This window comes from Mytilus galloprovincialis, chromosome 2 (genome assembly GCF_965363235.1).
Source record: "Mytilus galloprovincialis chromosome 2, xbMytGall1.hap1.1, whole genome shotgun sequence".
Classification (NCBI taxonomy): domain Eukaryota; kingdom Metazoa; phylum Mollusca; class Bivalvia; order Mytilida; family Mytilidae; genus Mytilus; species Mytilus galloprovincialis.
The window spans coordinates 46474685-46546773 of record NC_134839.1 but is presented as its reverse complement, the minus strand read 5'-3'; the positions used below and the strand labels follow the sequence as shown (position 1 = coordinate 46546773).

The window sequence follows — 72089 nt, the reverse complement described above, 5'->3', positions numbered from 1 at the left end:
TTCAAAAATAAGTCCCTTAATCCCATGTTGCTATCATCTTTTCATCCCAACAAAACTTCTAAATTTTAATCATTCCTGTTAAATAGTTTGCAAATGATGAAAATAATATTTCCTTTAAATTCTTCCATTCATATAGGTATTACAAAGTTGCAAAGATGAAGAGTTTGTTCAGCGGCACATATTACAGTCATGTCCAGATTCATCATTATACGATGCTGGAAAATCTCTATCATTCAAATTAATATCGCCTTGTTTAACATAAATAAGATTTGTGTGTAAAACGTCTGAAATATACAATGATTGATTTATTCATTGTTGGCCTTTAACGCCACTTTAATCATTTGTTTGTTATTTCATGGGGGCAAGCTTTTTTATTGTGAAAGAAAGCTGGAGCGCTCGGACAGAGCCACTTACCGTCGGCTGGGAAACTGTCAAACATAGTTTTAGAGTCGAACTAAGCTACCACGTGTACATGTAGGGTTTGAACCCTGAAATAAGCAATGGAGCAATAATTTGTACTAATGACAAAAGCTTTTTTCTCATTTGATACAGTTTTCGTTTGATCGATAGTTTTTGTCTTTTTGAAATATAAATTGAATATAGCAAGACGTTTAAAAACGAATTGAAGAAAAAAAACGGTAACTGAAGGCATAGTTCTTTAAAATATATTTTTGTCGTTGAGATGCTGTCTCGTTGAGAGAAACTAAATGTATATATCTTGCTTACACTCAAACCAAGCATATATCCTTGATTATTAATGTTGCTAGGTTGCTGTCTAATTGGCGTTTACTTCATATTGTCACATTGATGCACAATACACAAGTATATATTTTAAATAAAACATGAAGTTAAGATGTTATGTCATGCATAATTAAGTGCAGAAAAAAAAAGCAAAAGAGAGACTCAAAGAACTAAATTAAAAAAAAGACGAAATGATCTGATTTTCAAAAGTGACCTGTTTGGTCGCTCGTAATCGGTTGTCTACAAATATAGTTCCTGGCATTTTGTATGTATCTAATCTTTAAGTACTGTGTTTTTTTACATATAAAAATCTAAAAATCAAATGCTAAAAGTAGTGGTAATGTTATTTCTTTTATAGTGAACTTGATGATATTTTTTTATTATATGGTTTATATCATTGGGGCATTGTTGGACTATGCGTCAAATTGTATGATGGGCAACTCTGCCTATTCAAGCAGTGACGATTCGCACGTGTCTTGTGACTTCATTTCATGTTTAAGCAGTTCCGAATTAGTAAATTCTTGAGTATAAGCCAAGACGAGCATCATCTTTTCAACTTTTGTTTCCTTTTGAAGACTGTGTACCTCAAATGTTTTATCTGAATAAAATGTCTTCACTGGGAACCCCAGAGCTGAAACGTGCACACTTCAGTTTAGCAGGGACAATACTCTGTACCCCTGTTTTTGTCATTTTTGCACATGGAATCTTTACAGACACTGTCAGTGGTGCAGAGTAGTGCATGTCAACGACATGTCTAATAAGATAGTGAATGCAGCATTCGAATAGGGACTGTTCGATTCATACTCAGAAATTTTGCAATCGTCGAAAATAGAAAACACCCTTTTTTATTCAATATAGATATTCTACATTATAAGGTGTCGACCTTAAGTTAGTAATGGAACTTGAAAAACTTTTTTAAAAAAAGTTGAAATTGGTACAAGACTTTAACAAGAAGGTTGCCAAATATGTAAAATGACGGACACACCAACCTTCAAAAATAAGTCCCTTAATCCCATGTTGCTATCATCTTTTCATCCCAACAAAACTTCTAAATTTTAATCATTCCTGTTAAATAGTTTGCAAATGATGAAAATAATATTTCCTTTAAATTCTTCCATTCATATAGGTATTACAAAGTTGCAAAGATGAAGAGTTTGTTCAGCGGCACATATTACAGTCATGTCCAGATTCATCATCATACGATGCTGGAAAATCTCTATCATTCAAATTAATATCGCCTTGTTTAACATAAATAAGATTTGTGTGTAAAACGTCTGAAATATACAATGATTGATTTATTCATTGTTGGCCTTTAACGCCACTTTAATCATTTGTTTGTTATTTCATGGGGGCAAGCTTTTTTATTGTGAAAGAAAGCTGGAGCGCTCGGACAGAGCCACTTACCGTCGGCTGGGAAACTGTCAAACATAGTTTTAGAGTCGAACTAAGCTACCACGTGTACATGTAGGGTTTGAACCCTGAAATAAGCAATGGAGCAATAATTTGTACTAATGACACAAGCTTTTTTCTCATTTGATACAGTTTTCGTTTGATCGATAGTTTTTGTCTTTTTGAAATATAAATTGAATATAGCAAGACGTTTAGAAACGAATTGAAGAAAAAAAACGGTAATTGAAGGCATAGTTCTTTAAAAGATATTTTTGTCGTTGAGATGCTGTCTCGTTGAGAGAAACTAAATGTATATATCTTGCTTACACTCAAATCAAGCATATATCCTTGATTATTAATGTTGCTAGGTTGCTGTCTAATTGGCGTTTACTTCATATTGTCACATTGATGCACAATACACAAGTATATATTTTAAATTAAACATGAAGTTAAGATGTTATGTCATGCATAATTAAGTGCAGAAAAAAAAAAGCAAAAGAGAGACTCAAAGAACTAAATTAAAAAAAAAGACGAAATGATCTGATTTTCAAAAGTGACCTGTTTGGTCGCTCGTAATCGGTTGTCTACAAATATAGTTCCTGGCATTTTGTATGTATCTAATCTTTAAGTACTCAGTCTGTGTTTTTTTACATATAATAATATAAAAATCAAATGCTAAAAGTAGTGGTAATGTTATTTCTTTTATAGTGAACTTGATGATATTTTTTTATTATATGGTTTATATCATTGGGGCATTGTTGGACTATGCGTCAAATTGTATGATGGGCAACTCTGCCTATTCAAGCAGTGACGATTCGCACGTGTCTTGTGACTTCATTTCATGTTTAAGCAGTTCCGAATTAGTAAATTCTTGAGTATAAGCCAAGACGAGCATCATCTTTTCAACTTTTGTTTCCTTTTGAAGACTGTGTACCTCAAATGTTTTATCTAAATAAAATGTCTTCACTGGGAACCCCAGAGCTGAAACGTGCACACTTCAGTTTAGCAGGGACAATACTCTGTACCCCTGTTTTTGTCATTTTTGCACATGGAATCTTTACAGACACTGTCAGTGGTGCAGAGTAGTGCATGTCAACGACATGTCTAATAAGATAGTGAATGCAGCATTCGAATAGGGACTGTTCGATTCATACTCAGAAATTTTGCAATCGTCGAAAATAGAAAACACCCTTTTTTATTCAATATAGATATTCTACATTATAAGGTGTCGACCTTAAGTTAGTAATGGAACTTGAAAAACTTTTTAAAAAAAAGTTGAAATTGGAACAAGACTTTAACAAGAAGGTTGCCACATATGTAAAATGATGAACACACCAACCTTCAAAAATAAGTCCCTAAATCCCATGTTGCTATCATCTTTTCATCCCAACAAAACTTCTAAATTTTAATCATTCCTGTTAAATAGTTTGCAAATGATGAAAATAATATTTCCTTTAAATTCTTCCATTCATATAGGTATTACAAAGTTGCAAAGATGAAGAGTTTGTTCAGCGGCACATATTACAGTCATGTCCAGATTCATCATTATACGATGCTGGAAAATCTCTATCGTCAAATTCAAATTCAAATTAATATCGCCTTGTTTAACATAAATAAGATTTGTGTGTAAAACGTCTGAAATATACAATGATTGATTTATTCATTGTTGGCCTTTAACGCCACTTTAATCATTTGTTTGTTATTTCATGGCGGCAAGCTTTTTTATTGTGAAAGAAAGCTGGAGCGCTCGGACAGAGCCACTTACCGTCGGCTGGGAAACTGTCAAACATAGTTTAGAGTCGAACTAAGCTACCACGTGTTCATGTAGGGTTTGAACCCTGAAATAAGCCATGGAGCAATAATTTGTACTAATGGCACAAGCTTTTTTCTCATTTGATACAGTTTTCGTTTGATCGATAGTTTTTGTCTTTTTGAAATATAAATTGAATATAGCAAGACGTTTAAAAACGAATTGAAGAAAAAAAAAACGGTAACTGAAGGCATAGTTCTTTAAAAGATATTTTTGTCGTTGAGATGCTGTCTCGTTGAGAGAAACTAAATGTATATATCTTGCTTACACTCAAACCAAGCATATATCCTTGATTATTAATGTTGCTAGGTTGCTGTCTAATTGGCGTTTACTTCATATTGTCACATTGATGCACAATACACAAGTATATATTTTAAATAAAACATGAAGTTAAGATGTTATGTCATGCATAATTAAGTGCAGAAAAAAAATCAAAAGAGAGACTCAAAGAACTAAATTAAAAAAAAGACGAAATGATCTGATTTTCAAAAGTGACCTGTTTGGTCGCTCGTAATCGGTTGTCTACAAATATAGTTCCTGGCATTTTGTATGTATCTAATCTTTAAGTACTGTGTTTTTTTACATATAAAAATATAAAAATCAAATGCTAAAAGTAGTGGTAATGTTATTTCTTTTATAGTGAACTTGATGATATTTTTTTATTATATGGTTTATATCATTTATATCGTTGGGGCATTGTTGGACTATGTGTCAAATTGTATGATGGGCAACTCTGCCTATTCAAGCAGTGACGATTCGCACGTGTCTTGTGACTTCATTTCATGTTTAAGCAGTTCCGAATTAGTAAATTCTTGAGTATAAGCCAAGACGAGCATCATCTTTTCAACTTTTGTTTCCTTTTGAAGACTGTGTACCTCAAATGTTTTATCTGAATAAAATGTCTTCACTGGGAACCCCAGAGCTGAAACGTGCACACGTCAGTTTAGCAGGGACAATACTCTGTACCCCTGTTTTTGTCATTTTTGCACATGGAATCTTTACAGACACTGTCAGTGGTGCAGAGTAGTGCATGTCAACGACATGTCTAATAAGATAGTGAATGCAGCATTCGAATAGGGACTGTTCGATTCATACTCAGAAATTTTGCAATCGTCGAAAATAGAAAACACCCTTTTTTATTCAATATAGATATTCTACATTATAAGGTGTCGACCTTAAGTTAGTAATGGAACTTGAAAAACTTTTAAAATAAAAGTTGAATTTGGTACACGATTTTAACAAGAAGGTTGCCACATATCTAAAAAGATGGACACACCAACCTTCAAAAATAAGTCCCTTAATCCCATGTTGCTATCATCTTTTCATCCCAACAAAACTTCTAAATTTTAATCATTCCTGTTAAATAGTTTGCAAATGATGAAAATAATATTTCCTTTAAATTCTTCCATTCATATAGGTATTACAAAGTTGCAAAGATGAAGAGTTTGTTCAGCGGCACATATTACAGTCATGTCCAGATTCATCATTATACGATGCTGGAAAATCTCTATCATTCAAATTAATATCGCCTTGTTTAACATAAATAAGATTTGTGTGTAAAACGTCTGAAATATACAATGATTGATTTATTCATTGTTGGCCTTTAACGCCACTTTAATCATTTGTTTGTTATTTCATGGGGGCAAGCTTTTTTATTGTGAAAGAAAGCTGGAGCGCTCGGACAGAGCCACTTACCGTCGGCTGGGAAACTGTCAAACATAGTTTTAGAGTCGAACTAAGCTACCACGTGTACATGTAGGGTTTGAACCCTGAAATAAGCAATGGAGCAATAATTTGTACTAATGACACAAGCTTTTTTCTCATTTGATACAGTTTTCGTTTGATCGATAGTTTTTGTCTTTTTGAAATATAAATTGAATATAGCAAGACGTTTAGAAACGAATTGAAGAAAAAAAACGGTAATTGAAGGCATAGTTCTTTAAAAGATATTTTTGTCGTTGAGATGCTGTCTCGTTGAGAGAAACTAAATGTATATATCTTGCTTACACTCAAACCAAGCATATATCCTTGATTATTAATGTTGCTAGGTTGCTGTCTAATTGGCGTTTACTTCATATTGTCACATTGATGCACAATACACAAGTATATATTTTAAATTAAACATGAAGTTAAGATGTTATGTCATGCATAATTAAGTGCAGAAAAAAAAAGCAAAAGAGAGACTCAAAGAACTAAATTAAAAAAAAAGACGAAATGATCTGATTTTCAAAAGTGACCTGTTTGGTCGCTCGTAATCGGTTGTCTACAAATATAGTTCCTGGCATTTTGTATGTATCTAATCTTTAAGTACTCAGTCTGTGTTTTTTTACATATAATAATATAAAAATCAAATGCTAAAAGTAGTGGTAATGTTATTTCTTTTATAGTGAACTTGATGATATTTTTTTATTATATGGTTTATATCATTGGGGCATTGTTGGACTATGCGTCAAATTGTATGATGGGCAACTCTGCCTATTCAAGCAGTGACGATTCGCACGTGTCTTGTGACTTCATTTCATGTTTAAGCAGTTCCGAATTAGTAAATTCTTGAGTATAAGCCAAGACGAGCATCATCTTTTCAACTTTTGTTTCCTTTTGAAGACTGTGTACCTCAAATGTTTTATCTAAATAAAATGTCTTCACTGGGAACCCCAGAGCTGAAACGTGCACACTTCAGTTTAGCAGGGACAATACTCTGTACCCCTGTTTTTGTCATTTTTGCACATGGAATCTTTACAGACACTGTCAGTGGTGCAGAGTAGTGCATGTCAACGACATGTCTAATAAGATAGTGAATGCAGCATTCGAATAGGGACTGTTCGATTCATACTCAGAAATTTTGCAATCGTCGAAAATAGAAAACACCCTTTTTTATTCAATATAGATATTCTACATTATAAGGTGTCGACCTTAAGTTAGTAATGGAACTTGAAAAACTTTTTAAAAAAAAGTTGAAATTGGTACAAGACTTTAACAAGAAGGTTGCCACATATGTAAAATGATGAACACACCAACCTTCAAAAATAAGTCCCTAAATCCCATGTTGCTATCATCTTTTCATCCCAACAAAACTTCTAAATTTTAATCATTCCTGTTAAATAGTTTGCAAATGATGAAAATAATATTTCCTTTAAATTCTTCCATTCATATAGGTATTACAAAGTTGCAAAGATGAAGAGTTTGTTCAGCGGCACATATTACAGTCATGTCCAGATTCATCATTATACGATGCTGGAAAATCTCTATCGTCAAATTCAAATTCAAATTAATATCGCCTTGTTTAACATAAATAAGATTTGTGTGTAAAACGTCTGAAATATACAATGATTGATTTATTCATTGTTGGCCTTTAACGCCACTTTAATCATTTGTTTGTTATTTCATGGCGGCAAGCTTTTTTATTGTGAAAGAAAGCTGGAGCGCTCGGACAGAGCCACTTACCGTCGGCTGGGAAACTGTCAAACATAGTTTAGAGTCGAACTAAGCTACCACGTGTTCATGTAGGGTTTGAACCCTGAAATAAGCCATGGAGCAATAATTTGTACTAATGGCACAAGCTTTTTTCTCATTTGATACAGTTTTCGTTTGATCGATAGTTTTTGTCTTTTTGAAATATAAATTGAATATAGCAAGACGTTTAAAAACGAATTGAAGAAAAAAAAACGGTAACTGAAGGCATAGTTCTTTAAAAGATATTTTTGTCGTTGAGATGCTGTCTCGTTGAGAGAAACTAAATGTATATATCTTGCTTACACTCAAACCAAGCATATATCCTTGATTATTAATGTTGCTAGGTTGCTGTCTAATTGGCGTTTACTTCATATTGTCACATTGATGCACAATACACAAGTATATATTTTAAATAAAACATGAAGTTAAGATGTTATGTCATGCATAATTAAGTGCAGAAAAAAAATCAAAAGAGAGACTCAAAGAACTAAATTAAAAAAAAGACGAAATGATCTGATTTTCAAAAGTGACCTGTTTGGTCGCTCGTAATCGGTTGTCTACAAATATAGTTCCTGGCATTTTGTATGTATCTAATCTTTAAGTACTGTGTTTTTTTACATATAAAAATATAAAAATCAAATGCTAAAAGTAGTGGTAATGTTATTTCTTTTATAGTGAACTTGATGATATTTTTTTATTATATGGTTTATATCATTTATATCGTTGGGGCATTGTTGGACTATGTGTCAAATTGTATGATGGGCAACTCTGCCTATTCAAGCAGTGACGATTCGCACGTGTCTTGTGACTTCATTTCATGTTTAAGCAGTTCCGAATTAGTAAATTCTTGAGTATAAGCCAAGACGAGCATCATCTTTTCAACTTTTGTTTCCTTTTGAAGACTGTGTACCTCAAATGTTTTATCTGAATAAAATGTCTTCACTGGGAACCCCAGAGCTGAAACGTGCACACGTCAGTTTAGCAGGGACAATACTCTGTACCCCTGTTTTTGTCATTTTTGCACATGGAATCTTTACAGACACTGTCAGTGGTGCAGAGTAGTGCATGTCAACGACATGTCTAATAAGATAGTGAATGCAGCATTCGAATAGGGACTGTTCGATTCATACTCAGAAATTTTGCAATCGTCGAAAATAGAAAACACCCTTTTTTATTCAATATAGATATTCTACATTATAAGGTGTCGACCTTAAGTTAGTAATGGAACTTGAAAAACTTTTAAAATAAAAGTTGAATTTGGTACACGATTTTAACAAGAAGGTTGCCACATATGTAAAAAGATGGACACACCAACCTTCAAAAATAAGTCCCTTAATCCCATGTTGCTATCATCTTTTCATCCCAACAAAACTTCTAAATTTTAATCATTCCTGTTAAATAGTTTGCAAATGATGAAAATAATATTTCCTCTAAATTCTTCTATTCATATAGGTATTACAAAGTTGCAAAGATGAAGAGTTTGTTCAGCGGCACATATTACAGTCATGTCCAGATTCATCATTATACGATGCTGGAAAATCTCTATCGTCAAATTCAAATTCAAATTAATATCGCCTTGTTTAACATAAATAAGATTTGTGTGTAAAACGTCTGAAATATACAATGATTGATTTATTCATTGTTGGCCTTTAACGCCACTTTAATCATTTGTTTGTTATTTCATGGCGGCAAGCTTTTTTATTGTGAAAGAAAGCTGGAGCGCTCGGACAGAGCCACTTACCGTCGGCTGGGAAACTGTCAAACATAGTTTAGAGTCGAACTAAGCTACCACGTGTTCATGTAGGGTTTGAACCCTGAAATAAGCCATGGAGCAATAATTTGTACTAATGGCACAAGCTTTTTTCTCATTTGATACAGTTTTCGTTTGATCGATAGTTTTTGTCTTTTTGAAATATAAATTGAATATAGCAAGACGTTTAAAAACGAATTGAAGAAAAAAAAACGGTAACTGAAGGCATAGTTCTTTAAAAGATATTTTTGTCGTTGAGATGCTGTCTCGTTGAGAGAAACTAAATGTATATATCTTGCTTACACTCAAACCAAGCATATATCCTTGATTATTAATGTTGCTAGGTTGCTGTCTAATTGGCGTTTACTTCATATTGTCACATTGATGCACAATACACAAGTATATATTTTAAATAAAACATGAAGTTAAGATGTTATGTCATGCATAATTAAGTGCAGAAAAAAAATCAAAAGAGAGACTCAAAGAACTAAATTAAAAAAAAGACGAAATGATCTGATTTTCAAAAGTGACCTGTTTGGTCGCTCGTAATCGGTTGTCTACAAATATAGTTCCTGGCATTTTGTATGTATCTAATCTTTAAGTACTGTGTTTTTTTACATATAAAAATATAAAAATCAAATGCTAAAAGTAGTGGTAATGTTATTTCTTTTATAGTGAACTTGATGATATTTTTTTATTATATGGTTTATATCATTTATATCGTTGGGGCATTGTTGGACTATGTGTCAAATTGTATGATGGGCAACTCTGCCTATTCAAGCAGTGACGATTCGCACGTGTCTTGTGACTTCATTTCATGTTTAAGCAGTTCCGAATTAGTAAATTCTTGAGTATAAGCCAAGACGAGCATCATCTTTTCAACTTTTGTTTCCTTTTGAAGACTGTGTACCTCAAATGTTTTATCTGAATAAAATGTCTTCACTGGGAACCCCAGAGCGGAAACGTGCACACGTCAGTTTAGCAGGGACAATACTCTGTACCCCTGTTTTTGTCATTTTTGCACATGGAATCTTTACAGACACTGTCAGTGGTGCAGAGTAGTGCATGTCAACGACATGTCTAATAAGATAGTGAATGCAGCATTCGAATAGGGACTGTTCGATTCATACTCAGAAATTTTGCAATCGTCGAAAATAGAAAACACCCTTTTTTATTCAATATAGATATTCTACATTATAAGGTGTCGACCTTAAGTTAGTAATGGAACTTGAAAAACTTTTAAAATAAAAGTTGAATTTGGTACAAGACATTAACAAGAAGGTTGCCACATATGTAAAATGATGGACACACCAACCTTCAAAAATAAGTCCCTTAATCCCATGTTGCTAGCATCTTTTCATCCCAACAAAACTTCTAAATTTAAACATTCCTGTTAAATAGTTTGCAAATGATGAAAATAATATTTCCTCTAAATTCTTCAATTCATATAGGTATTACAAAGTTGCAAAGATGAAGAGTTTGTTCAGTGGCACATATTACAGTCATGTCCAGATTCATCATTATACGATGCTGGAAAATCTCTATCGTCAAATTCAAATTCAAATTAATATCGCCTTGTTTAACATAAATAAGATTTGTGTGTAAAACATCTGAAATATACAATGATTGATTTATTCATTGTTGGCCTTTAACGCCACTTTTATCATTTCTTTGTTATTTCATGGCGGCAAGCTTTTTTATTGTGAAAGAAAGCTGGAGCGCTCGGACAGAGCCACTTACCGTCGGCTGGGAAACTGTCAAACATAGTTTTAGAGTCGAACTAAGCTACCACGTGTACATGTAGGGTTTGAACCCTGAAATAAGCAATGGAGCAATAATTTGTACTAATGACACAAGCTTTTTTCTCATTTGATACAGTTTTCGTTTGATCGATAGTTTTTGTCTTTTTGAAATATAAATTGAATATAGCAAGACGTTTAAAAACGAATTGAACAAAAAAATGGTAACTGAAGGCATAGTTCTTTAAAAGATATTTTTGTCGTTGAGATGCTGTCTCGTTGAGAGAAACTAAATGTATATATCTTGCTTACACTCAAACCAAGCATATATCCTTGATTATTAATGTTGCTAGGTTGCTGTCTAAATGGCGTTTACTTCATATTGTCACATTGATGCACAATACACAAGTATATATTTTAAATAAAACATGAAGTTAAGATGTTATGTCATGCATAATTAAGTGCAGAAAAAAAAGCAAAAGAGAGACTCAAAGAACTAAATTAAAAAAAAGACGAAATGATCTGATTTTCAAAAGTGACCTGTTTGGTCGCTCGTAATCGGTTGTCTACAAATATAGTTCCATTTCCTTTCTCAATTTTATTCCTGGCATTTTGTATGTATCTAATCTTTAAGTACTGTGGTTTTTTTTACATATAAAAATCAAATGCTAAAAGTAGTGGTAATGTTATTTCTTTTATAGTGAAGTTGATGATATTTTTTTATTATATGGTTTATATCATTTATATCATTGGGGCATTGTTGGACTATGTGTCAAATTGTATGATGGGCAACTCTGCCTATTCAAGCAGTGACGATTCGCACGTGTCTTGTGACTTCATTTCATGTTTAAGCAGTTCCGAATTAGTAAATTCTTGAGTATAAGCCAAGACGAGCATCATCTTTTCAACTTTTGTTTCCTTTTGAAGACTGTGTACCTCAAATGTTTTATATGAATAAAATGTCTTCACTGGGAACCCCAGAGCGGAAACGTGCACACGTCAGTTTAGCAGGGACAATACTCTGTACCCCTGTTTTTGTCATTTTTGCACATGGAATCTTTACAGACACTGTCAGTGGTGCAGAGTAGTGCATGTCAACGACATGTCTAATAAGATAGTGAATGCAGCATTCGAATAGGGACTGTTCGATTCATACTCAGAAATTTTGCAATCGTCGAAAATAGAAAACACCCTTTTTTATTCAATATAGATATTCTACATTATAAGGTGTCGACCTTAAGTTAGTAATGGAACTTGAAAAACTTTTAAAATAAAAGTTGAATTTGGTACAAGACTTTAATAAGAAGGTTACCACATATGTAAAATGATGGACACACCAACCTTCAAAAATAAGTACCTTAATCCCATGTTGCTATCATCTTTTCATCCCAACAAAACTTCTAAATTTAAACATTCCTGTTAAATAGTTTGCAAATGATGAAAATAATATTTCCTCTAAATTCTTCCATTCATATAGGTATTACAAAGTTGCAAAGATGAAGAGTTTGTTCAGTGGCACATATTACAGTCATGTCCAGATTCATCATTATACGATGCTGGAAAATCTCTATCGTCAAATTCAAATTCAAATTAATATCGCCTTGTTTAACATAAATAAGATTTGTGTGTAAAACGTCTGAAATATACAATGATTGATTTATTCATTGTTGGCCTTTAACGCCACTTTAATCATTTGTTTGTTATTTCATGGCGGCAAGCTTTTTTATTGTGAAAGAAAGCTGGAGCGCTCGGACAGAGCCACTTACCGTCGGCTGGGAAACTGTCAAACATAGTTTTAGAGTCGAACTAAGCTACCACGTGTACATGTAGGGTTTGAACCCTGAAATAAGCAATGGAGCAATAATTTGTACTAATGACACAAGCTTTTTTCTCATTTGATACAGTTTTCGTTTGATCGATAGTTTTTGTCTTTTTGAAATATAAATTGAATATAGCAAGACGTTTAAAAACGAATTGAACAAAAAAAACGGTAACTGAAGGCATAGTTCTTTAAAAGATATTTTTGTCGTTGAGATGCTGTCTCGTTGAGAGAAACTAAATGTATATATCTTGCTTACACTCAAACCAAGCATATATCCTTGATTATTAATGTTGCTAGGTTGCTGTCTAATTGGCGTTTACTTCATATTGTCACATTGATGCACAATACACAAGTATATATTTTAAATAAAACATGAAGTTAAGATGTTATGTCATGCATAATTAAGTGCAGGAAAAAAAAGCAAAAGAGAGACTCAAAGAACTAAATTAAAAAAAAGACGAAATGATCTGATTTTCAAAAGTGACCTGTTTGGTCGCTCGTAATCGGTTGTCTACAAATATAGTTCCTGGCATTTTGTATGTATCTAATCTTTAAGTACTGTGGTTTTTTTTACATATAAAAATCAAATGCTAAAAGTAGTGGTAATGTTATTTCTTTTATAGTGAAGTTGATGATATTTTTTTATTATATGGTTTATATCATTTATATCATTGGGGCATTGTTGGACTATGTGTCAAATTGTATGATGGGCAACTCTGCCTATTCAAGCAGTGACGATTCGCACGTGTCTTGTGACTTCATTTCATGTTTAAGCAGTTCCGAATTAGTAAATTCTTGAGTAAAAGCCAAGACGAGCATCATCTTTTCAACTTTTGTTTCCTTTTGAAGACTGTACTGTACCTCAAATGTTTTATCTGAATAAAATGTCTTCACTGGGAACCCCAGAGCGGAAACGTGCACACGTCAGTTTAGCAGGGACAATACTCTGTACCCCTGTTTTTGTCATTTTTGCACATGGAATCTTTACAGACACTGTCAGTGGTGCAGAGTAGTGCATGTCAACGACATGTCTAATAAGATAGTGAATGCAGCATTCGAATAGGGACTGTTCGATTCATACTCAGAAATTTTGCAATCGTCGAAAATAGAAAACACCCTTTTTTATTCAATATAGATATTCTACATTATAAGGTGTCGACCTTAAGTTAGTAATGGAACTTGAAAAAACTTTTAAAATAAAAGTTGAATTTGGTACAAGACTTTAACAAGAAGGTTACCACATATGTAAAATGATGGACACACCAACCTTCAAAAATAAGTACCTTAATCCCGTGTTGCTATCATCTTTTCATCCCAACAAAACTTCTAAATTTAAACATTCCTGTTAAATAGTTTGCAAATGATGAAAATAATATTTCCTCTAAATTCTTCCATTCATATAGGTATTACAAAGTTGCAAAGATGAAGAGTTTGTTCAGTGGCACATATTACAGTCATGTCCAGATTCATCATTATACGATGCTGGAAAATCTCTATCGTCAAATTGAAATTCAAATTAATATCGCCTTGTTTAACATAAATAAGATTTGTGTGTAAAACGTCTGAAATATACAATGATTGATTTATTCATTGTTGGCCTTTAACGCCACTTTAATCATTTCTTTGTTATTTCATGGCGGCAAGCTTTTTTATTGTGAAAGAAAGCTGGAGCGCTCGGACAGAGCCACTTACCGTCGGCTGGGAAACTGTCAAACATAGTTTTAGAGTCGAACTAAGCTACCACGTGTACATGTAGGGTTTGAACCCTGAAATAAGCAATGGAGCAATAATTTGTACTAATGACACAAGCTTTTTTCTCATTTGATACAGTTTTCGTTTGATCGATAGTTTTTGTCTTTTTGAAATATAAATTGAATATAGCAAGACGTTTAAAAACGAATTGAACAAAAAAAACGGTAACTGAAGGCATAGTTCTTTAAAAGATATTTTTGTCGTTGAGATGCTGTCTCGTTGAGAGAAACTAAATGTATATATCTTGCTTACACTCAAACCAAGCATATATCCTTGATTATTAATGTTGCTAGGTTGCTGTCTAATTGGCGTTTACTTCATATTGTCACATTGATGCACAATACACAAGTATATATTTTAAATAAAACATGAAGTTAAGATGTTATGTCATGCATAATTAAGTGCAGGAAAAAAAAGCAAAAGAGAGACTCAAAGAACTAAATTAAAAAAAAGACGAAATGATCTGATTTTCAAAAGTGACCTGTTTGGTCGCTCGTAATCGGTTGTCTACAAATATAGTTCCTGGCATTTTGTATGTATCTAATCTTTAAGTACTGTGGTTTTTTTTACATATAAAAATCAAATGCTAAAAGTAGTGGTAATGTTATTTCTTTTATAGTGAACTTGATGATATTTTTTTATTATATGGTTTATATCATTTATATCATTGGGGCATTGTTGGACTATGTGTCAAATTGTATGATGGGCAACTCTGCCTATTCAAGCAGTGACGATTCGCACGTGTCTTGTGACTTCATTTCATGTTTAAGCAGTTCCGAATTAGTAAATTCTTGAGTAAAAGCCAAGACGAGCATCATCTTTTCAACTTTTGTTTCCTTTTGAAGACTGTGTACCTCAAATGTTTTATCTGAATAAAATGTCTTCACTGGGAACCCCAGAGCGGAAACGTGCACACGTCAGTTTAGCAGGGACAATACTCTGTACCCCTGTTTTTGTCATTTTTGCACATGGAATCTTTACAGACACTGTCAGTGGTGCAGAGTAGTGCATGTCAACGACATGTCTAATAAGATAGTGAATGCAGCATTCGAATAGGGACTGTTCGATTCATACTCAGAAATTTTGCAATCGTCGAAAATAGAAAACACCCTTTTTTATTCAATATAGATATTCTACATTATAAGGTGTCGACCTTAAGTTAGTAATGGAACTTGAAAAACTTTTAAAATAAAAGTTGAATTTGGTACACGATTTTAACAAGAAGGTTACCACATATGTAAAATGATGGACACACCAACCTTCAAAAATAAGTACCTTAATCCCGTGTTGCTATCATCTTTTCATCCCAACAAAACTTCTAAATTTAAACATTCCTGTTAAATAGTTTGCAAATGATGAAAATAATATTTCCTCTAAATTCTTCCATTCATATAGGTATTACAAAGTTGCAAAGATGAAGAGTTTGTTCAGTGGCACATATTACAGTCATGTCCAGATTCATCATTATACGATGCTGGAAAATCTCTATCGTCAAATTCAAATTCAAATTAATATCGCCTTGTTTAACATAAATAAGATTTGTGTGTAAAACGTCTGAAATATACAATGATTGATTTATTCATTGTTGGCCTTTAACGCCACTTTAATCATTTGTTTGTTATTTCATGGCGGCAAGCTTTTTATTGTGAAAGAAAGCTGGAGCGCTCGGACAGAGCCACTTACCGTCGGCTGGGAAACTGTCAAACATAGTTTTAGAGTCGAACTAAGCTACCACGTGTACATGTAGGGTTTGAACCCTGAAATAAGCAATGGAGCAATAATTTGTACTAATGACACAAGCTTTTTTTCTCATTTGATACAGTTTTCGTTTGATCGATAGTTTTTGTCTTTTTGAAATATAAATTGAATATAGCAAGACGTTTAAAAACGAATTGAACAAAAAAAACGGTAACTGAAGGCATAGTTCTTTAAAAGATATTTTTGTCGTTGAGATGCTGTCTCGTTGAGAGAAACTAAATGTATATATCTTGCTTACACTCAAACCAAGCATATATCCTTGATTATTAATGTTGCTAGGTTGCTGTCTAATTGGCGTTTACTTCATATTGTCACATTGATGCACAATACACAAGTTTAATTTTAAATAAAACATGAAGTTAAGATGTTATGTCATGCATAATTAAGTGCAGAAAAAAAAAAGCAAAAGAGAGACTCAAAGAACTAAATTAAAAAAAAGACGAAATGATCTGATTTTCAAAAGTGACCTGTTTGGTCGCTCGTAATCGGTTGTCTACAAATATAGTTCCTGGCATTTTGTATGTATCTAATCTTTAAGTACTGTGGGTTTTTTTACATATAAAAATCAAATGCTAAAAGTAGTGGTAATGTTATTTCTTTTATAGTGAACTTGATGATATTTTTTTATTATATATTTTTTTTTATTAAATATTTCAGGGTTCAAACCTGTCCCAAGTCAGGAGCCTCTGGCCTTTGTTAGTCTTGTATTATTTTAATTTTAGTTTCTTGTGTACAATTTGGAAATTAGTATGGCGTTCATTATCACTGGACTAGTATATATTTGTTTAGAGGCCAGCTGAAGGACGCCTCCGGGTGCGGGAATTTCTCGCTACATTGAAGACCTGTTGGTGACCCTCTGCTGTTGTTTTTTATTTGGGCGGGTTGTTGTCTCTTTGACACATTCCCCATTTCCATTATCAATTTTATTTATATCATTTATATCATTGGGGCATTGTTGGACTATGTGTCAAATTGTATGATGGGCAACTCTGCCTATTCAAGCAGTGACGATTCGCACGTGTCTCGTTGAGATGACATAGGCGGATCCAGCCCCCCCCCCCCCTTTCGTGGGAAAAATTTGGTTGATTATATAGGGAGTCGTTGAAGCATGACTGGAGAGGGCCCCCCTTAGGTCAGTCAGCGCCCCCCCCCCCCCCCGCCCTCCTTAGGGAAAGTCATTGTTGACTATTTTTCACTTGCCGTCCAAGGTTCAAAAATGTTTTGTCTTTTTCGTGTTTATCCATGACGTTGTTATTTTATTTTTCCCTTTAGTTCCATTCGCATCTCTTTTGAAGGATCTTATTTTGATTCTGCCAAGCCAATGGTAATCAAACATTACCACAATTTCAATTCAAAAGTATATCCAATGAACTCGCTGACCAACACACAACAAATGTGCATTGTTTCTTTTTGCCTTTATCACTACGACATGTACGATATGGACAACTTTTTTTTTAAATGGAAAGACACTTAAGTTGCCACAAAGGATCAGCAAGAAAATCTACGAATGACGACCTTTCAAGTCACAGGTTTCTCGTTTTTGCTTGAAACTATAATAGTTGATGGAGAGAAACTGAAGTAACACAACCATAGTAAAAAAAAGTATCACAAGGACATATATAAGAGCAACGGTTCCGCAACTACAATCATCTATGCATCATGGTGTGTGCAAGAATGATATTGATAGCCTAAGTATGATATTTGGTCATGTCTAAAAACAAAAATGATATTCCCAGTGTGTTATATTGAGACTCATATTAGTAATCTCTGTTGGCATTATATAAATTTACTTCCCGTGCCTGAGGGAGAATTGTTCACCCAAGAATATTCCGAATATGATATTTAACGAGGGCTTTGCCCGAGGAAAATATGATTTTTCGAGGGTGAATAAATCTTCAAATCTCCCGAGGCAAAGGGAAATGACTGTTTTATTCCACTGTCTATGCTTTCAGTCTTTGTTTATTATCTGAACATCAAATATTAGTTTGCATACACTCTTTTACTTATCCGCTTGTTTTTATTACTAAACACACATTGATATTAAAACAGTACGGATAAAATTGTTCACTATTTTGTGGATAAATTAGGCAGTTAGTTTTCTCCTTTGAATTGTTTTACATTACTAAGTGGCATGGGTTTGAATTATGGCTTTTGGAATTATACAATATCTTTTTCTTTTAGGATTTATATTATAAGTGCTACTCCCTCTCTTTTCATTTACATGCAAATGGAACCCTGACCACCATATTTTTAAAAACTTTTTAACTGCTTCACATGATGAAAATTGAAGCTCTGAAACCATTGATGCAAATAAAGATGTGTCTTCAGTTTAATTTTTCGACAAATACCCTTTTTAAAATCCTACAGCTTTTCCAATGCTGTACCCAAATTTTCCATATTCTATGAATTATCATATATTTCACATAAGATGCAAGATTGGTGTTTCACTTGGTGTCATCCAATTTTTCACTAGGTCGAAATCCTATTATACAATTATTGTACAAGTTACGGGAAAAAAATCAACAAAAGCAGAACTGCCTCAACGGCCGAAACGTCTTGTTTACACAAATTACAATTTTCTAGGTCCATACCACAAGTTATATACTAAGATCTACCAGTCATCTACTGGAATGGTCCTGGACAGATTTATTTTCATATTTCATTTACTGTTATCTGTTATTATCCCTTTTCAATTTCTTGTTATCTGTTTTTCACCAAATCAATTCACTATTTTGCTGTTATCGGGACCCCCCTTGCCCCCCCCCCTCTTTAAACTTTCAATATTTATAAACAGTGGAATATATAGTTTATTTTATTATTTCATAGTTATAATACAAATCATTGTAATCATTGTATGAAATTTAAAACCCGCAAGGGTCCATAATTGGATTATTAAAGTATTCTTATTCTTATTCTTATTCTTATTCTTATAGTGTAATACCTCCTTCTACTTCTACTATATAATGACCGCAATCAACACGTTGAAGTTTACGTCACTTGTACTGCGCATTGCTTTGTGAAGACATATCAGAGAGACATATGTATACATGTATATATATATACAGTGAAATATAACAATTTTGTGATAATAAACAATAGTGGTAGTGCATATTTTTAATTTATTATTGTTATATTAAGATAAAATTGTTTTATATTATACGTATTAAAATATGCAGTAATGTACTTTTCTCTTAGGATAAATGAGCTAACTATCTAAAAAATATATATATATTAATTCGGCCATGATTTCCGGATTGATACACTCCGGGAATGGTTTTGAATGTTACCTTGTACTTTTTACTTCCGTTTGTTTTTCAGCGCAGACAAAGCATTTTTAAGAAGCGAGCATCAAAACTGAAGTAAAATAACATCTTACAACCAAATATGTTTATATCACTGAATCATAATAGATTAAATTAGTATTAAAAATCAAAAATAGGCAGTTGTTACCCGTGAAAAATTAGAAGACAAAGTGCATGGCAAGATCTGTGGCGGGTCAAAAAATTACTGGGAAAAAAAATAATCCTACTGTAATTTCAGTCCATTGACAATTGTGTTGATTTTCTTTTTAAAAATTATATATTATGAGGCAGATGCTTCCTGTGTTATAGCAGAAATTTTTATTTTGATTCGATTTTTATAAAAGAAAATTAAAACTACAGGAAGGCCATCAAAAGAATTGAAAAATATGGCCTTCTTTAGGGACGACATCAAAAGTTCCACAATGTAGGATAAAAAAAACTTAATTTACATAGTTTTTTCACTGACCCCTCTTAACTTAATTTGGGAAAAATTTAATGACCAATATGGATATGTGTAAAATCGATGTCAAATAAACTTTGCGCAGAGACTACTTTATGTAAATACAAAGCCTTGATCATGTTGATCACTAATTTTCGAATTAGATTAATACATTTTTCATCAACCATGGTAAAACAAGGTTTTTAACAGTTTAATGGATGAACAAGCTGTAATAACTAGCATGACTAGGCTAAGTTATTAAAGGCATGTAATTTTTTATATGAGACACTTGGGAATTACTGGGAAGCTTGCGCAGAACCTTATTACATGCTCTGATCATTATATCTTACAATAAATCAAAATACAAAGTGATTAAGCATGATTTACACACATATGTGTGAGCACAGGCTTTGGTGGGATGTAGAGAAACCTTTCAGTTATTACAGACATATTTTTTTCTGTAATAACAAAGGTGTACTACATGTACATGTATGCATGATTGGCCAACTACATGTATGAACTGTTATAACTTTCTCAAGTTTAGTATACACATAAAAAACTTTTATTATATCAACATGATCAATAGAACTTGGATACATTTTATCAAAACTAATTATGATTATTGGTACCTGTCATTTTTAACATGTAACCACAGTTCTCTGATTTTTACAAGATATTTTGCAATTTTGTGATTTGTTTTCTTTTATAGATTTTATGCTGTTCAATGGCTTTCAACCCAGATGATACCTTTTCAGAGGTTTGTATCTACATTGTATAATGCATTGCTATTGGTATTTAGTCTTGTACATGATCAAAATAATCATTTGGACTATATAGAGAAAAGAAGATGTGGTACATGTATGATTGCCAATGAGACAATGTTCCACAAGCGACCAAATGACACAGAAATTAAAACAACTATAGGTCACCATACACTCAGGCATACAGCCTTCAAGTATGACCAAAAGCCTATACCATATGATCAATTTGACCCCATGTATCTAATTATTTTCTGCAGGGCCTTATTGGTCTAAGTAGTTATTATACACTAAAGGGTCATTAGCTGCCAAATTAGATTTGACAGAAATTCTTTTAAAAGACTTTCATTTGATATTAACATACTAAAATTTATGTTCAAACTACAATAAGTCCAAAATAAACAATAATCTACATGTATGCATGAACTCCAAATAAATATATATTATCAGTTCGTTTGTATTACTTTAGTCTAGGCACCATCTAATTTACCCATGAGATGACCTTTGAAGACTGTCGACGGTCATATAATCCAATATGAACAAAAATATAAATAGATAGCGACCACATGCAATTGTATTTTTCTGTGTCTGATTTCATGTTTTTGGTTGAAAAAATAAGTTAATGATTGTTTTTATCTTATAAGAATGAATTTTAGGCATCAAATAAGTCAACAAAATGGTTCATCCATGTGTTGACATTCTTTTCCTATTAATAGGTGAACATGCCTTGTTCATGCATAAACCCTGAATGATGTTGTAGCCCTAGGACTCTGAACTTCACTCTAGAGATGCTCCATGGAGGAGTTTATGTCACCTTTTATTTTCTGAAGAGCATAATTATGATATCAAAGCCAAACAAACACGTTTTAATAAGGAATTAAAATATATCTCTCTAAATCCAAGAAGTCAGATATTCATATGGAAAAAAAGAAAAACGACAAATAGAAAAGTCTTAAAACAGTACACCTAAAACTAAAGATTGACTGAAAAATAGTGAGCAACATGATCCCTACCAATACCCAGGAGTGAAATGAAGCCCTCCTGTATGTTATTATGTGTGGTATTATAATGAACATACATTTACCAAATGATAAATGTACATATGTACATGTTGGTATGCAAACATTATGAAAATGTATTATAACTCAGACAATTTCTCAATTCTTGATTATGGTATTAATCATACATGTACATGTATATACTTTGTGTACATGATGTAGTATGTGATCATATTGATATTTTTTTCTTTTTATATATTGCAGTTTTTAGAGTTTTGTAAACCTTACTTAGAACTACAAAAATCTACAGAACTGATTAAATTACTGCAGAAAAGGTTTAGTGACTGTCAAGAAGAATTCAAAAAGTCTTCAGACTTTGCAGATTTAACAGAAATTGCCTGTGCCAAAATAGAAAGTGATAGTAAAAATATATTTATTCATCTTAGAGATTTTCTGGCCGAGTTAAAGTCTAAGCAGATTGACAAAAAAAGGAAAAGGGAGGCAACTCTTCATGATGAATATGATGCACCAAGTCCTAAATCTTCTAAAGGGGAGACAAGCGATGTTGATAGTGATGGGGGTTGGCATAAATTTATCAAAAAGACTGCAACTGATTGCAAAAAAGATAGATCAGAATATCTAGACCTCAATAAAACAAAAGAAGTCATTTCAAATCAAGAGGAACAAATGTGTATAACTATAGATGATAGTGATGAGGAGGACACAGACAGTAGTGCTGTGAATTTAACAGTCAGGAAACCAGAAAATAATACATCGAAACAACCTGACAAATCCAGTGTAAAAAAGATAGATCAGAACGTACTAAATCATACCAAAAACAACTCTCATACAAATAAGCTCAAACTGGTGCAAAGCACTACAAAGTCTCAGGTCACATCATCAACTACAAATATGTGCAACTCAGGTCTCATACAAAAGTTACACAAAACTATTGAAAGTTGTTACTCGCCTGCTCAAAGTCAAAAACAGCAAAAGCATGTTACAAATGCGCAGTTGACAGAATCAGATAAATGTGAAAACAAATGTTCAAACAAGAAACCCCTAAATGACATTGAAACTATTGTATTAGACGATGATGATGAAGATGAGGATAAAAATGAAGAAAGGAATGAAATTCAAAACATAAAAAGGACTGATAAAAAGCTGACTTCAGTAAATCAAGAGAAGACTATTAGAAACAAAGAATCTAGTCCTCGAGACACCAATGTAAAGAAAGTTTGTGAAACTATAGACATAGTGAATAAAACAAAAGATCATGTTAATACAGAACCAACTAGAATACAAATCATCGAAAAGGAGACAGAAGTCAAACAATTAACAGACAAAGAAACAAATGACATAGGGGATGAAGTTGAAGGTATGCATGGTATGATAAATATAGTTTAGCTTTATCCACAATTAATCAAACTGTTTGGTTTCAGGTTCAACTCAACAAAAAGCAGATAAAACTGTTTCTCCCAGCTCAGTAATTCTTATATTGCAGCTTTCAGACATCAGTCAGAGATATAACTCTATAGGGTTATTCCAGGAAATAACTTGTGTGTGGTATTACAGATACTTTCACCTTAAATTTTCTAAAACTGTAATAACATATGCTTGTTACAAATGTATTTGTAAAATTATTTCATTTATAGTGGGCTCTAGGGAACTCTTGAGACTTTGCGCAGAAACTAAATGCATAGTCTTGATAACTAATTTTTTAATTAAATTAATACATATTTGATGGACCATGGTAAATCAATTAGTCGAGGCTATTAAGGGATAAACTTAGCTGTGATAACAAGGCTCAGTTATTAAAGGAATGTAACTTATTATATAAGACACTTGGGAATTACTGAGAAACTTGTGCAGAACCTCATTACATGCTCTGGTCATTATTTCTTACAATAAATTAAACTACATGTACATTGTAATTAAGCATGATGTATGTCTGAGCAAATGCTTTGAAGTGATATAGAGAAGCTGTGATAACACCCTTTAGTTATTACAGGCATATTTTTTCTGTAATAACATATAGGTGTACTATGCAAAATTGGCAAACTATGAACTGTTATACATGTACATTGTATCTTTAAATAGTTAAGTATACATGTAGAAAAAAGTAATATCAATAGAACTTTTATACATTTTAACTAAACTAATGATGTAAATTGTCCCTTTGAAACATGTAACATACATATGTTATCACAGTTCTTTGATTTTTTAGTCCACAATAACAAATGTATGTTATTTTCCTGTAATAACCCTATAGAGTTATATCCCTGACTGGACATGTGCAGGCATTTTAATTAAATTAACCCCATCACAATCTCTGAAGAAAATTTATCAGTCATGCCAGTGAGGTCACAATGTACATGTGTGAAGAGACATTATCAGACTTGGTTTATTTAAGTGTAAACTAAAACTGTCTAAGGGAGGGAAAAAGATCAGTAATAGATGGATAAATAGAAGATAGGGTTTTCATACATGTACATGCAGACACCATAACACATCAACTGCTCAACACAATGTAAAACAATTTTTTCACTAAACTCACTTACAAATGTACCTTATCATTGCTATTAGGATCACATGGTGGCTCATATTTTATGATATAAATACATGATCGATGTATGTAGAAATCAAATGATCTATACTAAAAACATTATACAAAACCAGGGGTCAAGAAGATTTTGTCAGCTGGTGGTCCGGCAGACCAGAAGATATTTGTCCATAAAAAAATACCAGCGAAATCAAGTACACAGTACTGGGGGGGAGGGGGGAATTTGTTAAATAAGCGACGTTCATTAGGATGATCAGAATAAAGTTTATGAAATTGACATTTAGAAAATTAAATTACCTACTATCCTGGGAAAAAGATGGTGAACAATTGACAGACCTAGATAGAAAATGTATTTTTGTAACAGGATCTCCAAATTTGAAGTTAGATTCTGTAATTGCTCATGAACAATTAGAACAGCGAAAAAATCTAGGGGAATAAAATAAAGCATGAAAATAACCCACATTTGGTTTGAATTTTTCTTATTGTACAAAATGTTGTAAAACATGAACAGTGTACATGGCACATTTTCAATATATTTGTGATTTCGATGATTATGTACAATGTATTTTTCAGTTTCTGAACAGAAAACAGTGGCATGCACCCAACAGAAAATTCAAAGTAGTCCTAAGGTTGAAACTTCAGAGGAACCAAAATCAGAATGTAAGACAGATGAACTAACCAAGGATAAAGAAGAAATTCGAATATCAGAAGACTGCCAGGTGGTGGTACCAAATGTATATAAGGCACAGAAAGAAACTAGTGTGAAAGTTACAGAATCAAATATTCAGAAAGCTTCTGGAACAAAGGAGTCTAACGTTCCTGCTGATGAGCCTATCAGTTTGATTGAAAGAAATGAAAATTCAGAGAATGAAAACCAAGAAGCAAAACAGGAAGAAAATAAATCAGGTAATATACATGTTGATTAAGCAGTTATATTCTAGATATAATGTTGTTTTCACCTCGTGGGTCAAGTAATGAGTGACAGATATTTTTATCTATATATCAAAAGTTTTTTTTCTATTTTTTACTGAAAAATAGAGTGCTAATGTATGACAGACAGACATGTATATATAAGAAGATGCTTTATTTCCATAAAATGGGCTCACAAGGAGCATAACATAATACCATTATAATATTATTCTTTTACAAATACAATAAACAATACAGTATATATAGTTACAAACACAAATAAGAAACAACAGTTTTCATGTATTAGTATTATATACTATAGGAGTATTTATAAAACCTTTGTCTCAGGCACACCTCTAGAAAGTAAAAATGTATATAATATATATGTTTATATGTTGACAAAACTCGGAATATATAGATATAAGAAAATGTGGTATGAGTGCCAATGAGACAACTCATCCAAGTCAAATTAAGAAAAAGTAAACCATTAAGGTATAAGTACAGCATTCAAAACAGAACCTTGGCTCACACCAAACAGCACGCATATATATGTTTAGACAGTTTTTACTGTATATGTTTAGACATTATATGATTATAATCTGTGACAAATATGTTAGTTGCTTTTAAATTAACATCTATGAATTTAACTGATAACAAATTAAGCTCAAAGTAAGGCATTTATTGTCACTTGTCTTTTTGAAATAACTACTGCCCTGGTGTCATGGCAGCGTTATGCCTCCAGTTCTAGTGCAGGAGGTTGTGGTTACAAACCAACCTGGGCCAAAACAAAGACTTTGACATGGTGTATGCTACTTCACTGCAAAGCATGTGACATTAAGAAGTAAGAGCTAAGTCTGGTTTTCTCAGAGTCATCATCATCATCTTTTTGAAACTTATGATGCTGTTTTCTGCATTGCTAACTTTTTAATCAAAAATACCAAATTGGACAGAAGCCTGCATCATCTACATTGATAAGCATTAATTGTAAATATGAATCAATTAAAAGTACTATAACAACTATTCTCCTGAAGGCACCAGTGACATTCCCAATGATCAGCAAGTAGCAAAAGAAATTTGCAATGGTGAGCATGCAGCAAAAGAAATTAGCAATGCAGAAAATGTTGAAGCAGGAAACGAATCTGTAGCAAATGGAGACAAACAAGATGAACAGAAAGCAGAAAAGACTAAAACTGGTTCAAAAAAACAAATAGCTAGACTTGAAAAACTACTAGAGGTATTTCATTGTGTTTGTTTTAATAAATTCTGTGTCAACAAAATAGGGATTTGTTATCTCCCAACACAAAAATCTACTGAATAATATATTTGATCACCTTAAGCATGTTATGCAAAACTCAACTCATTGAAAGAAATTTTTTTTACATGCAACAGAGTTGTCATAGACCAAGTAAAAAAAAATGTGTATATGGTTAAGAAAACAAACTTGAAAATAGGCAAGATTGGCCAGAGTAAGAAATGTGAAATGGTTAGAAAATATCAATATGAAGAGATCTACCTACTGTTCATTTACACCAAAACTGTCAGACAACTTCTTGCAGGAGTGATTGCCCTTATATGAGAATTTTTTTTTTTTTTTTTTTTTTTTAATTGTCTATTTTCTTGATAACTTTCTAGATGGAGAAAAACTTGTTTTGCATTATCTTGAAAACTAGGATTAATATAGAGAAACTTTGAATTTTTTACAAAATACATGTAACTTTTTGGGAAAGTGAGGAAGTGTTTTTTATAGACAATTTCTGTGTACTCCTACATGTAACTTGAATTATATCTGACCAATGAAATTTTCAAATTCAATCATAATTTATTTTCATAGGATTTAAGAAATAAGATAGAAGGACTTAAAGAGAAGGAGGTTACTCTTGATGAAATGGATGATGAGTGTTCTTCATATATTTTGGAAGACAAATACCAACAAAAGTTTGTCAAAGTATGGAAAAAAATATGTGAGCTGAAAAATAAATCAGCAGCCACTGGCCGTCCTATTGAAAGAAGGTTTAAGTATTCAGGTAAAATAATATTAATAAAAATTCAGATCACAGAAAATGAACTGTTTTACAGCTTTTCTATAAAAGCATGCCAAACAAAACTTTGATCGACTTGCTTGCTATGTTTGCAAACAATAGGTAGGCTGAGTTTCAGTCTGTGTAATATATACTGGGATTTGATTGGACAATAAAAATTGACATACAATATGGAACTAAAGCTTGAAATGAAGTAAATGTTTATTGTCCAATCAAATCACAGCATATAGTAAACAGACTGAAACAGACTACCTATCTGTTGTTTACAAACATCCAAACAAACATATATATATATATATATAGCAAGCAAGTTGATCACAGGTTTGCATGCTTTTATAGAAAAGCTGTTAAAGTTTTAACATTCTAACCTTATTTTCCAACTTTTTCTGTGGCTTGAAAGCATACAGCTGGGGCTACATCTAAAGATCAACTTTGATGTCTTGTATTGTTGTTTGTGTCACACATTGATATTGTTAAATTGTAAAAAACCACAACTTCTTGAAAACAGTTCATCAAAAATCAAACAAACTTATACAGATTTTTTGGCAGGACATGAAATTGTGTGCAAGGTATATTTTATTTTTTATCTGCATGATTTTCTTTTCATCAAAAACATGTGCATTTCAGGAACACTTTGACAGAACAGAATATATAGAGCATGGCCTTTTTGTGTGACTATTTGAGGGAGAGGATCAGGGCTTCCAAAAAATATTTGAGCCAGCCGGACATTTTAAATCTGATCCCGATTTTAATCCCTTAAGACTTAGTCACAAAAGGCAATTATGGTAAATTATCAGATGGCCATTCCAATGATTGACATTAGAATAAAAAAAAAAACGATGTTTACTTTGATATGAATTTGATGTTCTGATGTAAACTGTTAAATTGGCAGTGCACCATTCAAAGTGTGCATATCAGCGTGCTCATATTGTTGAGAATAGTTCGAAGTTATAACGTTACGTTTCCCGTATTTACGTTCACATGTTTGTGACGTTTCTTAGACCTTGTATGGGCTTCGCCATTGTAAATATTATACGCAAAGTAAACACAACGCAAAGTACATATACGACTTATTTAGTTTATTCCACACATTTATGGTGCCGTGACCATGGGATAAGATGGACAGCAAGCCAAAAGCAGTCAGAGCTGGTCACAAAAGTGCAGTAAAGAGACTTTTACGGAAAACAGAAGATGATTCAAACTTGGACAATGAAGAAAGTGCTGAACTTTTAGAAACATTAATTCAAAAACAGAAAATTATTAGTGCATTGGACGAAGATATTATGAATTCTTTAAAGGAGGAGGACATCGAGGAAGAAATTCTAAATGCAGATGAGTACAAATTCTTTTTGAACACCAAAATACGACATTTACGGAAAACATTCGCAAACAAATTATGTACTGATAATGATATCCCACAGCATGATCACGCATTACCTTCTCACACTTTTGAAAACATTAATCAACACAGTTCTGTTCCGTACACAACACAAATGTATCCCGTTCAGCAACCTAGCAACCAAAATCACCATTTGCCGAAACTTACACTACCCATGTTTAACGGAGAAATTCTGACTTGGCAAACATTTTGGGACTCTTTTGAATCTTCCGTCCATTACAATGTAACACTCACAGACGTACAGAAATTTAGTTATTTAAAATCCCAGCTTGTTAATGATGCTGCAAGAACTATTGACGGGTTACCGCTCACAAACTCAAATTACATGGAAGCTATTAAACTTTTAAAGGAGCGTTTCGGACAATCGCATAAGATTACAAATGCTTATATGCAAGCTATGCTAGAACTTAGAGCACCACAAAACAACCTACTCAGTCTAAGGGGTTATTACGACAAGTTAGAGGCATACATAAGAGGTCTTGAATCGTTAGGCCGCTCCGGAGAATCGTATGGTGCATTACTTATTCCGATAATACTGAACAAGCTTCCGTCAGAAATACGACAACACTTAGCTCGTGAAAACGGTTCCGATAATTGGGAATTGATTGATTTGAGACGTGGAATTTTGAAAGAAATCACTATAATTGAAGCTGGACAACGCTCGTCGTCGTTTATGGATTCAATGCAGCCTACTGCAATGACCGCATCGTTTTTGACAAGCGCTAAAAGAAAAGGTACACCGAGTAAAGAAGTTACATTCGATAACCGTGAGAGACAAACACAAAATATTCGACAAAAACCTTGCATATTCTGCCAGAATTTACATGACCCTGCAAAATGCCCAAATGTTACAGATAACAACACACGCCTATCAATCGTCAAAGAAAAGAAGTTATGTTTTAACTGCTTAGGATCACACCGTTCCGTAGATTGTAAATCGAAATTTCGCTGCCGCCAGTGCCATAAAAAGCACCACACAAGTCTCTGCCATGAAAATACACGTACTAATGATAAGCAAACGTCAGTAAATGCCGTCGTTGATGATAGCGAAAATACATTGATCGCCGCAAGTTTTCATTCGTCTGAAGAAAAATTCCGTTCGAACGTGCTTCTAAAAACTGCCGTTGCACCAGTTGGGGGAAATCGATATGTTGATACGCACATTTTGTTTGATGAAGGAGCACAGCGCTCTTTTGTTACCGAGGAGTTAGCGTCGAAAATAAATTTAGAAATACTAGGAACAGAAACCATACATTTATCGGCATTTGGAAGTACCGACAGCAAAGTCCGTCATTTGTCAAGAGCACGCGTATACGTAGAGTCGATAAATAGAACGAAAATTCCAGTTGAGGTTCTAGTAGTACCGAACATCGCCAGCCCGTTAAGCAATTACATCGGTAATGGCATACGAGAATTCAAGTACCTGAAAGGATTACGTTTAGCTCATCCGTTTACAGAAGACAACTCTTCTTTTGAAATTTCCTTGCTCATCGGAGCTGATTTCTATTGGGATTTCGTAGAGGATACAATATTAAGAGGAAATGGTCCAACCGCCGTAAAATCCAAACTTGGTTATTTGTTGTCTGGTCCAATTCCGACGTCTAATCGTCAACAGAGTAATGTAGGTTTGTACAACATATTGACATCGCACAAACCAGAGGAGTTCAATTTAGAAAGATTTTGGAAATTAGAGTCGTTAGGAATAGATAGCAATACGACAGATGTTGAAACGGTAGACTATATGGGAACATATCAAAAGTCAGCAATCGAATTTCGAGAAAATAAGTACATAGCAAAGTTGCCATGGAAACCAGATCATGAACCCTTGCCTACCAACTTCTTCGTTACGAAACGAAGAACTGAAAACGTCATTCGAAAATTAAGTCAAGATCCCAAAATGCTTAAGGTATATGGACAGATAATCAATGATCAAGAACGCAGAGGATTTATTGAGAAGGTTAAGGATCCCGATATTAGTAAAGGTATTGTACATTATATCCCACACCATCCCGTTAAAAAAGATTCAACAACTACACCAATAAGGATAGTTTACGATTGTAGCTGCCGACAGTCATCCCAGTTTCCGAGTCTTAATGATTGCTTAATGAACACACCCCCGATTTTAAACGACCTTACAAAGATTTTAATCAGATTTCGATTGAACCCGGTTGCCATAGTAACTGACATTGAGAAGGCATTTTTACATGTCGGACTGCACGAACAGGACCGTGATGTCACACGATTTTTATGGTTAGATAACCCTGTTGATCCACAAAGTGATTTAACGACATATAGGTTCAAGTCTGTACTATTTGGAGCGACGTGTTCGCCGTTTATCTTAAACGCTGTCCTGCTAAAACACTTACAGCAAACAGAAAATGAAACTACTAAAATACTGACAAGGGATTTATATGTTGACAACATTTTATCTAGCATTTGCAATGAAACTCAAGCCGTAACTTATTTCAAAGAAGCGCGACAATTGATGTTAAATGCAGGATTTAATCTTCGCTCATGGACCTCAAACAACGAAAATGTGAGAAATCTAGCTATCAAGGAGGACGTGTTAGATACCGACAAAGAAGCAAAAATATTGGGAATGCGTTGGAATGTCGAAACGGATGAATTATCTTACGCAAAACGAGTTTTACCGTCTGTATCGTCAAATATTACAAAACGAGAAATTCTGAAAGAATCTTCAAAGTTATTTGACCCACTAGGATTTTTAAGCCCAGTTAGTATCCGAGCAAAGATTTTGATGCAAGATTTGTGGAAAGAACGCTATGATTGGGACGAACCCCTACCTGAAAATCTACAGTTACAATGGAAGGATCTGGCAAAAGACATAGGAATCGTTACAAGTATGAAATTGCCTAGACAATACTTTACCGGAAATACAAACTCAAGATCACTACATGTATTTGTCGACGCAAGCATGAAAGCGTATGGAGCGGTAGCATACATGTATCTATCGAAAGGACATAGTGCCGCATTAATGATGGCAAAAACACGAGTTGCACCCGTTAAAAAGCTGACATTGCCACAATTGGAATTAATGGCCGCCGTAATAGGAGCTCGCCTGATACAACATCTTAAATCTACTTTGGAATGTACAGATGTGACACTTTGGTCGGACAGCCAAATTGTACTTCAATGGTTAAATACGTCAAAACCGTTGAAACGCTTCGTATCGAATCGAATTAAAGAGATTAATGAATTAACGGAAGAATGTAAATGGAAATACTGCCCGACAAATTGTAACCCTGCTGATTTGCTCACTCGTGGTATAACCGCAAAACAGTTTATGGAGAGCGTATTATGGAAAACAGGACCGACTTGCCTAATTTAAAATTCAACCAACTTGGAAACACATATACCTATTAACACAGCTTTATCCGTATTAGCAGACGACAATGAGGAGACATTAGATGAAGAAAGCAACACTGACAAAAATGGTGATCTTCATTTTCGAATTGACAAAATTATAAATGCTTATAGGTATGGATCTTACGAGAAACTTTTGCGAGTGACAACTTATGTCCAACGTTTTATTCAAAATTGTAAGACAACTAAGTCTATGAGAAACACTGGGGAATTACAACCAGATGAATTACAGCAATCAACTATATTATGGATACGATGTTGCCAAGCGACGGCATACCCCGGTGAAGTACGCGCACTCACATTAAAAAATGCGCAAAAAACTAAACTTCCACGACTTCGACAACTTCAACTATATTTAGATGAAAACAATTTAATGAGATGTAAAGGTAGAATTCATAATGCGCCATTATCCGAATCAGCAAAACATCCTTATATTTTACCAGCAAATCACCGATTATCAGAGCTTATAGTGTTGAACTCACACGAACTAGTTATGCATTCTGGAGTTAATGCCACCGTTACACAAATCCGTCAAACATTCTGGATACCGTCTTTGCGCCAATTCACCCGAAAATTACTTCACAGATGTACAACTTGCAAAAAGGTCAACGGAAAACCGTACAGGACACCAGACCCTCCACCATTACAGAAAATAAGACTTCAAGAAGCACCGCCTTTCACAGTTACAGGTATAGACTTTACAGCAGCGCTTCAAGTCAAGGAAAATGATGGTACATTGAAAAAAGTTTACATATGTTTATTTACGTGTGCGTCATCAAGAGCCGTGCATTTGGAGATAATACCAACAATGAACGAAGAATCTTTTTTACTTGGATTTAGACGATTTACAAGTAGAAAATCATTACCGCAGATCGTTATGTCGGACAATGCGCTTTCTTTTATTTCAGCGTCACAGGAGGTAAAACGGCTATGTGAGTCAAAGAAAATTGAAGAAGCTTTATCTTCTTTTGGAGTCGAATGGAGATTCATTCCGAAGCGTGCACCCTGGTTCGGAGGGTGGTGGGAGAGATTAATTGCACTTACAAAAACAAATTTGAAAAAGACACTAGGACGTGCGTTAATCAATTTGGATATGTTACAGACATTTGTCACAGAAATAGAGAAAATTCTTAACGACCGACCACTAACATATGTTTCTACAGACATTATTGATAGTGAACCGTTAACACCCGCGCACCTGTTGTATGGACGCCGAGTTACAACATTACCGTATCCACGTACCGAAATGGACAACATTAACGAAACATATACATTGACTGCTTCAGATATTCCAAAACGTGCTCAAAGATTATCTACACTTATCGAACATTTTTGGAACCGTTGGAAATTTGAGTACTTAACCTCACTTCGAGAATTTCATAAAAAGACTGGAGACAATAAGATTAACATTAAAGTAGGAGATGTAGTTCAAGTGCATGACGATAAACCGCGAATTAAATGGAAAACAGCAGTAGTGGAGGAAGTTGTTACTGGTAACGATGGTTTAGTGCGTTCGGCGATAATCAGAACGAACAGTGGCCGAACTTCACGTCCGATCGTCAAACTCTATCCTTTAGAAATAAACGAAGTAACACCATCTGATGAATATATGGAAGAACCAAACAACGAAGAAATACCGACAAGAACATTGCCCTTGCGGAAGGCATCAATTCGTGCAAAGGAAAGAATAAAATCATGGACTCGTTAAAGTTTAATTCAAATTCCTATTTTTGTGTTTTGAAGAGACAGTAATTCCTGCAAGTGTAAAAATTTCTTTTTTTCTTTATTGATGAACATTTAAAGTAATATTCTATTGTTTTGTACATAAATACACTTTGCGGGCCCCAGTATGTTGAGAATAGTTCGAAGTTATAACGTTACGTTTCCCGTATTTACGTTCACATGTTTGTGACGTTTCTTAGACCTTGTATGGGCTTCGCCATTGTAAATATTATACGCAAAGTAAACACAACGCAAAGTACATATACGACTTATTTAGTTTATTCCACACACATATATCTGCCCAAGACTCTTTATTTGTGCAAAATGACATTGTCAAAAACTTCACTTTGGTTTTTAACCGGATTTTTGTGACAAAAATGTCGGTTATTGATTTGGGGATGTACGGCGGGGGGGGGCGGGCGGCCGGGCGGCAATCAAATGTTGTCCGTGCATTAACTCATGAACCGTTCAACCAAAGCTTTTAAAATTTTAATATGTTATTACTGACAACTATACGAAGGTCAAGTTCAATAATGGCGATTTTGACTTCTACCGTTCAGGAGTTATGGTTCTTGAAAGATTGAAAAATGGAGTTTCCAGTCGTGTCCGTGCATTTATGCATGAACTGTTCTACCAAAGCTTCCGAAATTTTAATATGCTGTTACTGATGACAAAATGGAGGTCAAGTTCAATAATGACGATTTTGACTTTTACCGTTCAGGAGTTATGGTTCTTGAAAGATTGAAAAATGGTTTTTCCCGTCGTGTCCGTGCATTTTCTCATGAACCATTCAACCAAAGCTTTTGAAATTTTAATATGTTGTTACTGATGACAAAATAGAGGTCAAGTTCAATAATGACGATTTTGATTTTTACCGTTCAGGAGTTATGGTTCTTGAAAGATCGTAAAATGGCGTTTCCATTCAGGTTGTTGCATTTACTCATGAACCATTCAATCTAAGCTTTTCAAATTTTAATATGTTGATACTGATGACAAAATGGAGGTCAAATTTGATATTGACGATTTTCACTTTCACCATTCATCAGTAATGGTTCTTGTGATATAGCCAGGACACAAATAAATGTTAATAAATCCGGTTTGCTGTCGTTGTGACAGCCTCTTGTTTTAAATGAAAATGTGCTTTATATTATTCAACAGCATGCATGAGATAAACAGTCAAGAGTTTATGTAATTTAGTTTTGTATCTGAATTTGCTGTCATCTCATGGCTATATGCCTCAGGAAAGGAAATGATTGCAACAAAACTGCAGTTATATTATAGTACAAAAATTTAACTTTTCATCTAACAAATTTGACAATTATTGAAATGCATTTGAATTTTGGTCTGATTTGACCCCAAACCATAACTTCTTTAATTTGAACTTAAAGTTAACAGTATTGTAGTTACTTGCATTATTATCACAGGGACACGTTACCCTGAGATAAACAGAAAGCTGGAGAAATTTGTCAACAAAAGAAAGGAATTTCCAGATTATCATGATGTCAAAGCTGTCATTACCAAAGTTAATCAAGACAAAAAGATTGGTTTAGGGTATGTATAGATATTCAATCTAAATATGGTAGGGACATGTATGTTTGCATGTGATCGCCATGAAGGATTTTGAGACTGATCCCCCCCCCCCCAAAAAAAAATTTTGTTTCTTTGTAAACTTTTCTTATTTGGTTTCTGTCATTGAAAAATTTATGCAACCTACAGATTGAAGACATACCAACAGTTAAAAAAAATCTGTATTCTTAAGATAATAACTTCAGACTCAGGAATGGATAAAAATTGAATTGTACAGTACAAACTAGAAATTATTAACAAATAGTTAGATATATTATTGTAAAAACCAAACAATAATAGGAGGGTTTCCCCTGGGTCAATTATTTTTTCGCCACCTCCTTTGCCAAAACAATATATTTTTCGCCACTTTATTATTTTTTTCGCCAAGTAACAAATATATTTTTCGTTTAAAATTTTCCATTTTTTATTTCCCCCCCCCCCCTCCAACACTAAATAAGATGAGTTTGCCCCATTGTTGTCTAAAATGATTATTCCCTCAAACTTATCTTAGAGTCTACATTGTAATGAATAAACACTAAACATTAACCTTTTAAAAAGAAGAACTTTATGGGGAAAATTGATTATATTTTGAACAACTTTAAAAGAAGGGGGCCACTAACTTTTAAAAATAAAGAAGATATAAGTCCTGGGATATAACAAAATTCCTGGACATTTTTTGACCATATAATACCAGAAAGATGTACAGTTCTTTTGGAAAGTATCTTCAAAATAAAAATATGTGCCTTTTTGTACTAAGAAGTGGTTTTTATAACAAAACAAAAGTTTTTATCACTTGTAACTGTCCCTCATCTAAGATGTAGTCATTGCATTGAAGGGTTACTCTCATTCGAGGGGTTGTTCCCAACCTTTTGAATAGATTTCTTCATATAACGACAGTTTTCTTTAATAGACCATCGTAAATGAAAAAGTTGAGAAGTATGCTTGAAACACGTGTGTCACTGAAACGACTTTAAAGTACCCACTTAAATCGATTATCTATATCAAAGCTAAAGGATAAAGTTTTAAATCAGAGACTTTTCTTGCTTCTGAACATTTTTCGACATAACACAAGTTTTGTTTTCTGGTTTATTATAAAAAGGAGAGGAGACGTCAAAATTTTGCTTCAAACACGTGCGTCGCAATGTGGTTAATAAATCCTTTCTGTGACCGCTGACGGTATCATTTTGTCAAACAATATAATCAACACCTTTATTAATTAGTCCTTTGTTGTCGATAGCTATAAAATGCAATCAGCTGATTCTTGATTTTCTGTCAAAATCTTAACGAGTTCAAGGTGAATTCTGAGTATTGTCTGATCAGGTAAAGTCCGAGAAACCTGAAAAAAAAGTAAATAAACAAGATGGAAGAAAATAAATTGTTATACATATTTCTTTCGCCAAATTCTTTTGCCAATGATAAATTTTAATCGCCACAATTATTATTTTTTCACAAATGGCCCGAGAACACACTTATTTCGTAGTGCATTTCTTTTAGACCATCAATTCAAATTAAAAAAATTGCACCTACTCTTTCTCAAAAAGATTTTTACAGTGTAGTGTACTACCAGTGAGACAAATAACATCAAAATTATAGAAACTTCTACCAGCTCTAACTCAAAATATTGACAATTCTGTGTTAAGGAGGTGTTAAATTCAGTTTGACAGCTTCAAACATGATAAAATTTGACCTTTTTGAACTGGACCAAATCACTACTTAACATAAAGATTCAGCACCCAAATTTTTTTTACATGTAATTACATCCCCCTATTTAATATTTCATGCATTTAATATCAAGAAATAAATTTGGAAAGTGTATTAAATAAAACATACAAGTTATACACTGTTTACACTAGGGACTATATTTGTAGACAACGAAAACCAAAGGAGAACCAGAGAAACTAGGGTCATTTTAGTATTGACATTTGGATGTTTATTTTTGACGTATAAATTAAATATCTTCAACTGTCAAGATTTTGGCCTAAAAATTTGAAATTTTGCAAAAATTTGCTTTTTAAATGCTTTTGAATATTATATATTAAATATTAAAAGCATCTGAACACTCATTTTATTTATCAGATGTATTGTAATTATTCAAAAGTCAAATTTATATGAGCCTATGCCTGAAAATAGAGATTTTCAAATTCAGGGAAGCCTTATAAAAATATGCATTTTTCTCTGCCAATTTGAAGTTTTTGAAGTTTTATAAGCCTAAATTAATCTTTCATATATACAAAATGTACTTTAAATGTATAGAAAAGTTACAAAAAGCATACCACATGAGTATAAAATGGTCTTGGGCCATGTAGTACTGAGAATTATTTAGAGTCGATTTAGGCGGTAGCCCACATTGACATATAAAAATGCAAACAGAAGCTATCAGAAATGAAAATGTGTTACTTTTTGCTCATTTCTATGCTAAGGTGTTATGATACAAGAAGTCTAATTACTAAAGGACTCTTTCATTTAAATTTTTTGAAAAACAATATGGTCTGATGGCCATTTTTTTCACTTTTCAATGGAAAACTTGCATTTAGTTTTAGTCTTAATAGGCATAAATTTGGACCACTTACTATCATACAGAAAAAAATATGGTAGCCTATGAAAGGAGTAAGGTGTACTGAATATATAGTAAAGTGACTTTTTTACAGAATTAGTGAAATATTTGTGAAGGACTACAGATTTGATGTACAAAACTCTTCACATTTTACATACATCAATTAGGCCGTTTAACCAGGGCCATGAATACAAAATATGCTGCACTTTTGTCTGTGATAATCTACTTTTCTCTATATTCAGAGTTCACAAATGGTTATTTAAATTTGATTTGAGCATAAAAACACAAATATCAGGAACAAAAAAGCTGTCAGTTAGAAAGTCTGCATGCCTCTTAGGCATAAAATGTAAACTGCTTTAAAATGCTTATTATAGCCGTAGAATGCCAAAATGGCACATTTTAAAAGAATTTCTGTAAACCAAAGATGTAAATCCTTTACTTTGATTGAGTTTGACAAATTGAAATCAGCAAATCATCCAGGAAAGTTGCCAAAGTACAGAATCTAGATTTCATGAATCCATCTCTTAGGCCAGAGAACACAGTTATTTCGTAGTGCATTTCTTTTAGACCATAAATTCAAATTAAAAAAATCGCACCTGCTCTTTCTCAAAAAGATTTTTACAGTGTAGTGTACTACCAGTGAGACAAATAATATCAAAATTATAGAAACTTCTACTAGCTCTAACTTAAAATATTGACAATTCTGTGTTAAGGGGGTGTTAAATTCAGTTTTACAGCTTCAAACGTGATAAAATTTGACCTTTTTGAACTGGACCAAATCACTACTTAACATAAAGATTCAGCACCCAAATTTTTTTAACATGTAATTACATCCCCCTATTTAACATTTCATGCATTTAATATCAAGAAATAAATTTGGAAAGTGTATTAAATAAAACATGCAAGTTATACACTGTTTACACTAGGGACTATATTCGTAGACAACGAAAACCAAAGGACGATAACTGTGTCCTTTGACCAAATTGCGAAAATGGCGACCGCCAGCGGAAACCCTGATAATACAATGTAGCATGGAGCTAATACACACTCATATTTAATATCACCACTTCTACCTATCAATTTCAAAAATTGAAGTCCCCCCTCCCTATGATAATGATGGAGACTGAGCACTGAAATGTTATGAATGAATTTATAGAGGCACAGTTGTGCTTTTCTGTGAGATTTTTTTTTTGTAGATAGGATAAACTGTATTGTACTTGCAATAACTTTTAGAATTTCTTTTTTTCAATAAAGATCTACAGCAATTGAGAGATTAGCAAGAGAAGCCTTTTTAGATGTAGGAGAATCTCTTCAGAAGAGACGAAGACAAGATTTGGCATACACCTCAGCTGGTCATGTTAAGGCTGTTGATAAGTAAGATGTTTAAAAAGTCAGGACAGCTTTTTATATAAGCTATTTGTTTGCTTGATTTAATGCTAAATGTCGATAAGTGATTGGCAATTATGACTCAAAATTTTTACTGCAGTAGGATATTTTTATACCATATTTTGAAGTGATAATTTAAGTACCAGTTGACTAATCTATCTAAATCTATTGAAAATTGAACACTATGTAATGGATTATAAAATAAAAGTCAACTTCCATTTTGATGATTTAATCATATAATGTTTAAAAGTTATTCCCCTTTGTTACTAAAATTTGCATTATTCTTTTGTGTTTCCTGGTCAAATGAAAGTTTTTGAATTCTCGCTCATAAAAGCATCCAAAATATTAACAATTCTAATCTGTTTACATGGATAAATTAGAGGCAAGACAAAAAATAGGGTTTGTTAATTCATTGTATCTTTCTGAGCAATGCAACATTTGAAAAGATAACAAAACAAAAAAACGATATCTCCAAACAAACACACATCTAGTTATATTACGCTTAATTAATACAAGATGCTGTAAATAATATACTATGCAGAAAATTTTGTATTTAGAAGTTTCTATAAGCACTTCAATACATACTATGCAAGTATCATTCTTATATATAGCTATAGAACTCCCTAAAAGAAATATTTGTGTAGTACTAACACAAAGACTTATGATTACATACTAATCAAATAAGTTCTTAAGACAGAAAAAGAAAAGAGAAAATCCAAATATAACAGGGAAAACAAATAAATTGTTTGACCATTTTATATACTATGATGAAACATAAAATAAGAGTCAAGTTAGGATTTGAATTTTGGTTTTGTTGTTTACTGTACATGTCATACTTTTTCTGTGAGCAGGGGTATCTGTGTATTCTGTGATCACTAGCTCATCTTAGAATTGTACTAGAAAGATAAAAATATTGCGATAAATACAAATTGATTGATATCTTGCATGTATATGTTTAACTGCCAATCCAAACTGGTATTTGGTAAGGGGAGACAATCGTTATATTTATAACACATTATAACCATATCAGAAAGTAGACTGAATATGTTAATTGATCAGTTATTATCAAATAGTTTTACCTGGGGTTTTGGAAGGGTGAAATGTGCAGTGTACAATTTTATCTTTTGGCAATTCTATGAGATGACAGTCAAAAGAATGTACTTTGTTATTTTAGTACTCTAGATAAGTAAGTATATAAAAAAAAAATAGAAGGGTATCTTTATTATGTTAGAACTCTAGATAAAGAAGTATAAAAAAATTTTTTTAGAAGGGGATCTTTGTATTTGAGATTGCATTCCTATTATTACAGACTACCAGAAGATCCTGCATCACATGACCCAGATCTGAAGAAAAAGTTGAATGAAAATAGAAAACATTACAAAGAGAAAATGGAACAGGTATCATTAGATGTGTATATTCTGTTTAGGTATTGATTCATCACAGCATTTAAACATACTTTAAAAAATTAAAGAATTTATGTTAACTAATGTTAACCTTTCATTTTATTCATGACTTAATCAGGTTGAAAACTCTAAGATTTCCTGACATCAGAATATATTTGCATAGTATTTTCCCAAACTAAAGGCCAATATGGCCTTGAAAATCTGACCAATCGACTCAATGAACTACAATGCATTGTGGGCTACTACAAGTTTAATACCACTTAAAAGAGGTGGAAAAAATAATGTTTACTGGCTTCACAATTTGACTTTCTTTTTCGCCTTGCAAAAGAAGTTGAACAGGTTTTGTTCATTGTTATGTATTAAACATGTGCATTAATTTCACAACATGAAACAGTGAAATTTCCAATGAAGTTACCACTGTCCAGTAAGACAATCATTTGATCTCTTTTAAACCAGTATAATGCCATTCCAAAACATTGCTGCTTTGAAAATCGCAATGAACTAGCACTGAAACACACTTTAATTTCAAAGATCCCTTTTTCTTATTTACTAATTATATGGAAGTTGCTGACCTACTGTATATTACCATCAGCTGTTATCGACAGCTAGCATTACACTAGCAATATTTGTCTTATGGAAAATTGTGTTTTTCAGTGTTGTTTCATTGCTGTCTTGTGGACGAATACCTGAAGTCTCTGTGTTATTCTTAATCATATTATGGCTGTATTTTGGATAATTAAAGCTCTCTTTTCTTCGTCTAGAAATAACTCTTCGCTAATCTGAGCATGGAACAAATACTTTATATCACGAACTATAAATAAAGATACAGAAAATGAAAAACTAAGCGAAATTGTAAATCCCGCAATACATGAAAATTGCGTTGTTTTTCAGTAAATAAGACATGTTCTCGATTGATTGTAAACACATAGTAGTTCATCATGCATTTTTACTCATTTAGAGGATTGGTCATAAACTTTGGTAAAAAAAAGTTGTGTCACAAGTAAATAAACAATTAGGTGTGTGAGGACATAAGTATGCTAATTCATGCATTTTTCCATATAAGGTAGAGTTGCTGACCTGTAAATATCTGATCTTCAAAGACCAACATTCATGCAGCTCGTTTCAGGAATCAGACTTTTGTGAATTTTCAGTTAAACATGTTAAATTTCTTTTGCAAACAAAAAATGTGAAAGATTGACTTATAAACAGAAATGTGATTGCCCTTTAAAGACTGTTTTTGACAAATTTTACCATTTTTACCTATTTTCTTTAAAAACTTAAACAGGTAGACAGAAAAGGCTTTATAAATGAAATATTAAAATACCCCTATTTAACTTTTATATAACATTTTGTTCAGGTGATGAAGAAATATTCTGATATCGCTACAGCTACTGAACCCAATGAAGAAGAGAACCAATCAGAAGATGAAGATGATGAGGAGGAAACCAGTCAGAACATTGATGTACCAGAAATAACTACAAGTTAATATTTGGTGATAGATGTTGTATTTTCTATAGTAAAATGGTACAATTTAGGATACATACAGTTTTAATATTGCAGATTTCAAGTTTACGTTTAAAGATCCTTAATTCATTTTATCATTTCTTACAAACTTTTCTGAAATAGAGATTCAAGTTTTATCATAACATCTATTGAGAACAAACCCCTTACTTTCAAAGAAAAAAATTTAAATGAGATTTTCAGGTTAGTTTTTGTCGAGCCTGCAACTTTTGTTGCAGAAAGCTCGACATAGGGATAGTGATCCAGCGGCGGCGGCGGCTACGGCGGCGGCTACGGCGGCGGCGGCGGCAACGGCGGCGGCTACGGCGGCGGCGTTAGCTCACTTCTTAAAAGCTTTATATTTTAGAAGGTGGAAGACCTGGATGCTTCATACTTTGTATATAGATGCTTCATGTTACGAAGTTTCCGTCAGTCACATGTCCAATGTCCTTGACCTCATTTTCATGGTTCAGTGACCACTTGAAAAAAAAGTTCAAATTTTTTGTAATGTTGAATTCTCTCTTATTATAAGTAATAGGATAACTATATTTGATGTGTGCGTACCTTGCAAGGTCCTCATGCCCGTCAGACAGTTTTCACTTGACCTCGACCTCATTTCATGGATCAGTGAACAAGGTTAAGTTTTGGTGGTCAAGTCCATATCTCAGATACTATAAGCAATAGGGCTAGTATATTCGGTGTATGGAAGGACTGTAAGGTGTACATGTCCAACTGGCAGGTGTCATCTGACCTTGACCTCATTTTCATGGTTCAGTGGTTATAGTTAAATTTTTGTGTTTTGGTCTGTTTTTCTCATACCATATGCAATAGGTCTACTATATTTGTTGTATGGAATGATTGTTAAGTGTACATGTCTAGCGGGCAGATGTCATGTGACCTTGACCTCATTTTCATGGTTCAGTGGTCAAAGTTAAGTTTTTGAGTTTTGGTCTTTTTATCTAATGCTATATGCCATAGGTCAACTATATTTGGTGTATGGAAATATTTTATGATCTTTATGTCAGTCGAGCAGGTTTTATTTAACCGTGACCTCATTTTCACGGTTCATTGCACAGTGTTAAGTTTTTGTGTTTTGGTCTATTTTTCTTAAACTATAAGTAATGTGTCAACTATATATGTTGTATAGAAGCATTGTTAGCTGTACCTGTCTGCCTGGCATGGTTCATCTGACCTGGACCTCTTTTTCAAGGTTCATTGGTCTTTGTTTAGTTATCTTGGTTAATGTAAAGTTTATGTGACAGTTGTAATAAAGCTTAGCTTTATACTTAGGACTATCAACATAATATCAATGATTAGTATAGAAGGCGAGACATTTCAGCGTGTGCACTCTTGTCCTATCTAGGGTCAGTGGTTTTGTCCAGGCACTCCGGCTTCCTCTACTATTAAAAACTGGCCACCACAAAATAGCCTAACTGCGGTGCTTAAAAGTGGTGTTAAGGCCTGTAATAAAGTATTGTTTGTTTTCCCAATGTGGCCAACCCTGCAAAAATGGATGCTACTTATAAAATTTTATTGTCAAAACTATGTTGAATATTATTTTATTCATATTGGATTATTAGGCTTGCCAGATTGTCCAATCATGTTCAAGCTTTTTTGAAAAATGAAATTATTTCCCTACCTACCTACCCACACCTGGTTTGGCAGGGTCAGGATTGGGGAAACAAACAATATATCAATTAAGGCCTAAAACACCAAAAATCAAATCAAATCAGGTTCAAAAATCTAAATTCCTGTCCCTATCCCTTTCCTACATACCCTCATTTACTACTACCAGTTGACTCCCTATTACAGGACTACCAATTATATATATTGTTTATTTGTTCTCATCCTGAACATTCAGCAAACAATACCAATTTTGGCCCTAGTAACTTTAAAATAGGTTTTATTTTTTTGTTAAAGTTGATTTATTACATTTACTAACATATTAATTCATATTTTTATTTCCTTACCCTTTTGTGACTTGAAAACTATTTTAGAATACTGTAAATTCAAAAATTATTGCGATGTTTTTATTATTGCAAAAAATGCAACAGGGATATAATCGCAATAACTTAAACTCGCATTTTGATTTTTTTTTTATGAATTAAACACGATTTTTCTCGCAATAACTTAAACTCGCATTTTGATTTTTTTTTTATGAATTAAACACGATTTTTCTCGCAAAATTAAGATTGCATTTTAGTCATGACAAAATCATGTGATAAAAGTACGCAATAAATTCTGAATTTAAAGTAAGAAAAAATACTTAATTCATGGTAAAAATTGATTAATTGTAGCTATTTAGAAACAAAAAAACTGAGAAAATTGTTTGCTTATTTAAAGAAAAGAATAAAATTATATTAAATTATCAAATACAACAAGAAATCTGTTGGCATGCAAAGATCAATTTTGTTTGTTTTTTGGGTTGACTATTTTTTTAGTTATGTCTGTTCTAATAACCAAATTTGTCCTATCTTGTACATTTTACTTGTGGAAATATATATTACTTCAGTGTTTTACCTGGTTTGATGCAGCTTAGATAAAAACATAACTAAAAAAAGTCTATTGTGAAAAAGGTCTTCTTTTACAAGCATGCACACCACATTTAGGATAACTTATTCTCCTTTATTAGGGTAACTGGCACTGAGATATGTCAATTTTTAAGCCATTTGAAATCAGGTCAAATTAGTGGAGTAATATCTATGTATTGTTATGGCATGATGCATGGGTTAAACAGCTGTTTTGAACATTTATTTAACATATTTTACTTTTACCAATTTACAATCCATTTGTTTGCCACCTATTTTTTACACACCAAACATAACATATGTTTAAGTTTTTAATCAAATATTCATATGCATATTATTTGTTCACGAAATAAAAATGCAATTACTGGCTCACAGCATTTGTTTGCCTTGTCAGTAAAGAATTTATAAAAGAATGACATAGATGCTAGCTTTCTGCCTTCAAGTATCTCATTTCAAATAGTTAGGTTTTAGCTTTCTTTATGAAGGTAAATCTAGGAAAGGGTCTCCAAAACCTTAAACTAAAAAAATAAAAAAAATAATTTTCAAGTTTCCTTTTCTGATTAGGTTGGTCTATTTAAGAATATTTGAATACTACAGACATGTAATAACTCATATACAGTTGCATTTGCACCCATTCGTTTTTGTGCTTTCGGTAACAGCACCATTCTCTACTAAATTGGCCAGTGTGTTCATGCTATTATCTTTTATGACATATTGCATGTACTTTAGATAAATAAGTAAAACAATGGATTTGAATTTCTATAATTTATAAAGTTGGCTGTTAATGATAAATCTAGGGAAGCTGTAGTTAAATGTTATCAGAGGGGAGATAATTCAATATTATCCTAAATTATTTTGTACTTATATTATTCAATTTATTTTTCACCTTATTTTTCTTTTCATTTCATTTTCTTTTCTTTTCTTTTTTTTTTCTTTCAATTAACATATAACACACAGTTCAGACATTGAAGGCATACAGCCTTTCTAGACTGCAGGGAAAACAATTTTTGCAAATCCTTTCTTTCATTTATTGCGAAACCAATTGTACCTTACCATAGATTCACCTGATAGTTACCTGTCAATTTAAACTTTTGGCAGTTCTATTGTCCCATTGAACAAATACAACAGGTATTGTTCTCTGTATAGTTTATTATGCAGTTTTTTATTAATAGTAAACATGCTATTTCCATCAGTTTGGCAGATAAACTTTTTACTCGGGTAGATTAATCAATGAGTGATAGATTTCTCTTAGAATGAATTTAAAGGTCCCAGTGAATAAACTGTACAGAGAACAATACCTGTTGTATTTGTTCAATGGCACAAATGAACTGCCAAAAGTTTGAATGGACAGATAACTATCAGGTGAATCTATGGAATGGTATTATTGGGTTCGCAATAATATTACAGCAATTCTATCTGCTGTTAGATTTACACTTAATTGTATTTTTTTATCATCTAAATATCGCATTGATATTCTGAAAAAATCTTTTTAAAAAAACACAATAAATCTATTAGTGGTCCATAAATTTCAAGCTTTATATAACTGCCAGAAATTTTGTCAGTGATGAGTAAAATCATTTGTTTTGCAGTCCTTGAAGACAGAGGAAGTCCAGTATTAGAAATCTTTGAGCAGGTATCGCCTACCACATGTAGGTCACAAGACATGGATACAGATCATTCTGACGTTGAAATGGAAACAGGTTCTTTTATTATTGAAACTGATAATGCTGAAGAATTTTCTACAGGAACAGACTATAGTTCAATCACTGAAGAAAAGACATCTGGTGATGAGGATGCAACAGGAAGTCCAGCAGTATTATGGGAAATTGATGAAGACAGCATCAGTAAGGTGGCTATTCCTGACAAATCAGTGTGTTATGTAGATTTAGGTAGTCCTGTTCAGATTCACTCAGCTTCTGTTGAAAATATTTCAATTCATCAAAATTCAGAAATCGTTTATGAAAGAAAATCTCACAATCAAAATGATGAGGATGAGGAAGAATGTCCAATTTTGTACACTGCAGTTAAAATTGATGACTTTGAAAAAGAAACAAGCTTGAAAAATGATGATAACTCAGCCAAAAGTAAAGTTCAAACTTTATCTGTTGATCTAACTACAAGTAAAAGCAGAGTAAGGATATTAACAGGGGATGATGATTTGTTTGAAATGTCTGGTGTAGAAGAAATGTCAGACTCGGACGAAGATAATGATAATTGCTGTAATGAAATATCAGGCATTATAGATAGAATAGGTTCACCTGTCAAAGATATTTCTGACTCACATGAATTACATAAACAAAAAGAAAATTTAAAGCAGAAATCCAGCAGTTCTTCAGATACAACTGAATTTGAAAAGGATTGTTCTGACTGCAATATACCGGTAGACAAGGGAGATAAATTGACGCTTATTGATAAATTGTGTTCATGTGTAAGGTCAGAACAGGTGAAAAATAAGGTCAAAAATGTGTTACATTTTCCTCAAAGTGATAAAGAAAAAAACATGGAAAAGGAATGTATAGGGAAAGACAATCATTATATTTCTGACCAAAGTGTAAAACTGCTTTCAGATTCTCAGAAAACTTTAGAAGATAAAAATCTATTAATTTCAAAAAGTGCAGCTCGTAAAGTTTTGTCTTTGAAAATTAGCAGAAATAAGGCAGAAAATAATCTTCATGATTCAATGGAACAAGGAAAAAATGATAATGGAAAAGGGAATTGCTCCAATTTGAAAGACTTGTCATCCAATGACATTGATGGTAATTCTGAGGTAGCAGCAGAAGTAAAGGTCACCAAAACAATGGGGGTATTGAAAACCCCATTGGTAGATTCTCCTAGTCAGTCTTTAAATTCTGTTAGAGACTCAGCAGGTCTTATTGAGTTAGATTCCGTTAGAGACTCAGCAGGTATTATTGAGTTAGATTCCGTTAGAGACTCTGAAGGAGATATTGAGCTAGATTCATTTAGAGATTCAGAAGGTATTATTGAGTTATCGCTTGGAGGATCATTAGAGAGTGTAGAAAGTATCCAAGAAACGTTGGAAGAAGATGAAGAAAATGAAATTTTAACAAAGCCATGTGATTCAGAAAATCATAATTCATTGTCAAAGACAAATCCATTCTTTAAAATTGTTGATGTGACTAGTATTGATCTTGATGAATATAACACTGACTCTTCTGACAATCTTATTGGGAACACTGATTCTTCCAACAATCCTGCTGGAAACACCAGTAGCCATGGTAGCTCAAAGCATTCCGTATTTGAAACTGATACTCCAGAGAATCCTGTAAGGACAAAGACAAAGGTAGTGGAGTATGCAAAACCTCCCTCAGAAAAATCTAAATCTAGTAATAAGATTACAAGTTTATTTGGTAAAGTGGACAAAATTTCTAATTTTTTATCAGGAAAAGTGGAACAGAACTCCAAACAGACATGCAGCTCATCTAAGCAGACAGATTCAATACCTCAGCATTCTCAAAATAAGGTCTCAAAGAAAATTACTGGTGCTCAACCTATAGATCTTGATAAGTCCAAATTTAGAGCTACAGAATCAGACATTGCAGTTTCTTCTGTATCTTATTTGCAGGCTAGTGACAATAAAAAGAAAGAGAGCAAACTTTTTAACAAAGAGAAGTGGAATAAAGACGTTGTGAAAAATTCTATTTTTAAATTAAAAGGGAAATTACCTTTAGCAAAAAAGAACAATACTGATTCAGAAAGCAGTGACGAAGAAGATGATATTCAAATAATTCAGGAAGAAAACATGGATAGGGATTCTAAGAAGAAAGAAGAAATTATTGTTTTGTCAGACTCTGACTAATGGATTTGTTGAAAATCTATTTTATGGAGAATCTTTATTTAAAAAACACATAGTAGGCAATCATTATTTTTGTGAATTATCAGATAATTAAGACTATCATGACTATTCAGGGAATTTTAAGTATTGTATATTTTTAGAGACCATATAAGAATATGTCTGACTTGCAATGAAAGTCACTGAATGCAAAATGAAAGCATAGGGTTACTACTTAGGTCTTTGTAAACTACTTGTAAAAAGCTTTATATTTCAAAGGGTAGAAGACTTCTTCATACCTAGTATACAAAATCTTAAAATGAAACTGCTTAAAAAAATGTATAGGTTTTTTTTGTCATGCAAATTTCTCACTTTTTTTAAGTAATAGCTATATGATATCTATATTTGGTATATGGGTTTCTTGCAATGTCTACATTTTCTACAGACAGGATTCACCTTACATAATTTCACAGATAAGTGATCAAGGTTAAAGTTACATGCTAATGTCTGTTACTTAGATACAATAAATAGAAGGTTAGCTTTATGTGATGTATATACTTTGGATTCATTATTATTTGTTGGCTACCAATTTTCGTTCATTTCGCGGGTATGGTTGAAATTTTCTATATGCTTGAATGCAGACTTCGGCAAAATCACAAAATAGATATCCACAACATGCAATAAGAAAATAAGGTACCATTGAAAAGGGAATTTTTTCCCACATTTTTTAAATTCATATTACTTTTAAATTTGATATCAAGTAGCATGATATTCAGACAAAAAACATTAATAGTAGCCATTGCGTATAGATTATTACATGGCATTTTTCATATCAGACGCTTTATCGGCCCAAGGTTATGATATCAGCCCAAGAGCCGCAGGCTCGAGGGCTAATATCATGAACGAGGGCCGATAAAGGGTCTGATATGAAAAATGACATGTAATTATCTTTTTATCATATACTTCAGCAGAAGAAATACAGACAAGAACTATTTAAATTTTATTTTGTTTGTCTTTGCGCTTTCAGATAATATTTACAACTGACAACCAAAAAAAATCTTATCTTTAATTTTTTTTATTGATATTACAAGCATTTTATTTATCTTGTCACAACAACTATCATGTTCTTCAATAATATTGTTACCTCATTTATGTCTTTCAAAACATTTTTAACTTAATTTATTTTTGCTCCTCAACCATTTTGTGAAAAGTCTTATCACTTGCCGTTTTCCGCGTTCTGTTGTCGTTTCAAACAAATTTCCGGAAATGCACGAAGTTGCATGTGATAAACGTCACGGAAATTAACGGAAAGGCATGTGATAACATTCCGGAAGCAGTCAATAAAGGTACCTTTATCAGCCCGCTATGGAGTTTCTAAGGAATCTGATCAATAAACCTAGTAATCCTTTCATAGCCTTTTGATATTTTCAAATGTTATTGAACTGTAAAATTTTAGTAATATTTTATACAAGTATATGATAAACATATTTAACAGAATACATGGAAACACAGTGAAAACTGACAAGAAAGAAAATCTTTAATCGTCATAAATTATCCAATTAAATATAAGTAGAGTTACAATGTAATAAAGTTATACAATTTTAAACCCAAAAATCTCAAATATCTATGACTTTTATGGTTGTTTTAATCTTTTTTCACAAAACATGCCTTAAATGTGTTGAAAGAATATGAAAAAACAGACTTTCAGTCTACTTTGTAATGATTTTCACATTAAGGAAAGGTTAAACCCTTGATCGCCTCCCCTCCAGGATCTTGGTTTCTTGTCTCTGTCTCATTGTATTCATTCTGCATCAAGTATTCATCACGTCATAAAATTCCACAAAATTATGATTAAAAGGAAACTGATCAACTTTTTCTTTGTTATATTGTTTGCCTCATTACAATGCTTATTCATATCTTTTGCCTTGTAAGCAAATATTTTGTTTAGAAATGTTTACTTTAAAATTTCTATTGAGTGACTACAAAATAAATGGTGCTAAAGGGAATTGTGGGTAATTATTAAAAAGAGTATCATTCCAATGCTATATTGATTTGCATATAAACTTGTAGGGTTAAAATGGCACAAATCAAATATTTTGTCGCAATGATTGAAAATGTTGAGCTTACAGTTTTACAGTGGTTATTTGATGTTATTGACATTTAAATTTATCATGACTTAATGTAATATAATTGTACATGCTCTTGCAGTATTTGTAAATTGTTGGGTGACTGCAAAATAGAAACTCTGATAAACTCTTACAGCTTGTTTACAACTTGGAAACATTTGGTATTTATGGATCAGTCTTACAAGAAATTGTAAACACATTTAAGGAATGACTGAAATATTTTTTCTGTCTATGAAGAAATAACATAAAAAATTTGGTGCACACTGAATAACACGTGAAGCAGGTTATTTAACAGTGTGCACCACATTTTTTATGTTATTTCGAATAGACAGAAAAAATATTACAGTCATTTCTTATAATTTAATTCTAAATTCCATTTTAAACCGTAGAAAACCATAAAAAACGTTGATGAAGTCAGTCACATGACTAAATTATGTCTATGGGCTGATAACAAAATAACGTCAGCCAATCAGAAGATGCATTACATCCAAAATTAAATTATTATATATTAACCTTGATATTACTTGTTCTAAAGTAATTTTTTCAATAGTTGGCCTTTTTTTTTCGCAGTGCAATTTTTCATTTCTCTAATTTATTGCCAAAGTATTTTTGAACAAATGGTTTACAATTTAATTGCCATCTTGATTATTTATATGGCAATAATTGTAATTATATATGTATACATATGTTCTATATTTTAATTAACATTTTATTGTGTCTACCTTATTGGTGGTCAGCAATGGAGAAAAAAGAATAAACTATTAAATCTGACATCTTTTTATCTCAATTAATTCAAGCCCTTCCTGTCTTCGCCTTGAAAGATATATGTTTTACTTGATATTATGGTTGCCTACCACCAGATAGGGGTTGTAGATACAGTTGGAATGTTTGTCTGCAATCTCATGGTCTCAAATATAGTTTTTGTCGAGTCTGCGACTAAATGCGACTTTAGTTGCAGAAAGCTCAACATAGGAATAACGATACAGCAGTGGCGTGAGATATCTTCTTAAAAGCTTTATATTGATGTTATTGATACATGTATTAAGATTTATCATGACTTAATGTAATATAACTGTACAGACTCATGCAGAATTGTAAATTGTTGGCTGACTGCAGAATGGGAACTTTGATAAACTTTTACAGCTTGTTTACAAATGAAAAACATTTGGTATTACATGTAATGAATTAGTCTTACAAGAAATTGTAAACACTATTAAACAAACATATTTTAGAATGTGGATAACCTGGATGCTTCACTTTTTGTATATAGATCCCTCATGTTACGAAGTTTCCATCAGTTACATGTCCTTGACTTCATTTTCATGGTTCAGTGACTACTTGAAAAAAAAAAAATTTGTAATGTTAAATTCTCTCTTATTATATGTAATTGGATGACTATATTTGGTTTGTGCGTACCTTGCAGTCCTCATGCCAGTCAGACATTTTTCACTTGACCTCAGCCTCATTTCATGGATCAGTGAACAAGGTCAAGTTTTGGTTGTCAAGTCCATATCTTAGATACTATAAGCAATGCAATAGGTCTTGTATATTTGGTGTATGAAAGGACTAAGGTGTACATGGCCAACTGTGTTTTGTGTTTTTGGTCTGTTTTTCTTATACTGTATGCAAAGGTCTACTATATTTGATGTATGGAATGATTGTAACGTGTACATGTCTATCTGGCAGGTGTCATCTGACCTTGACCTCATTTTCATGGTTCAGTGGTCAAAGTTAAGTTTTTGAATTTTGGTCTTTTATTCTAATACTGTATGCAATAGGCCAACTACATTTGGTGTATGGAAATATTTTATGATCTAAATGTCAGTTGTTCAGGTTTTATTTGACCTTGACCTCATTTTCATGGTTCATTGCTCAGTGTTAAGTTTTTGTGTTTTGGTCTGTTTTTCTTTAAACTGTAAGCAATAGGTCGACTATGTTTGTTGTATGGAAGAATTGTTAGCTGTTCATGTGTGCATGGCATGGTTCATCTGACCTTGACCTCATTTTTATGGTTCATTGGTCAATATTTATTATTTTTGGTTAATGTTAAGTTTATGTGACAGTTGTAATAAAGCTTTATATTTAGGACTATCAACATAATAGTAATGATAAGTAAAGAAAGCGAGACATTTCAGGGTGTGCACTCTTGTTTTGTAACTAAAAAACAAAGTTTTGTCAGATTAACAACTTTTATCAATTAGAATTCCTTGAATAGTATTGATGATACTTGATATCAGTGTTGCTTACCACCATAGGGATTGTCTCCAAGAAGAAGGTAATAAAAACTTAGTTCTACTTAAAATTACCATATTCAATTAAAAAATGTGTCCCATCTTCGAATATATGTGCCACTAGACGTTAAGCAATAATCAAACAAATATACAAAGTTGTTTCACATCTATAAATACATTTGGATGCCTTGGCAGTTGTTAATGATACTTAATATTGTGTTTACCAACCACTAGAAGGTGAGCTGTGCACAAGTTTGAAATGTTGGTCGGTAAAGGTCAAGATCACAAACGTGGTTCAAATATTCAGTCATGTCGGACTCCGAACTTTTGAATTTCTTAAAGGATGTCAATAATACTTGGCATTGTTGTTGGAAGCACCAGAGGGTTTGTCTCGGCTTTTGTTAGCTTTATTTTGAAGAAGTTCTTGTTTGCAGGGTAGAAACAATAATAAAGGACAAACCAACACATCTAAAACTAAATGACGGAGACCACCAGTAAAGAAATAGCAGACGACTCCTGTCTTTGGTACAAACATTAAGCTATGAAATACATTTTTTTTAACACTTGTCCATTTTTTGGGGCCTTTGTACTAGTAGCTTGCTGTTCGGTGAGCCAATGCTCCGTGTTGAAGACCGTACTTTGACCTATAACGGTTAACTTTTACAAATTGTGACTTGGATGGAGAGTTGTCTCATTGGCACTCATACCACATCTTATATCTTTTTGCTTTACCAATTGTTCTGTTGTACGTTGAACTGAAGACTATTGATAATCACATCATAATATTCTGCAGGGTTGCATGTACAAGAAATCGCAATTTGCGCTTTAATGCTGGCGTGCTTTGAAGGATACATTTTGGCTTCAAAGTTTTAGTTTATTTAAAATTATTTAAAAAACTTGTACTCAAGATTAGGATGTTTTGTCATTCTTTCTATGCCTTTTGGGGTCTTGTTTCCAAACAGTTCATACTTGGCTCACCTAACTCAAAGGGTGAAGTAGTGCTATCAGCTGCGGTCCCTTGTTGAAGCCTCACTTTTACAAAAATATTCTATGAAACTTAGTCAAGTAAATGTAATTTATATATGTTATAAATAGCCATATACAGTGTATATAGCCTAGGATAAAGAAATATGCTCTAAAAAGTTTTAAGAATAATTAAATGAAGGACCCCATCAAAAAACTCCATTATTAACAAGGCAGAGTTAGATAATGATACATTATATGAATGCTCATCGCCTGCACTTAATTGGAAGATATCATGTAAGATCATATACATTTTTAGAACCTCCCCTAGGTGGGGCATTATGTTTTCCGGTCTGTGCGTTCGTCCGTCCGTCTGTCACTTCAGGTTAAAGTTTTCGGTCAAGGTAGTTTTTGAGGTAGTTAATTTCAATCAACTTGAAACTTAGTAGAATCGATAGAAATATGTCAGTTTTGTCATTTTATTTGGATTTCAGTTAAAATGTCAAATTATGAGTAAAACCGCATAACAATTTCACATGTTTGTGAAATACTCTTCATCCCTGTTTATATATAAAACTGTTTTAAACAGAATACAAGTATAATATTGAATATTTCTCATGTTATTACTTCTACAGAACTGGTACAGTTAAGTCAAATACCAAGCTCGAATGTCCTCGTTTGAAAGTCAATGACACAGACTTGGTTCCTTAAATTCCATCTCTAAAATACATTTTCACTTCCACTAAAGACCGAGTCCCTATCTAGAAGTGATGTCCATCTGAAAGGTCAATGTTACAAATACATAGAGAAAAATACATGGCAAAATCCGTATCATATGTCGTATGATCCCGAGACACCAATATCAGTCCAAGGGCCTTTAGGCCAGAGGGATGATATTGGTCGAGGGTGATACGGCATGTGATACGGATTTTGTCATGTTTTATAGGCTACGTTTTATCATATATTTCAACAGAAGAGTAGGTCTGTTATATTATATGAACTGTTTTCTGATCCATAGCACTGGGTTACCTTCAGTTCTACTTTTGTCTTGTTTTCAAAAGCCTTTTAAAAAGAACTGCTCCTAGGTTACCTTACAATTTGCGTGCTGTTGTTTTAAAAATATTTTGTTTATTATTGTATTTTTTGTGTGTTTTGTATTTTTTATAGTTCCATTTAGTGTGCCAAACTTGAAAACTTGACGTTCGTGACGTCACATACCAAACAATTACGTCATTCAATAATTGCGTCACGCCCGAATGACCGTTTTATTGGACCTATTTTGAGGAAAATGTTTCTTAAGCAAAAAAAAACAAAACTGACTTCATGTAAAAAAAAAAGTAGGGGTGTGATAAAGGGTATGCGATAAAGGGTGCGCATCAAAGTTGCGCGATATGGATTAAACAGCAGGCTATTTATCAATTTATATGCAAAACTACTGTATTTACTACTAAACATAATTTTATGATAAAGTTGGTTATTATTTGCCCTTGGTCAAAACCAGAGATGTTTGATATTGATATTATATGTCTCTGTCAAAACGAAAAGGTTATTGCATACTTAAGTTTATTTATGATTTGAATTTTATATCAAATTTCTCCCTTTTAAAAGAGAGGAGCTTGACTTGCCGATACTCTTCCCAATTTTATTTTTTTTCAAAGATGGTTCGCATTTTTTTTTTTTAGAACAGTATAATATTAAATATCTTGATCTTGAATAAAGTGTTTATTGTTTATATAACTGTGAGCGTCAAAGTTGTTTCTAGACTTTTTCGAGTGACTGGAATTTTATAACATTGATATTGCGTTCATAATTCTCACTGCTGCATTGTAAATCAAACATTTGGATTTCTGTAGGTCTGCAAAAGTGGTATAAATGCTACTGTGATTGTTTGAAATATTTGTATCCTGTTTATGCATGATGATATTTAAAAGGTACCTATTTAAAACTACGTTTAAGTTAGGTTCATGTTACAAGTTATACCAGGCTTGGAGTTTCTCAATTTATGTCATAGAAGGAAATATCCCTCCCGTTCAATGATTCCAGTTTAAATATATTTATTTGGTAAAATACAAAATTAACAAGACACAAGTTCTACAAATTTACGAGGTCCTCTTTATTTTACATGTTTAGTTATTCAATACTATCGAACATGCATACAATATATATTTTTCTTCAGTTTTATTTAAAGAAAAGCAAGTCAATTTATCCAAAGACTGAAAAGAAGAAAAAGACATTGGCATGAACGAACATGTAATGTACTATTGGAAGAATAATATGTCATTTTCTAGATTTGCACGGGAAATTGGTTGACATTTGTCGTCTGTTTATATATATTGTTGTTCATATGTGTTTCTCGTTTTTCGTTTTTATATACTTCAATTCGATTAGACCGTTGGTTTTCCCGTTTGAATTATTTTACACTAATAATTTTTGGGACCCTTTATAGTTGCTGTTCGGTGTGAGCCAAAGCTCCGTGAGAAGGCCGTACCTTGACCTATAATGGTTTTACTTTTATAAATTGTTACTTTGATGGAGAGTTGTTTCATTGACACTCATACCACATCTTCCTATATCTACCAAACAAACTTTTACTACTGTTTTATGATTTAGTCTCTTAATATTGGTAAAGTTAAAAATGTCAAATGCTTTCTTTTGCTAATTTTCACTAGCTGATGTTATAAAGATAATTGTATGCAAGATTGCAAGCTTAATATTGAAAAATATATACAGATAATATGAAGGAGACTGAAGTATACATTATTATTATGTTTAAGTTCATGACACAAAACCATTACACGCACTTGACAAAATCTTAATGCAAAATAAATTAACAACATTCATATATTAATATATAGTCCTCAACGAAGTAATTTTGAGACTTTCAACCATAATTAAACCTTATCTCAATGAATATTTTAAAAGATATGTTTTGGTTGAATTATTTGCTATATTTCTATCATGGTTCGTGAGAGCATGACTGGGGTTTACAGAATAAAGAATAATGGGCCAATACTACAGATATCAAGTGATAGGAAATAGGTAAAAATGATGAACAGATAATGATGAGGTGTCAAAACATAAAGCATAGAAAAAAAATAGACAATATAAAGAATAGCGAAATATGACCGAAAAAAATAAGAATACAAAGATGAAGAAACACCCCGAGCATCTTTTAATCCAGATGATGTTACATGTACATCAGTACAGTAAAGCTGCGATCTTATATATCACCCAATTATTAACAACATCTAGCAAAGATATCTAACAAATGGTCTTTTAAAAATGTATACAAGATTCAAATTTCCGGTGGATAGAGATACAGGAGAACAAAAAAGTCATTATTCACAAATAAATCGTTTCAATTGCGCATTTTACTATGTTTACAAACACTCAGATTCAAACAGATATTGTTTGCTTGTTCAGAGATTGTAAAGTCCTGTTCAAATCATTATTCAATGCAAAAGATGTTAAACTGTGATACTTTTAATTAACTGTTCAACTTATTGAAGTACGCCCTTTGCCCTTAACTTTAGTTATCAATGCTAATTTGTATGAAAACTCCTGACACTGCAAATATTCATTCTACCCATTACTTTCCGCTTCTTAGCATCGAGGACCAAGACAGAAATGTATCGGGTAGGGTAATCTGAAGTACAAATAAATAATAATGTAACATACGTCTTATCGCCCAATGTCGTAACTCTGTAGTAAACATATTTCTTTAACGATAGTCCTGAAAATACCAGCGTTACCGTCACTTGTACGTTGTAGGTGGAGGCTTAGGTAATTGACATTATCTATTTGCTTAGAGAATCAACCCTTAACGGGGGATATAAAACCATTGTATCGTTTAGCAAGCTTTGTCACTTTAACACCACACTTGAAGAGGGCAGCTTAACTTTGAAAACGTCTGGCTTTCTTGACTTGTGACCGAAAGTCATCGAAACTGTAGGTCTTTTAAAGATTTATTTAGAACATTGAATTACTTTAAAATTTAAACATGTTAAAACTAGGTGTTTTGACATTTTTCGTGGTGTGTTTCGTAAATGGACAATTAACCGACAAAACTAGAACTCCAAACGCATCAGGATCGGATGTTGTAGAGGCTGTAGTGAACTTGATCAGAGAGGCATGTATCTTCCCAAATGATAAATTGTACCTCAGAAGACTGGCCTATGTTGAGAGCATGGATGGTTTGGAAGCAAATACCTACAGAGCAAATTACTATGGAGGAATTTGGCAGGTTAGTACACATGATGTAGCTCATTTTCTTTTAAATTCAAATGTTTAAAAAAACCTATATAACCTCCTTAACTATATTAACTGCTGTTTCAAAAGAGCAATAATTACTTGTCTTTCTAAAAATTGCAGTACAAACATTCGCGAACTTTATATGCAAGTTATGATTTATGTAAATGTATCTAGTATATCGAGTGAAAAAACCGCTAACATTAATACTTTATTTGAATGAGATTTTCGTCTATGAAAATAAGCGCATGAAAACCAAGTTAGATTTATAAGGTTCATAAAAGAAGAAAATGTCAAAATTGAAGCCCTCTTTTCTTTGTAGCTATTCTGTAGTATCCCTTTATGTGTAGAAATAGTAATTTTGGATTACCTGGAAGTAAATTAAAAAAGAAAAGGTTCAGTGGAAAAATAGTTTTGTCTTATTGAAATTAATGAGATCTGGTGTTTTGCACAATGATTTAGAAGTCTTTCTTCTTATCAAAATAAGTTTAAGCTGTAATTAATATGAAAAAAGAAAAATTTTGACGTATGTCAAAGAAGACAGAAATCCATTAACAAAAGACTACACAAAAGACATCTAGAAGTTAGGGACGACATCAAAAGTTCAATGAAGGATAAGAAACTTAATTCGCATAGTTTTTTCACTGACCCCCACACCCCCTCTCTAAACTTAATTTGGGAAAAATTGATTGACCAATATGTATTTATGTAAAATCGATTTTGGATCGATAAAACTTGCAGCAGTTTCAACCCCCCACCCCCAAACTATTTGATTTAAGTTTTTTTATCCTACATCGGTCTTTTGATGTCGTCCCTTATCAGACGGTTTCTAACGATAAATAGTGTTTATACAACATGCAAAACTCTAAGAAGGGTAATTTTTATTTTATTTTAAGTCAAACAGGTGAAACTGTATGCAACTTTTGAGTTGACCCGTATGACACCACATTATTGAATTCGTTCAAATACCATTTCGCCATTGTTCTGTCTCTTTACTGATGACCTCTTTGTTGTCTGTCCGTTTCAGTTTTTCTACGCTCTTTTGTTTGGCAAAAAGTTAACTGCAACATTTGTTACACTTAATGAAATAAAAATACATATTTTATCATTACTTGCAGATAGACCAGGACATGTTCCAACAAATTGCAACAGCTAAAGTTCTGGATGATGCTAAAAAGATGATAAAACAGAGCATAGGTATCGATTGGTCAAAAGTACAGTGGGTAGATCTGGCAAAACCATTATACTCTGGACTCGCCGCCGCTCTGTTTACTCTGCTCAAAGCAGGTAACAATGGAATCCCACGTGGTATCGAATATCAAGCCAACTTTTGGGTCAACACTTCCAGACCAGGCCAACTTGCAAATGTTTTTTTCACAAAATCCAACAAATTAGAAACAGGTAAAGGTCTTAAAAATTTTAGTTATGCAAGTATATTTCATTCATATTGACCAAATATTATACAATTACTGTCTTTTGATGAGGTAAATATGCGGTTTTATTGACTTTTGAAAAAATGATATTCACTGAGGCCGACGGCCGAAGTGAATATCAGTTTTTCAAAAGTCAATTAAACCCCATATTTACCGAAACAAAAGACAGTAATTGTTTTATTCCATATTCCGAGAAAAGAAAATGTATTTAATGACAAACATAATACCAAAACTAATTTTACACGAAACATTTTACCATAACGTTGCATGTAAAAGCGCGTGACGTTTAGCGCGGTGAATAACACTTTCTCAGGTGAATATGCTTTTTTATTCAAAATGCAATTCATATAGAGAAACATACTAAAATAATACCAATATAGAATAACAAGTGTTATTTTATTTTATACGCCGAAAGTTGGTCAGACGAGTAATTGTGCTGGTAGACTGTAGTTCCCAAGCATCACCAGCCAAGAAGTCCGTGCTTCGGCACCTTCATAATTTATTACATGCATACTATCGACATTCATTAACAGGTTTCTAATATGATTGCCAAACATACATGTAGGTACACATTTTGTAAGATATTTCAATGACTTATTATTTTAATAATTTTATGCCAGGACCTATTTACATCCATATGAACTAGAAATATTTTCATTAACAGCTAGTTACAAATAGTTTGTTATGCCTAGCCTACTTCAGCAGAACGTTTGACTAAGAAAAACAACTTTTGATAATACAATTTACACGTATTTCTACTTTATTGTCGATTTAAAATAATGAGGCAAAGCAAATTTTGGACATATGAAGGCTCAGTTGGCTATGAGATAATAACGCACACACAAAAAAGATAATACAATTATATATAGAGGTCATCATACAGTATATTTATTTTTAATTCTTTTTTGCAAGTTTAAATAATTACATTAGATGTATGTTTCATTATAATACGTTATTCTGATTGGTTAACTGTACATCACGTGTTATTCCTTAAGCAATTGCATTACACAATAAAACTTACCGACCGTGCGAGGGATGTATATCCAGTCAAGGGCGTTAAACACTTCCAGTTGTTGTATAAAACTTATCATTCATGATAACACGTGGTCCTACAATAAAATGCACAGGTAAATTCAATAAAAAAAAATGATAAAATTCGTGTTTTGCTTGATCCTAGCTAAAAAACGTAATTAAAAGTATTGAATGTTTCTTTTTGTAACTTCATAGGGTTGTAAAAGCGTTGACCGTGCGCACATAAAAAGTACTCCGGTCAACGCTTTTACACCCCAATAAAGTTACAAAAAGAAGCATTCAATTCTTAAATATATATATATTTGTAATTATTTTTTGCACGTTTAAATATATATCTATTTGTTATTTTTTTAAATAGGATGTAAAAGAACAAATGCCTTAGATTTGGTATTTGCCTTAGACAGTTCCACTAGTTTAGCTCCACAAGACTTCGATGTAGCAAAACAGTTTGTCAAATCTATTGTTGACTCATTTGAGATCAGTAGCGACAAAACACAGGTCGGCGTTATCCGATTCAGCACAACAGTTGATGGCGGGTTTAATTTGAACCAACACACTTCTGCCGATGGATTAAAGAAGGCAATCGATGGAGTACAGTACAAATCTGGTGGTACACACACTGCTGAAGCAATAGAGTACGCCATCAAAAATTTATTTACAACCACTAATGGCGCCCGTTTAGGGTCATCAAAGGTACTTTTGCACATTTTAAAATCATGTGATATGAATAGAATTCAGTTCGATCTTTTTATATTGATACATGTTGTTATAATGGGTTTGATCTGATATAAGAGGTGTTGATTTTTTTTCTTTCTTTTTAGAATTTTATGTATTTTATGTAATAAAATAATCAGGTACAAATTGTAACTTTTTAAAAAATGCTATAGATCTAATACAAATCAAATTTATCACAACACGCTTGTTTTTCATCTGTCAATTTCGGAGACATGAATGATAATTTAAACGTATTTTTTGTTTGTCTTTATAAAGGTGAATTGCCAATTCAGTATTTTATGTTATTTTTATCAATTAGATCTTGATTCTTGTAACTGATGGGCGTTCTGAAAATGGAGTTGAGACTTTAAGACAAGCCGCAGCTGCCAAAGCCAAAGGAATTTCCATATTTGCCATTGGAGTCACTGCACAGGTCGTCGAGGTAAGTTTCATTATTACCATCTTTTTTGCTCATTGTTGAAGGTTGTGAGATGGCCTATAGTTGATAATTTCTGTGTAATATAGTCTCTTGTGGAGAGTTGTTTAATTGACAATCATACCACATCTTCATGTCTCGTGTGGTATAACAATGTAAAACTATAGTCATATGTCTATATCTTTTATCTGTTAAATGTAATTTTGCTTTACAGTTATATCTAGATATCGCATATCATCATCGGCTATCATGCAAATGCTTTTACATTTGGCATACTAGTTATAATTCCCTATTTACAGTAGACGACAAAAGTGAATCAAAGACAAACTCATAGGCAGTATTGCCTTTAAATGTAATACAAAAGTTAAAAGTTAATAAAAAAAATCAATAATGTTGTTACAATTTTAAAATATTTTCAGAGAGAATTGAATGCAGTCGCTAGTCAACCTACATGCACACATGTCCAGATTCTGAATTCATTTGCCGACTTAGATTCTTTGAAAGCAGAAATAGAACAGGTGTCATGCAAAGGTAATTTTCATTATTCATTGACTTGTATAGTAGTGTTCTGTGTGTGTTAAATTTTAATGTTGTGGTTGTTCTCCTCTTATATTTTAAAAATACGTTTCCCGCAGTTTTAGTGTGTAATCCGGAGTTGTTTTATTCTATCTATTTATGAGTAGCGGTATACTACTGTTGCCTTTATTTATTTGAGCAAAGTTTGCTATAAGACGATACGTCAAAGGTCCTTACATAGATGTAAGATTATATAAAAGTTCATTGTTAGCGTTATAACAATAAGGAATATCTTTAGGTATAGTTTTCTTGCAAAATTTGTAACTCGTGTTATCTATAGTTTAAAATGAAGACACGTATAGCACGTTTAGAAGAACCCAAACAATGTTATTGATATAACAGCAAAATCTTGCATTAGTTTTAGTAGATGTAATCAAGCAATACAAATCCTCAGTTTATATATTTTTCATATTTATATTTGACTTTATTGAACACCAGCCAGTGAATTTGTCCTTGATGGACACAAGAGGGCGTCAATAGTCCAACGTATACTATATGACGACATCAATACTTTCAAAAGATGAACGTTTGTTTTCCATTCGTTTAATGTGTTTGAGCAGAGACTCTGACTTGAGCTTTATATTTTGCCATTTGATAAGTGACTTTCCGTTTTGAATTTTCCTTGTAGTTCGTTTTTTAGTAAAGAAAATCACGTTTCATGTTTCATCTTCTTTATATATAAAACTGAAATACACATGATTATCTTTTTTTCTTTTAGCTCCAGCAGTATTGACGCCAAACAAATACGTTTACGGATGTAATAGTGATGTTGCTGTTCAAATTTTACCAAATGTCAAAGCTGGTACAACTGTCACAGTAAGCATTTTGATAATATTAAGATAATTATCACAATTATCACAGCATATGTAATGTTGATTGAAGTCAGGGGGCCTGAAGTACAGTAGTTTTCGTTAGTTCTTGCATGTCATGTTTGTTATTCGTATATTATTTTGTTAAACATAATGCCGTTAGTTTTCTAACTTGAATTGCTAACAATTTTCATATCAGAATCTTTAATGGCAAACTATACCATGCGGTTTTTTTTTTTTTATTCTCAATGTTGAACAAACTGCTCTTTCATTTCAAGGAACAATAATGAAAAAGTTGACAAATTTTAATAAAAACATCTAGATAGATATATATAATTTAAAAAAAAGATATATCTTAATATTCGATAATTATTTAACAATTAAAGTATATACCATAAGTATTAATGTCATTTATCTTTAACAGGTTATGGTTGATGAAGGACAGGTTAATGTGTATGGATCCCTTGCAACTTCAAATCCTAACGCCATTATCAATGATTTCAATTCCCTAGCAACACTCAGTGCGTCTACCTCCTTCTATATTAAAGGAGATAAAGCAGTTTCTCTAGCATTTGTCAGCAACAAAGCAGTTTCTTGCAAGACAAATTTCACAGTTAATGTTGAGCAAGGAATGATGGCCCACAAAAGTAAGACTTATACAAACATACTACAATTATTTTTCAATATACTAGTACATGTATATATTTCAAGATAGTTTTTCCAAAAATCATTTTAATGCCCCACCTACGATAGTATGGTTTTTGGTTTGTGGGTCCGTTCGTCCGTCCGTCCGTTTGTCCCACTTCAGGTTAAATTTTTTGTCAAGGTAGATTTTGATGAAGTTAAAGTCCAATCAACCTTAGTACACATGTTCCCTATGATATAATCTTTCTAACTTTAACGCCAAATTACAGTTTTGACCTCAATTTCACTGAACATAGAAAATGATAGTACAGGCGAGGCATCAGTGTACTTTGGACACATTCTTGGTTTTTTTTTTTTTATGTTTCAAAGGTCCTTTAAATCGTGAAAATGACATTGATTACAGAGAAGAGGAAGATTGTTAGAACAAGTTTATCAGCAAAACTTGAACTTTATTTCAAAAGACCACATATTATTTAGAATTTGTGTGTGATAGTTTTGCTGTAATTTTTTACATTAGCTTCTGAGATGTCTTTGATGGCTGGAAAATTGCGTTATTGGTTCTAGTGAAAATTGCTAGGTCTACGTGGCATTGATACGATGTGATGGTTTGTTTGCATTGCATATAAACTAAACTAATGAGTGTGAAAAATCATTTATTTAACCGATAAATACCGTATACATCCTACAGATATCTATACAAAAAAAAGTGAAAATCATAGGACTAATTCTGTAGCTTTCTAAACATTCTTTTCGACTAAATCAGAAGCATTTCGGTTTGGAAAAAAAACCAGAAAGCATCTTTTGGTTAGATTTTCAGACTAGAATATATAATACCGTCAGATGAATATGCAATAGGTCTACTGTTATTTAAAGATATTTTATAATTCCACTGCTGTTTTTACTTTGGTCCTATTTTTGCAACATATTGAGAGATACAAGTCTGAAACTTTTAATTGGATTTTTTTCAGATGTGCACTTACTATGCATAGAAGATAACATCATTCAGAACTGTACAGCAGAAACATTACAGAAAAGTCCTTACCTTATTCTTCCACCAGGTAAGTTACATATGTCAGAACAGTACGGCAGAAACATTACAGAAAAGTCCCTACCTTATTCTTCCACCAGGTAAGTTACATATTACAGAAAAGTCCTTACCTTATTCTTCAACCAGATATCTTACATGTCGTGGAAGGGTCATCGGTCATCGTTAGAAAGGAAATATTTTGTTCGATTTGTGAACAGTCGTATCTTTATAGCTAATATCTACTTAATTAAACAACTAAATTAATCGAAGTTTAACCCTCCTTTAATAGTAGACTAGTTCGACAGATAACCAATGTATCTGTCTGTAGGACTAGACTCCTCCGAAAGGAGGGTATCATAGTTAATTACACCTTATGTTAGAATCCGGGGTTTTGATTGGTTAATAGCCAGTGTATTTTTCACCAATTTACTATTATCAAATGAATATCGTTCATTTTTAACGCCGCCGGGGTATTTGCTAAAAGGATATGCCTTTTTTACCCTCTCTGCCGTGGTATTTGCCAAAAAATACTCTATCCGACTGGACGCTTGTAACGTCACGATCATCAATGCGTTTTAGTACATTAACATTCGGTGTAATTAAAGAGATATATCATGTTATTGAGGGGTATTTGCGAAAAATACCCCTCCTTAACATGATATATCTGTTCATAACCTTATAATGATTTCACGGTTCAACTTAACAAGCAAACTAACAACCAATAATACCTTTACCTACACACTCAAGGCATTTTGCTGTAAATGTGAACCGACTTCGATTCATTAAGTTGTTTAATAAGTATAAATTGCAGTCCTTGAAATTGCATTTTTTTTTTCATGCAGAAGAAAAGAAAACGCCAAAACTTTATTTTATTATGTTAGTTATCGGTTACCATCATACCATATTTATCAGCCTACTTGTAAATTAATTCAATTTGCATGACATAATATTTAATGGACATGTATTTATAAATCTTTGATCTATCTTATTTTGAATGAATATTTATCCAGAAAAGCGCTTCGAGTTAACGATGTTGGTATTTTACATTACCGCTATAGATTTGAAATGAAATGTAAATGCATGGATTTATTTTTCTTCTTTTCAATTGCTTACCCTTTTATTTAAAAATATGCTATGATAAGTTTGTCAAATGTAATGAATTTACTTCATCCTTGATATGTTTGATATATCCTCTTTTTGCTTTTAGGAAGGAACAATTACCTTGGTTTATGCAATGCCATCCCAGAGTTCTTTGTCTTCCCAGAAAGAAATGATAGATTTATATTCTGTGATGGTCAAGGTCACTACTTTATTGTTCTTTGTCCTCTGGATTCTATCTTTGACTCCAATGTACTACGTTGTATTCCCGGAAGACTGCTGTTGACTCCAATAACAACCACTTCTATGCCACTGACGTCCACTCTTACCCCCGTACCGACCACCGCAGTTCCAACAGGTTAGTACAAAAACCAAAATAATATGTAAAACCATTGTGTATTTAACGAACCAGTTACCAGTTCATTTTATAAAGGCAGAAGATGCCGAGATGGGCAATCAGAATCCATAATTCAAAGAAAAACGGACAAAACCGTAACCAACACCAAAACGACGAAACAACAAACATTGGTTTATAAAACACCACACTTAAGCGACTCCGATCCTAGTCCGAGATTGCTTTGAAGTATAATGCCTTTTCAGATGTTGGGCACCAGGGCTCTTATTCCAAAGAGATGGCAACTTCTTGACTCAAATCATACATTATTCATTTCAATATTTGTTTTACTCTAGGAGGATCGTCGTATAACACCCAATGACACGTCCATATATTAGTATACAAGCAAAAGCTTTCTTTCCATCAATGGTCTATTTGACTTCTGTTTACAAAATAAAGTACACAGTTTCCCTGCAGTCAGATTAGTTTCTTGCAATCAGTTATTTTTTTTAATTTGATGTACAAGAGATACATACATTGTATGATTAAATGAGTTTGATTGTATATTTTTACTTTCCGTCAGATATCAATTTTATGAATCACAATCTGACCATAAGACATATGCATGTATACTTTTGTTCAAATTGTTATTTGTCAAAATAGTTTACTGAAATTTTATTTTTTAGATTTGATACCTGAACGTTTTTAGTGAGATTTTTGTGATTTTTAGAAATATGAATTTCAGTAAGGATTCACACCAACTTTACATAGTTTAAATTAATTTATTCTATTTCAGGTGTTGTTGTGCCAACTGGTACCCCAAAGAACCCGTGCACACCACAGAATCTTGCACTCGGCCTATACTTTTTCGAATACCCAGGAAACAACCAGCTGTTTATTGAGTGTTACAATCTTCCTTACGTAGCCGTTGTTAAGAGTTGTGATGCCCACCATTATTGGGACCAGAGAACCTTGACCTGCCTCTACAGACAAGTCGTCGTCGATCCTACAAAGGGCGTTTACAGTGGCGGCAGTAACCCATGCAATACTATTCCAAATCTCTTCTATTATCCATTACCAGAAAAAACAAAATACATTCATTGCGATGATTTCGGAGATGCATTCGAGAAGACCTGCCCTAACAACTTTATCTGGAGTCAACCAATTTTACAATGTATTCCAAGAGGCGTGATATTCAGTGCTCCACCCCCAGTTGTTGGAAAGTAACAGAAATATACTCATATTATATATAAACACTTTTTACATGAAACCTGATATATGAATAGATAAACATTCAATTTAAGGAAAGTCGTAAATATTCACATTTACTTCCGTATATGGATGTCAATTCGTAAATGTTGCGAATGTGTTCACAAAGAGATGTCTACATAATGAATTGTGCATTTTGTGTTGAAAGAATAAAATTCATATAAACTTTTCTGAAGAATTGCTATATTATATTAACACTTCCCATTGTGAATGTTACCTTTCAATAAAAAAAGGAATCTTGAAAACCAGATACCCGTTAATTGAATTAAAACCAATGACCTTTCCAGGGAAAGAAGAGTTAACTTTGATAATTTAGAATAACGTCTTTAAAGCAACAAGCAAATACAAAAAAAAACAACAATCAAACAAAATAAAACGAACACAAAAAGTTGGATGATTCTTTTGTACTTTTCTATCATACATGTAACATAGGCCGGTAATGGACATACTATGTTAACCAGTGGAAGCCCTATATATGTTCAACAAGAGTGGCTGTTTGAAATTTATCTCGAACGACTTATTTAGCTTAAAGTTTCAGTGAATTTGCATATTGAGAGTAAGACGAGAATTCGCATTAACATTCTATGCTAAGTTCCAAGAAAAGTTTGATTCCAATTTGACAAAAACGCCATCAAAGATAACAAGCATATGGATTTTAACACCAGACGCGCATTTCGTCTACAAAGAATCATCAGTGGCGCTCGAAATAAACAGAAACTATAAAAGGCTTAGGTGAACTTATCAGTGGTTTTCTTTATCGACAAAACTATTTTTTGAGTTAGCTTTCAGTAACTACGTGCATTTTATGCCCCATTTGCTCCATTTATGGGCATCATATTTTCTGGTCTGAGCGTCTGTTCGTCCGTCTGTGACGTCTGTCCCGTTTCAAGTTAAAGTTTTTGGTGGAGGTAGTTTTTGATGAAGTTGAAGTCCACTCAACTTGAAGCTTAGTTCACATGTTCCCTATGATATGATCTTTCTAATTTTAATGCCAAATTAAAAAAATACCCCATTTTCACGGTCCACTGAACATAGAAAATTATAGTGCGGATGGGGCATCCGTGTATTACGGACGCATTCTTTTTTACACTGATATTAGTTGTCCAACTTAAAGTTAAATAAAATTGAGAATGGAAATGGGGAATGTGTCAAAGCGACAACAACCCGACCACAGAGCAGACAACAGACGAAGGCCACCAATGAGTCTTCAATGTAGCGAGAAACTATCGCACGCGGAAACTCGTTTGAAGTACACATATTATTGAGTTTTTCTCAACTTCGTATCTACTTGTATTTTCTTTCTACTTTTGTTTCCTTTGACTGGCTTGAAATGGAAGATTAAGACTAGCTTGTTATTAAAAAATGGTTTATTCACAACAACTGTTATTGTGCTAGTATAGAGCCAGGGACTTCGTCAGATGTTGTCCAGGTTTATACCTGTATGTTCTTACAGAAATTTCATGTTTTAGACATATCTTTAAAATCTTTGGAAATACTCATGACCTGGTAAAACACATATGGGTAAATATAACATCGATGAGTTTTAAGAAACCATACACCACAAATAAAATTAAAACATATAGCTTAACATGTTAAAAAACACAAACAAACACCATCTGAACGTGTTTATATCCCTCTGATTAGCAAAAGGACCACTACAACGCATGTTTAAGTAAAAAGCTGTTGACTCAACCAGTCATATTTAAATTTCCTTTTCCTGGAAGTTTCTAACTCAGATTGCTATGAAAATTTAAAACAAAAGGACATTTCCATCTTTTAGAATTTTCGTGTAAATCATCAAATACTAGTATAGAATTACTAAAAAAATCTACAAAAATATAGTGAATTTATTTGAAGTCGTTCAAGTCATCATTAATCTAAATATGTTGACTATTACAAAGGTCCTGCAATTTCAATTGACTAGTCACATTTTTTTACACTTTTAAAGAAATACTTTTTAGAAACTTCTAGACATAACTCAAATCTTGTTGACACAGTTGATTATTTGTGTACGTACTTAATCTCTTTTGTCGGTTTGTTCGGGTTTTTTCTCTCTTTTTTTTAAGTGCCACAGGACAAGTCGTGCATTTTCAACTGAATTTAACAATGTTTCTTATGTTGAGCATTTACACTGTTATTAATGACTGGTAGGATTGAGCGCTTGTAATAAAATTGAGGATTGAAATGGAATGTGTCAAAGAGACAACAACCCGACCATAGAGCAGACAACAGCCGAAGGCCACCAATAGGCCTGCAATGCAGAAAAAACCTCCCGCACCCGGAGGAGTCCTTCAGCTGGCCCCTAAACAAATACAACTAGTTCATTGATAATGGAGGTAATACTAAACTCCAAATTATACACAAGAAACTAAAATAAAAATCATCTGTCGTCGTCGTAAAATATTTCAAAAATCTTCTCCTCTGAAATTTTGGTCCAAATACCTTTAACTGAATGTTTCTAAGGGTATCTTGTTCATAATTTGTATCCGAAGTGTTGATCCGTCGACAAACATGGCCGCCATTTGAGCAAATATGACGTGGGGTAAATTGTTCAATTGGCCAAAATCTGTTAGCCTTGAAATTTTCAGACACTAAATTGGTAGTTTTAAGGAAATTTTGAAGTTTTTGGTTATTATTATAGATAGATATAAACTGTAAAAAGCAATAATGTTCAGCAAAGTAAGATCTACAAAAAAGTTAAATGACCAAAATTGTCAATTGACCCCTAAAGGAGTTATTGCCCTTTAAAGATAATTTTACACAATTTGTTCATCAAGTTTGCAAACATTTAAAAATCTTCTCCTCTAAAACTACTGGACCAAATACCTTCAAACTTTAACTGAATGTTCCTTATGGTATCTAGTTTATGAATTGTATCCAAAGTTTTGATCCATCGACAAGTATGGCCGTCATGGCTAAAAATAGAACATAGGGGTCATACGCAATTTTTGGCTAATATCACAAAAACTAAAGCTTTTAGAGCAAATCTGACATAGGGTGGAATTGTTCAATTGGTCAAGATCTATCAGCCCTGAAATTTTCAGACGAATCGAACAACCCATTGTTGAATTGCTGTCACTAAATTGGTTATTAGGAAATTTTGCAGATTTTGGTTATTTATTTATCTTGAATATTATTATAGATAGATGTTAACTGTAACCAGCAAAAATGGTCAGCAAAGTAAGATTTACAAAAAAAGTTTACATGACCAAAATTATCAATTGGAGTTAATGCCATTTAATGACAATTTTACACAAGTTATTTGTTTTTTAACTTAAAAAATCTTCTCAAATGAATCTAGTTTTAATTTTGTATTTTATTTCCTTCTACGTCAAGAAACATAGACACTATGGCTTAAATGGAACATATGGGTCAAATTCATTTATTTGCTTTTGAAGAAAATATGACTGATACAATGAACACATCTACGTCAAATGGCATTTTTTAGCCACTCATTAATATAATTGAAAAGCAAAAATAATTATTGATGAAAGATTTGAGCCAAAAAGTAACAGGTGAGCGATTCAGAATCTTAAGAGCAACTTGTTTGAAGTGCCTGTCCCAAGTCGGGAACATGTGATTTAGTGGTAGTCGTTCGCTGTTGTCTGTTATAATGGTACTTATTTTTAGCTCACCTGGCCCGAAGGTCCAAGTGAGCTTTTCTCATCACTTGGCGTCCGGCGTCCGGCGTCCGTCGTCGTTAACTTTCACAAAAATCTTCTCCTCGAAACTACTGAGCCACATTTAACCAAACTTGGTCACAATCATCATTGGGATATATAGTTTAAAAAATGTCTTCGGTGACCCAGCCAGACAACCAAGATGGCCGCCATGGCTAAAAATAGAACATAGGGGTAAAATGCAGGTAACTCTAAAACCGAAGCATTTAGAGCAAATCTGACATGAGTTAAATTGTTTATTAAGTCAAAATCTATCTGCCCTGAAATTTTCAGGCGAATCGGACAACCAGTTGTTGGGTTGCTGCCCCTAAATTGCAATTTTAAAGGAAATTTTGCCGTTTTTTTTTGTTATTATCTTGAATATTATTATAGATAGAGATAAACTGTAAACAGCAATAATGTACAGCAAAGTAAGACCTAAAAATAAGTCAAACATGATCAAATGGTCAATTGACCCCCTAAGGAGTTATTGCCCTTTATAGTAAATTTTAAACAATTTTCATAAAATTTGTAAATTTGTACTAACATTTTCCACTGAAACTACTGGGCCAAGTTCATTAAAGATAGAGATAATTGTAAGCAGCAAGAATGTTCAGTAAAGTAAGATGTACAAACACATCACCATCACCAAAACACAATTTTGTCATGAATCCATCTGCGTCCTTTGTTTAATATTCACATAGACCAAGGTGAGCGACACAGGCTCTTTAGAGCCTCTAGTTTTATATTATTGTTTAAGTCTAAATCAGACATGGGTTTTATCGTTTCATTTGTGTTAAACAATAGTCCATGCCGTTGCCTTTTATATCTTAATATAGAGTATTGGTTTGCATATTGTTGAATATAATGACCAGTATCAGCTTACGTCTTTTTGGTATTTAGTGTATAGTTTTTTCATTGGCAAGTACAAAATCGCTGGTCGACCTGATAAAAGACTGATTGCCTCTAATGATGCTTTTATCAACTTTTATGGGTTTTTTTTTAATTTTAATTTTGAAAACTACAATAGATAAA

General features: G+C 32.8%; 2 protein-coding genes across 2 annotated transcripts; both read left to right on the top strand.

The window, feature by feature from the left end:
• Positions 1-19519: 19519 nt before the first annotated feature.
• LOC143063701 (uncharacterized) lies at positions 19520-51351 on the top strand. Its single transcript, XM_076236016.1, has 11 exons — positions 19520-19573; positions 20665-20712; positions 21976-23089; positions 24848-25180; positions 26215-26417; positions 27015-27207; positions 35152-35278; positions 39102-39221; positions 40543-40630; positions 41994-42117; positions 46254-51351. Exons 2-11 carry the CDS (start codon positions 20680-20682, stop codon positions 48479-48481), a joined length of 4563 nt encoding a protein of 1520 aa, XP_076092131.1. The 5' UTR covers positions 19520-19573; positions 20665-20679; the 3' UTR covers positions 48482-51351.
• Positions 51352-57632: 6281 nt separating this feature from the next.
• On the top strand, positions 57633-67564 carry LOC143063699 (uncharacterized). The gene is made up of 10 exons (XM_076236015.1): positions 57633-58017; positions 59141-59423; positions 60846-61180; positions 61521-61643; positions 62057-62168; positions 62932-63029; positions 63447-63669; positions 64636-64725; positions 65902-66150; positions 66923-67564. The coding sequence occupies exons 1-10, from the start codon at positions 57775-57777 to the stop codon at positions 67351-67353; spliced, it is 2187 nt and encodes a 728-aa protein (XP_076092130.1). The 5' UTR covers positions 57633-57774; the 3' UTR covers positions 67354-67564.
• Positions 67565-72089: the final 4525 nt, after the last annotated feature.

Bases quoted from the DNA above. Each gene is read 5' to 3' on its own strand.
- LOC143063701 (XM_076236016.1), top strand. From the start codon at position 20,680: ATGGCTTTCAACCCAGATGATACCTTTTCAGAG. The intron at 20,713-21,975 runs GTTTGTATCTAC...TATATATTGCAG, and splicing joins CAGATGATACCTTTTCAGAG to TTTTTAGAGTTTTGTAAACC. The intron at 25,181-26,214 runs GTAATATACATG...ATTCTCCTGAAG, and splicing joins ACAGGAAGAAAATAAATCAG to GCACCAGTGACATTCCCAAT.
- LOC143063699 (XM_076236015.1), top strand. From the start codon at position 57,775: ATGTTAAAACTAGGTGTTTTGACATTTTTCGTGGTGTGTTTCGTAAAT. The intron at 62,169-62,931 runs GTAATTTTCATT...TTTTTCTTTTAG, and splicing joins AGAACAGGTGTCATGCAAAG to CTCCAGCAGTATTGACGCCA. The intron at 63,030-63,446 runs GTAAGCATTTTG...TATCTTTAACAG, and splicing joins AAGCTGGTACAACTGTCACA to GTTATGGTTGATGAAGGACA.